The 71533-nt window shown below is 47.1% G+C and overlaps 1 protein-coding gene across 1 annotated transcript; it reads left to right on the top strand.

Annotated features, from left to right (window-relative positions):
• Positions 1-30043: 30043 nt before the first annotated feature.
• Positions 30044-46425, top strand: INO80C (INO80 complex subunit C). The gene is made up of 5 exons (XM_046024858.1): positions 30044-30260; positions 39456-39566; positions 40637-40748; positions 41632-41699; positions 46044-46425. Exons 1-5 carry the CDS (start codon positions 30105-30107, stop codon positions 46173-46175), a joined length of 579 nt encoding a protein of 192 aa, XP_045880814.1. The 5' UTR covers positions 30044-30104; the 3' UTR covers positions 46176-46425.
• The last annotated feature ends 25108 nt before the right edge of the window (positions 46426-71533 follow it).

The raw sequence follows: 71533 nt of genomic DNA, 5'->3' as shown, positions 1-71533 counted from the left end.
ATGGCACAGTGAGGCCCAAGGTACACACGACCTAGCTTCAACAGTTAGCAACCAATGCCAATCTCTTTCTTCTATCCTTCCCCGTTCCCTCTGCATCTCCACTCATTGTTTTAAAGCAAATCCCAATGAACATCTTATTTTGTCTGTAAATGTCTCTAAATGTATATCTAAGAAATTAAAAATCTCTTTTTAAAACAGAACAATTACACCATGATCATATCTTTAAAGCTAATGATAATTAATATTTAACAGCCAGTCACTGTTCAAATTTCTCCATTTGTTCATCAATAGGTTTGCTTTTTTTTTTTTTTTTTTGCTTGATATGGAAGGATGATCCAAACAAATTCTATCTATACCAATTGGTTGCTAGATCTTTTAAGCCTTTTTAATTTCTGAATTTCCCCTCTCCCATCCCCCCCTCTTTTTTCTTCCTACTTACATATTGTAGAAACCAAGTCATTTATCCTGTAGAATTTTCCAGATGCTGGTTTTGGCTGATTGCATCCCTGTGGCATCATCTAACATATTCTTGTATTCCTTATTACTTATAACCTGGTAGTTGGGTCTAAAGGCTTGATAAGATTTAGTTTCCTAATTTGACAAGAACACTTCTAAGGAGGTACTATGAGTTTCCTATTGTGTCACATTGTGAAGCATGTAGTGTCTGGTTATCTGGTTTTTTGATGATATAAGATTGATCAGTGGCTTCAGGTATATTATCCTGATCCATTATTATTAAGTTTTTATGAGATTGTAGAGAATAATATGTTTTTGCACTGCTGGGGCTTTCTGAACAAATTTTACTGATTTTTTTTTTTTCCTGACCGGAGAGCCAGCTTAGAAGGCAATTTGTGACTGATGAGATAGTGAGATCATTCCTAAGAGATCTTCCGGACTCTAGTGGTTAAGAGGCCAGGGGCCTTGGAGAGATCTCGGAGCCGTAAAACTGGAGACACTGGCCTTATCTTTCCCTGCAGATTTATTTTCATACCAAGATGTTAGGGTGAGGCACTCTCCCATCTGATCCCCAAGGACACTTTCAGAAGGTGATGGGGGGAAAGTGATGTGTTTGCCCTTCAGAAACAGAATACATACATATTTTTCTGTATCTTGCCTATGGAGTGAACCCCCCAGAGGGCGTTTGTTGTTTTTTTTTCCATCTGGCCCTCCCCAGGCATGGGGAATAGTGCTACAGTGTTCCTCGGGCTGATGATCTTGCTGTGAGTAGGAAAAGAAATCTGCCTTTGGACCAAAAACCTCATGGGCACATCCAGGATGAAATTAATAAAGATGAACATTAAAAACCTAGCAGCTCCCTGCTGGCCTTTTACCCTAATGCTTTTTTAGCAGTTACTGTTGATCACTGCCCAGACACATTATTTCATTAACGGCAGCAAAATGGCGATCTTCTAGTTGTACCATTTATTTTATATTTAAGAGCTTACAAATCTCTTTTTTATAAATCTCTTACAAAGGAGAAATTCCTCTCTTTTAACTATAGGGTGACTTTGAAGTACATTTCCTACAGGAAAAGCAGGGGAAATGCAGTCAAATGCTCTGCCACTGAGCTATACCCCCAAAAGCAGGGGAAATGATTCCTTCCAATTATTTGCCAATTTCTAGCATCCTCCCAGGGTGATCAGTGGGGTTTTCTGAAATTATAATTATAAGCACGCAGATTTAATAATTTTGTGTATTTCAACCTACCGCAGGTGGTTTTTTTTTTTTAAAGACTTTATTTATTTATTTATTTGATAGAAAGAGCTCAAGCAAGAGGGTGGGGCAGAGGCAGAGAGAGAAGCAAGACTCCTGCTGAGCAGCGGGGCTTGACCCCAGGACCCTGAGGTCAGGACCTCAGCAAGGGCACAGGCTTAACTGACTGAGTCACCCAGGGGCCCCTACTGCAGGTTTTATTAATGGCAAATTGCTCTTCTTCATCCAATGACATCTTTTTTTTTTTTTTTAAGATTTTATTTATTTATTTGACAGAGATCACAAGTAGGCAGAGAGGCAGGCAGAGAGAGAGGAGGAAGCAGGCTCCCTGCCGAGCAGAGAGCCTGATGTGGGGTTCGATCCCAGGACCCTGGGATCATGACCTGAGCCGAAGGCAGAGGCTTTAACCCGCTGAGCCACCCAGGTGCCCCTCCAATGACATCTTTTAAGGTGACTCCTGAGAACTGTGACACGACTCTAGCAGCCCTTGTTTTCTATTATGAAAGATGTTTCCGGTTCCTGTTGTATACCTCACATCCCAGACCTGAAATCACCGATTTCTTCATAGAGACCTAGTTCCTTTTAGTGAGAAATGGTCTGTAATGACTCCAGTCTGAGTGTTAGTGGTGTTTACTGCTACCAAGTTGCTCATTGCTTTTTATACCATTTAGTGGACAGAATTGAGGAGAATATGTTTAAGAGTAAATCATCATGATTTCACACTGCTATTTCCATATTTAAGATCACAGAAATTTCACTCAGCTTCTTTGACTTTATGTTGTCTCTTTTTCTGTGTGTGCCAAAAATCTAAACTCTTAATAATATTAATACATTTGCTTATTTGCTTTCTCTCACTATATACAGATAATAGCTTACAAACTACACTAATAATACTATTAAAATATGATTATTGAGTACTGTGTAACTTTGTGTGTGTACATCTCTTTGATGTGAGAATCTACATGTCTAGTGAAATACAAATTACTGTGTTTACCTATTTTATTTTCTTCAAAGATTTCATTTTAATTCTAGTTAGTTAACATACAGTTATATTAGCTTCAGGTGTACAAGATAGTGATTCAACAGTACTATACATCCTTGGTGCTCATCACGACAGGTACCCTCCTTAATCCCCATCACGTACTTCCCGCATCCCCTTATCCCTCCCCGCCAAATCACTGTGTTTTAAAGTCACAATACTACCTGTTAGATTATATGGTTAAACCATCAATCGGATTTATCATTAGATTTGATTCATTTTTATTTTTATTAACTTTTTCATTTTGTTTTATAGTTGCACAAAACATTTATATAGTTCCAAAGTCAAAGCCTTAAAACAAGACACATTCAGTCAAATATAGTTTTCTTGTCTCTTTATTTCCTCCCTCTCCCATAAGTAATACTTTGCAATAGATTTTCTTTATCATTTATTTAAAAAATTTTATGCAAAAATGTGAAAGCTGGACGCCTGGGTGGCTCAGTGGGTTAAGGCGCTGCCTTCGGCTCAGGTCATGATCTGGGAGTTCTGGGATCGAGTCCCGCATCAGGCTCTCTGCTCAGCAGGGAGCCTGCTTCCCTCTCTCTCTCTCTGCCTGCCTCTCTATCTACTTGTGATCTCTCTCTGTCAAACAAATAAATAAAATCTTTAAAAAAAAATGTGAAAGCTGAAAATGGGCCTCAAAGATATCTAGATCCTTAGGAACCTGTAATCAATGTTACCTGACATGGTGAAAATTAACATTGCAGATGTGGTTACGTTAAGGCTTTTGAGGTGGGGAGATTAGCCTGCATGATCACCCAGGAGGGCTCTAAGCATAATCACAAGGATCCTTATACCAGGGCTGCAGAGGGATACTTGATACACACAGAAGAGAAGGCAGTACGAGGATGAAAGGAGAGAGTGGAGAGATGCGCTCTGAAGGTGAAGGAAGGGGTCACATGCCACGAAATATAGGCAACCACTAGGAGCTGAAAAGGTGAGGAACTGAATTCTCCCCTCCAGAAGGAACCAGTCCTACAAGCACCTTGATTTGAGCCCCATAAGACTCCTTTTGGAATTGTGGCTTCTCGAACAATTTTATGTGGTTTTAAGTTACTCAATTTGTGGTGATTTATTGCAGCACTAATAGGAAACTGTGTGTGCATAGCTGATTCTATATATACACTTACTATTGCTGTGATTGCTTGTGGGCACGGGAGGAAACGGGACGGAGAGGGGCAGGGATGGGAAACTAGATGTGACTGAAGTTGTCTTGTCTTCTGGTTTTGACTTTGGAACCACGCACAAACACACACTGCTCCGCCCCTTGACTTTGTTCACTCCATGCCATACCCTCGTGATCACACTAGAAGTTTATAAAAATCCTCCCCATTCCTTTGCACAGCTGTATTGTGCTCCAGGGCACAGATGTACTATATTTTCTTCATTCCGTTTCCCTCTTTATAGAAGATTGGGCTGTTTCCAGGCTCTTCCTACTTAGTACAAACAGTGCAATCATCCATAGCTTTATGCTTGGGATAGGGCCTATTTTTGTCAGTATATCTGTGTGAAAATTCTCAGAAGAGGGATTGCTGTGTCAAGGGTGTCAAAGGTCATAGCACGTGTACTCTTGCTGGATACTCCAGATTCCCAATCCCTTTCTAGGCGGTTATACCTTCTTTTGCTTTCCAACCAGAATGCGTGAATATGTTAGCTCTTTCATTGCCTCATGAACAAAATACCTTTTCCAACTTTTTGGATTTTTTGGTCAGTCTGGCCAAGAGAAAGGGAATCATGGTTCTAATGAATAATTCTGTTCCTGTGAGAAAGATTGAACATCTTCCCAAATGTTGAAGGACCATGCGTTTCTCTTTTTGGGAAATGCCCTCTTATTGAGCCCATCTTTTCCACTGGGTCACTGGTCTTTTTTCCCTTCGTATTTTAGAATGAACTTACTTTTTTTTTAAAGATTTTATTTTTATTTTTTGACAGATAGAGATCACAAGTAGGGAGAGAGGCAGGCAGAGAGAGAGAGGAGGAAGCAGGCTCCCTGCCAAGCAGAGAGCCCGATGCAGGGTTCGATCCCAGGACCCTGGGATCATGACCTGAGCGAAAGGCAGAGGCTTTAACCCACTGAGCCACCCAGGCGCCCCATGAACTTACTTTTGAAAGGGAAGACAAATGGAGTGAACATGATAGATGAATGAGAGGCATTGGACTCACGATAAACTGAAGCAGAGAATGAACAGGCTGACGGAGTAGAGGTGACAGGGTACGGCAACTTCTCCTTCAGCTGGAGAAGGCAAGGGAAGTCTCTCGGAAGAAATGACTTTTTAGGATGAAATTTTAAGAGAAGCAGGCGGGTAAAGAGTGGGTGAGTAATTATGTAATAAAGTGGTGATGCCTATGTTCTTTTTCTAAACAGTCCAGCTTCCCAGGCCTTTCCACGGGGTTGTACTTTTTGCATACTTTTTGCATCAGCAATGCCTGGAGTGTAACTCTATAATCAGTTCCGTCTCAGGGGGGTTCATAGCTGACTCATGAGATCTGCCTGCCTTTGCCTCTGGAAGTACAGCGGCTCCCCTTCTTCTTCTTCTGCCATCAGGAGAAGCTTCACTGTAATTTCTCACTTAGATTTTCCTAAAACATTCATTCACCACCTTCCAACCACCTGTGTCAAATTCTCTGTCCTGCTCCCTGTTCCCTCCGCCTGGGGAAACAACTTCCAAAGAAAGAGCCATCACTAGTTTTATGTGATCTTCTCCCAGCTCTCCTTACGTAGCCTAGAAGGGGATCTTGGGTGAGTGGTTGCTTTTTTTAAGTACAGTCTCAGTATAGACAGTCCTGCTGCCCTGGCCCCTGCTGTTCTTGGCCTCGGGAAATGTCTCACTGACCATCCTGTTCTGTACTCAATTTAAGACTCTTCTGCATGCCATCTTTTTCAAGTTGAAGATTCAAGCCTGGGCACCAAACCCAGTTCATGCCCAGGTAACCGGCCCCTTCTGTGTGTTCTCAGCCTTCTTTTCTGGGCCTGAGCAGGGAATCGGCTCCAAGGAGAAGTGGGGGAGGACCCTGAAAGCAGTCGGTGTATGGTTCCTTTGCTGGGCCAACTTCCTTCTCCTGACAACTCTGGGATGTTGCTCTTGTAAGAGGACTTGACGGGACTCTGTGGCTTAGCGTCTCAGGACAGCTCATATCCTGAACATCAATGTGCTCAGACCATGATTTCTGGTTGGATTACCAGCTACGGAGCTAGCCTGATTATTCCGTAACCTTGGTGTTGGCTTCTTGTGCTCCTGCTCTGGCTTTGTGCCTCGGTGCTGCCTTGGGGCACTCTGCTCAGGGTACGGACCATCATAATGGCAGCTGGTCTTTTCCAAGTGTGCCGAGAACTACTCTAGGTCCTTCTACATACTCAGCCCATTTATTTCTCCCAATAACGTGAAAGATGGACCACCGAGATGATGCAGGGAGGGTAAGGAAACTGCACAAGCTCACACAGCACAGGTAGTTCAATAACAAAGTTGAGAATAACACTCAGTTCCACTTGATTTCGAAGGACATATTATTTCCTCCGCAACAGCTTTTGACCTTCTGCTCGGCAAGGGCCTGGAGGGGATACTGAGTCCTGGGTGTTTGGGGGACTGTTTTCACAAGCTCTAGCCTGCTCCAGGTGGGCTGGACAATTGCCTGGGGGCAGTCTTCCGGTTTGTTCCTGCCTTCCCTGGCACGCGCCAGTGGTCCCATCAGAACCAGTCCTACTCAGTGTGAACAATCCAGTTCCTTCCAACGCCTCCGCATAAGGACAGGCTCAACTTGTCCACCCTCACTCAGTAAGCCAGGTGCACTCCACAGAGAAAAGTGGATGGATGTACTTGGAATTAACTAAACTGATGACATTATATCTAAAGTTACCCAAAAGTGCATCAAAAATAACGTAAAAGAGATATGGCTGTTTAAAAACACGAAAAACGTTAGAGAATCTGGGGCTGGAGTTCTGCTGAAACTGGCAGTGGCAAGTGGGGAAGGACAAGATGTAGCATGCAGATTTTCTATTTAAAATATAGGGGAGAAGTGACTGCTGAAAAGCCTTCCTAGCGGCGGGTTGCCGTGGTAACACAAGAACACTGATCTGAATTAGGCGCAGTTACTATAGGTTTACCAGAAGGAGCGGTAATCTCGCGTGTGAAGAGGGGAGGGAGAAAGGGCAGAGAGTGTAAGACTGAGAAGGAGGGAAGGAGGGGGAAGCAGTAAGGAAAAAGAAGAGGAGGGAGGAAGGCGGCGGGGAGAGGCGCTGGGGACCTTATCTAGAAGGGAGGGGAGGGAGGGATTGCTTCAGACTTTTCTTTAAAAAAACAAAAAAATACTGTAACTACAAGTAGAAAAGACTGGTCCTGGACCCACAAGTGAGGCTGTTCTGCATCTTGGATGGGCTACCTCACTCGCTCAGCCGGCAGACACGGCTGGGGCACACCAGACCTGCCCCCTGCCCTCTGGGACAGGAGGGCCTGCTAAGTCACTTGCAGTCCGGAGCTGGGCCGGTGTTGGTGTTGGCTAAACGCTGGCTGACACTTCTGGAAAGCTCTCATTCAGAAGCCGCCTGGAGGGAACGGGTCATGCTCTTTCCTGTTTGTTTTGAGCTTTAGAAAAGATAAAGCAAACAAGAAATAAAGAGATGAGTAAGAAGCACTTCCAGTCCTCTAAGAGCTAAAATAACATGAGACCAGTTACCGCCCAAGTAACTGCCAGGCCACAGGGCCCCTGAAGCTCCGAAGGAGGGAAGAGAAAGGAAAGGAGGCAGAACAGTCTCTTTACAGCTACTAACAGGCCAGGTCTAAAAGGGCACAGGCTTTTGGAAATACAAAAACAAAAACATTTGGGTTCAAGCCACAGAACTGCTGCTCACCCTCTATGTGACCTTGGGCAAATTATTTGATTTCTTAGGGCTTCACTTTTCCAATCTGCAAAGAATTAAGAGTTGTTCCCATCTCAGGGGGCTGCTGAGAGGCTTAAAAAGGATATAAAGTGTTTAAAACTATTAGCCCTTAAATTATAAGCACTCCATGCTGGATAATTCATGATGGGGTATGTTATTATTACAGTCTCTCTGCGGAGCCACGATCAGGCCCATGGCGATCAAGCAGAACGTCACCGAAACTATGGAGGGCACTGGGCACACGGCCTTCTGTTCCTCAACTGCACAGTTTGAGGTGTTGGTGTTCTGATGTGTAACAAACCATCCCCTAAATGTACTGGCTTACAAAAACAAGCATTTATTATTGTTTTTAAAAGATTTATTTATTTGAGAGAGAGAGCGAGCGTGTGAAGGAGCACAAGCTGGGAGGAGGGGCAGGAGGAGACAGAAGGCGGCTCCCTGCCCAGGGACTCGATCCCAGGATCTTGAGATCATGGCCTGGGCCAAAGGCAGACACTTAACCGAGTGAGTCCCCCAGGGGCTCCAAACTTTATCCTCGCTCTAGTGAGTCCTTCCCCTAGAAATTTTTGTTGAGATACTAGTCACAGAATTGTCTCACTTTCCGTCCTCACCTTTTTGCGCAATCCAGGATCCTGCTCAAATACCCACCAAAGCCCAAATTCTACCACGGTTCTTTCTAACACCCTCCTTATGTAGGTGCCCCACAGTTCCCCATGGTGAACATTCTCTCCAGTGTGATGAGTATTAAACCCACAAGGTCAACCGCAGAGGTGTTTCATGGTGGCGTTTGGCCACTCGCTTGTCCTCATGAGCACTTTCAACCCTAACTGCACTTTTGGGAAAAGCTGGGTCTAGAAGTCAGAGCTCTCCAGAGAAACAGAAGCAACAGGATAAATACATACATGTTCATATCCTCTCGACATATAAAAACAAATATTTATTTTATAGATATGATAGATAGTAGGTAGATAGATAGTAGGTGGATAGAGATTTATTTATTTATTTTAAAGATTTTATTTATTTATTTAACAGAGATCATAAGTAGGCAGAGAGGTAGGCAGAGAGGCAGGCAGAGAGAGAGGAGGAAGCCGGCTCCCTGCTGAGCAGAGAGCCGGAGGTGGGGCTCGATCCCAGGACCCTGGGATCATGACCTGAGCCTAAGGCAGAGGCTTTAACCCACTGAGCCACTCAGGCGCCCCTGGGTAGACATTTATTATAAGGAACTGGCTCACATGACTATAGAAGCTGAAGGTCCCAAGCTCTGTAGTCAGTAAGCTGAAGCCCCAGGAGATCTGACGGTGGAAGTCTAGTCCAGAAGCCAGCAGCCGGATACCCAAGAGGATCCAGTGTTTCAGTTTGAATCAGGTGGCCGAAGACCAATGTCCCAGCTCAAGGCAATCAGGCAGGAGATGTTTTTTTCCCTTAGTCACATGAGAGTCAGCCTTTTTGTTCTCTACAGGTCTTCAGCTGATTGGATGGTGGCCACCCATGGAGAGACAGCGCTCTGCTGTTGCAAATGTTAATCTCGTTCAAAACACCCTCACAGAATAATGTCTGACCGATTATCTGGGCATCGGTCCAGGGGTGGTCCAGCTGACACATAACATTAACAATCGCACTGGGGTTTAAGGTTGGTGGAAGGACTGAAGAAAAGCCTGGGTAAAGCCAGCATACTACAGGTGACCAAATGGGGGCTGAAATAGGAAGGACCCAGTGACTCAGTGACCACTGAGACCACAGGCCTGTTGCCCTTGCCCCAGAGCACTGTGTTCCAATTTTTGAAAGCTCGTATTAGGGGAAGTTTGCTGCAGGGCTCCCATGAGAGATGGAATGAAGGAAGGAACATGCTGGGTTGGTGCGCCGCCTGCTCAGCCGGATAGACTTGGGGCCTTGGAGGCAGAGGGAGTCTGGAAGGCCAGGAGCAGGGGTGCCTTTCTTAGGGGTTCTTTGCATAAATAGTCCACACAATGGGAGGAGGCTAAAGAAAGGCACCTGGGAAATCTGGACAGGACCTGGTCATGACCCAGCAGAGTCAAGAACCACCCAGCAGGTAGGAGCCACACTCAGGATATAGGCAGCCTGGACAGTAACACGGCGTAGATGCCCTGGGACTGAAGAGAGCGCTCTGTGGTCATGGCCTTGAAATTCTTAACAGTTGTTTTTTTTTTAAGATTTTATTTATTTAATTGACAGAGAGAGAGACAGTGAGAGAGAGGACACAAGCAGGGGGAATGGAAAAGGGAGAAGCAGGCTCTCTGCTGAGCAGGGAGCCTGATGTGGGACTGTATCCAGGACCCGGGGATCATAACTTGAGCCAAAGGCAGATGCCTAAACACTGCACCACCCAAGCACCCCTCTTAACAGCTTTTAAACAAGAGGCCTCATGTTTTTATTTTGTACTGGGTCCCACAAATGACATAGCCTGTCCTGACCACGTGGTTTGCAGCCATATGTGGGGAAGACCATGCTAGATGCCGAGAGAGGCTGATTTAGGCTGGACCCGTGAGTCCCCTCGCTCCAGATGTGGGGTCCCCAAAGCACCTTTAGCCATTTCATATCAGGCTGAAATAGAAGCTGGCCACTGAGGGCCTGTGACTTTCTTTTCTTTTCTTCCTTTCTTTCTTTTCTTTTTTTTTTTTTTTTTGTAGTTAACTTAGCTCAGTAAGTTGAAAAAATAGAAATGACCACCTCTCTTCCCGGAAACCCAAACGCCTTGTGCGTGGCTGTCCTTCATGCTAAAGGTGGAGGAGGAAAAGGAGCCCAGTGTCGAGGGCGGAGTGGGGCCAGGAAGTGGTCAGTGGATAGAGACGGTCAGGGAGGCTGGCTCTGGGAAGTCCAGGAGGGGAAATGTGTGGGTTGCTCTGACTTGCCAGGAATTCCATCCCAATTTTCCACATCTCCCCTTGTTTCGTCTTCCTATCCAGCACAAGGCTTCACGACGCAGGGAACAGCAACATTCAAGTGTTCGTGGAGACGTTTTTAAGTTACCTGGGTTTGAGCCAGTCGGTGTACTAGTCCTCGGTCATTTTGAATAAGCAAGTTTGTTTTTTTTTTTTCTTTTGGTCTGCTTGGCTTCATTACCGGATTGCAACAGTATTGTTTTGTACCCGCATGACAGCGCATGCTATCACAGATCGGTTTTCGCCTGGTTTCTGTGTGCAACTGAGTTCTGAGAGCTGACAAACCAACCTGCATGTCTACTTTTGGAACACAACTTGTTTGTAAGCTGGGACTGCCTGTGTTTAAAATTAGCAGAACCCTGTATTATTGCAAAGTTCCAAAGAGAGTCACAAAACAAGCACACCCTAAATTTATCTTTAGGAGAATCACGGAGGTAACCTGGCTCCATCAGGGCCTCTGTAATTAACAAGATTGACGACAGGGGACATTTTGGGTATAGGGTGGCCTGATGCAGTTTTCAGTGTTTTTATCATTTAAGGCCACGAAATTGTATTTGACTCCATGCCATCCGTGTGAGGCTGCTGGAACCAGCCCTGGTGTCTATTTGGATGGTAGGGAAAACCGAGCCCCAGATAGAGATTCCCTGGCTGGTCTAATGGCCAAGGGTGTGTGTGTGGGGGGAAGGAACCGTGGTGTTCCCTGTCACTTTGGGAAGCTGAGGATGCTTCCTTGCTTGGGGAGCCCTCATATACTATTCTGATCTTGTTTTTTTCTTTCCTTTTCTTTTCTCTTTCTCTTTTAAGATATTGTTTATTTATTTGACAGAGAGAGAGAGAGAGAGAATATAAGGGGGAGAGGCAGGCAGAGGGAGAGAGAGAAGCAGACTCCCCACTGAGCAGGAAGCCCATTGTGGGGCTTGATCCCAGGACTCTGGGATCATGACCTGAGTTGAAGTTAGATGCTTAACTGACTGAGCCACCCAGGCACCCCAATCTCTGTTTTCATTTGCTCGTTTTGTTTTTACTGATGTGTCCCGACTGAGGGCTTCTGAAAGTAATCTCTACACACTTTTTCCTTCTTGTATTTTTCCTTTGCCCAGCTTCTTGTCTGAGCTGGGGTCGGCCCTGTCCTCCTCACTTTCCCTTGGAAAGCAGTCAGCAGGCAGCTGAGTAGCGTGGCCTCTAAGCCAGATTGACTCTGTCTTCCTAAAGTCTATGCTCCAAGTCAGATCCAGATAGTCTAGAACAAACCAAAAGCAAGAAGGATTTCCCCAGTGGGAAGTATAGCATTTCCTGGGCCTGGAAGAAACTGACCTATTTAGGCTGAACCTGCAAGGGTGTGGACAAGAAATGGCTTTATTTTGCTTTCTGTCTTTAAACATACTCACCTAAATTTCCATTTCTGACTCCTTGCCATCTTAGACTTATTTTACTTTGAGGATTGGAAACATCCGCACCATTTATTCTAAAATTTCAACCCTGGGAATGTCTGGGTGGCTCGGTCAGTTGAGTGCTGGACTCTTGATTTCGGCTCGGGTGGTGATCTTGGGGTCCTGGGGTCGAGCCCCACATCGGGGTCCATGCTGGGCATGGAGCCTACTTGGGATTCTCTCCCTCTGCCCCTCCCGTTCATGCTCTCTCTTTCTCAAATAAATAAATCTTTTTAAAAAAAGTCAACCCCTCCCAGATTTCATCCCAAATCTCTCCCCTCCTCAGATGGAAGTGTGGCAAGGAGGAAGGGGGTGTGGTCAGTTGCTTTGCTCCTCTCCTGTGGCCCCGACATCTGTCTGCCTTGGTGGCTAGGAAAGGCCGCCTCTTGAGCACGGACAAGACTTCTCAGTGAGCTCACCTGTTGAATGTCTGTCCTCCTCTTTCATCTGGATGTGGACTGAAGACGCAGGGCTGGTTTAGCCCTCTCTTAGTTGGATGCCATTGAGGATGAGTGTGTGGAAGGGAAGGCGGGAGATATAAAGAGAGATGACCATGCACAGGTGCTCTGTGGGGGCCGGAAAGCAGAGAGATTTGCTCCAAACTGCTTGGCTTCCTGCATCCTCTGTCCTAAATCTGTCTTTAGGAGAATTACAAAAATACCCAGTCTCCTCGGGGCTTCAGTCCTTTGCCAGAGAGGCAAGGCTGGCCACTGGAAGCCACAAGCCAGACCCAGTGGTAGGGACCATGTCTTGTTGAGCCCGGTGCTGTAAACAATCTGAATGTCACTCCAGTTTGCTCTCCCCCTGATGTTCTCTAGTGCCTGGCCCTAGAGGGCCCCACTCATGTCCATTCCCCGTCTGGATCCCGGAGGCCCAGAGCCTGTGACCGTGCTTGGAAACCTGAACCACAGTCTGTCTTGACCCACATGGCCACTCCCCAAGGTGCCCTTGGAGCAGATGACGTGGAGAGACCCAGTCCTGAAGAGGCCATCTGGGCGCAGAGGACAAGAGCTGGTTCGCCCCACCGCATAGACACCTGGTGCTTTGCAACCTGGGAAGGAGGAAGACAGTCCAGCAGGGAGAGCTCATGTTCTTCACCAGCCAGGAAGAGCCGCGGCTAGGAGCCAGCAATTAATTTACTGCTTAAAAAAAGAAAAGAATCAGTGACTTTTCTTTGTGTACTTGAGTGGCTCAGAGAAAATAGTGAAAAGGTAAAAGTAACAATTTATCAAGTTATCTTATTTCTCATATCATCTTCCATCCATCCTTTCATACATCTATTTTTGTGGTCATCTTCACCATAATTGACAGTCATTGTTTTTAACGAATGGATTTGTTTATCCGTTCATTAAAATCAGGCACCTGCCACCTGCCTGTGATTGGGACTTAGGACAAAACCAAACAAATCATCAAAAAATAAAAATAACGGGCACCTGCGTGGCTCAGTTGGTTGAGCGTCCAACTCTTGATTTCAGCTCAGGTCATGATCTCGGGATTGTGAGATGGAGCCCCATGTCGGGCTCTGTGCTCAGTGGGGAGTCTGCTTGAGATTCTCTCGTCCTCCCTCTCTCTGTGTCCCTCCCCCCGCCCCACTCTTCCTCTCTAAAAAACAAACGTTAGATAAAAATCAAAATCAAAAGCCTCTCTTGTCCTGGATGCATCCAAAGCCAGAGGGAGGAAAACATGTGATTCTCAGAAATACACCTGGGCCACAAGCAGACACACCCTAAATCCTGGCCAATCTGCTGCTTGAACTGGAGGTTGTTAACTGAACAGCACCTTCGTGTGACAGGGGTGAACTGGCCAGTGGCCGCTATCCCTGCACTCCCAGCTTCCCAGCAGAGGAGGATGGGGGATGGAAAGCATTAAATCAGAACTGGTACCATCCTGCCTGGGCAACAGAGAGAGCCCCTGCGGAAGGCTGGTTGTGTGTGCATACAGGTACGTATGCGCATATGAGGGTGTGTGTGTGTCTGTTTTACGTATGCACAGGTGTACGAGTAAGTACGTGCGTGTTATGTGTAATGCGTGTGTATTTATGTATGAATGCATGTGTGATATGTGGGTATAGAGTGGCATGTATTTTGTGCATGGACGTGTATGTGTGCGTGCATTGTGTGTGTGTGTGTGTGAAAGTTAAGATGCCAAGCCCTGGGAAGAGGTGGGTGGTGGAGAGCAGAATGCTTCTCCGTCCAGAGTCACACAAATACAGCCTGGGGCGGGGCCGCAGGGGTGTTACAGAATTAGGGAAGACTGGATCTAGTAGGAGCAGCATTGTCTCTTTTTTCTGTGGATTAGACCTGGTGGCCTCTGAGAACATTACTTCTCTCTATGCACTGAGTGTCCTGGAGGGGCCAACGTCCAGCTCCCAGCGCTCCCGCAACCTCCCCCCCCCCCCCAAAGTGCGGCAGGGAACCTGGCTGGGAAGGCTGGTTGAGAAGGGCTGCCTGCTCCAGAGGCCGGATGGAGGATCTTGTGTGCAAGGGGTCATGAACCCAGGGCAGGAAAAGAGGGCTCCGAAATCACCTGCAGGCCTCAAAAGGCTGCCACCCACTGGGGTAAAGGAACACTGAGGCTGCTGGGACCTTCAGCTTTGCTCCTTGTTCATTGGGATACTGTCTGAAACTGTCTGCCTCAAAGCTAATGTTAACCCAAGAGCACCTGCCATAACGCTATGGGGGTGGGCAGGGCTCTCCGGAATGCAGTGTTGTAGGATACAGGGTCGAGTTACAAGGAAATAACCACATAGTCAGAGTGGCCTGTACAGCCGACTGACAACGATCCAACCTGGCTAAGATTCATGCCCTGTGCTTTCCTGGCTTGGGGGAGGGGTTACCATGTCCTCAGACACCCTGGCCTGGCAGCGGCTGGGGTGGGTGGAGTGGGCAGGTGGCCTGGGAGGGGCAAGGAGCTCAGTTCCTCACAGGCACTTGTGTGGGATCACCATGGTTTTCTGTGAGAGCCCCAGAGCTACCCCAAAGCCTGTGTCTATAGGGGACAGTAAGATTCTACTTCCTGTTTGCTCCCTGAACTGTCACACGTCACTCTGTGGGAAGGGAGATAGGAGCACACGTCCTTACAGAGACTGTTTTCCCTCCATGGGACAAAACAAATGCAGCGTCTGGTTTCTGCAAGCCATGTCATGGAATGGGGAGGAAGTGAATCACCCCACTATCATGGGGCAGTCCTGGCTCATGATTTGGTGGCCTGGGTCAGGTGACGTGACCTGTGGCATCCCCGTCATGTCTTCTTCCAAGGGAGCGGTTGTCTCTTTGCCTTTGTAGTCTGCAGGGACATCATGAAACCAAAGAGGGCAAAGCAGAGCAGGTCCAGGGACAGGTGAGGGGAGAGACCTAGTGGTTACACGGGGCTATAAGTCTCCTCCAAAAGACAGAGCAAAGGATGGATGAAAGTGCATGTGACATGTTGGGCACAGGTCCTGCCCTGCAGGATATTCTCAGCGCGTTGAATGTCTGAGGACTTTTGCAGGCTTGGTTCTCAGGCTGAAACTTGCCCTTCCCTACCACCAACTGGCTGAGCAGAGTGGAATGGAGTTGTTTATACTGGTAGCACAAAATCACAGCTCAACTTCCCTTTACCCTTCTTGGAGACAGAGGGAAAGGGTTTAAGATTCCAATTTTTAAGACTCCCTTTCCGAATTTCAGGTGCCATTTAAAACATTTCAAAACAACTTTGATAGTATTTACTCCTTTTATAGTAATTTTGCCATCTTAAGACTTAAATTAAAAGACGCTGAATAGCCAAAGCAATCTTGAGAAAGAAAAAGAAGGCTGGAGGCGTCACACCTCCTGATTTCAAACTGTATTATAAATCAACAGTAATCTAAACTGTACGGTATTGGCATAAAAACAGACACATAGATCAATGAAACAGGACAGCCCAGAAATAAACCCACGCATATATAGTCAATTAATTTATGACAAAGGAGGCAAGAATACACAATGGGGAAAAGACCGTGTCTTCAATAAATGGTGCTGGGAAAACTGGACAGCCACATGCAAAAGAATGAAACTGGACCACTATCTTACACCATACACAAAAATAAACTCAAAATGAAAGAAAGACTTGAGCGTAAGACCTGAAACCATAAAACTCCTAGAAGAAAATATAGGTGATATGCTCCTTGACACTGGTCTTGGCAACGATTTTTTTGATTTGACAGTAAAAGCAAGGGCAATAAAAGCAAAAATGAACAAGTAGGACCACATCAAACTAAAAAGCTCCTGCACAGCAAAGGAAGCCATCAACAAAATGGACCTTGTGGGCTTGTTTGGAGGTTGTAACAGCAGATCACCACTACGTGTATGCCCTTGAACCAAGAATGACCCTCCTCTATCAGGGAAGGTCGTATGCTTCAGGAGGGACACACATGGAGTGGTAAGGGAGGAAAGGAACCCCTGTCCATCCAGTCAGATCAGCCAAATCAACCCTGGTGACCAGTGGGGTGACAGATATCCCAGCCAGATTGCCCTCACATCCACATCAACAAAATGAAAAGACAGCCTACAGAATGGGAGAAAATGTTTGCAAATCATATATATCTGATATGGGGTTAATACCCAAAATACACAAAGAACTTTCATAACATATAATCCAATTAAAAAATGGGTAGAGGATCTCAATAGACATTTTTCCAAAGAAGACATACAGATGGCAAACAGGTATACGAAAAGGTGCTCAGCATGACTCAGCATCAGGGAAATTCAAATCAAAACCACGAGTCCTCCCTTTACACCTGTCAGAATGGCTATTCCCAAAACGATGAAAAAAACAAGTGTTGGTGAGGATGTGGAGAGACTGGAACCATCGTTCACTACTGGCAGGGAGGTAAACTGGTGCAACTACTGTGGAAAACAGTCTGGACAGTCCTTAAAAAATGAAAGAATAGAACTACCCTATGATCCAGCAATTCTACTTCTGGGTGTTTGTATGAAGAAAACAAAAACACTATCTTGAAAAGACACATACATCCCCACATTTATTATAGCATCATTTACAATAGCCAAGATATGAAACAATGCATCTATCAATGGATGGATGAATGGGAAAAGAAAATGTTGTGTGTACACACAAACACACACAAGGATATTATTCAACCATAAAAAGGAGGAAATGTTGTCATTTTTTTTTTTAAAGACTTTATCTATTTACCTGACAGAGAGAGACCACAAGTAGACAGAGAGGCAGGCAGAGAGAGAGAGAGAGAGAGAGGGAAGCAGGCTCCCCGCCGAGCAGAGAGCCCGACGCGGGACTCGATCCCAGGACCCCGAGACCACGACCCGAGCCGAAGGCAGCGGCCCAACCCACTGAGCCACCCAGGCGCCCAATGTTGTCATTTTTGATAACACAGATGGACCTTGAAGACACTGTGCCAAGTGAAATAAGTCAGAGAAAAGCAAATACCGTAATGATATCACTTGTTGAATCTAAAACCAAAACAAGCCCCCCAACCACAAAACACCCAAAACTGAACTTGTAGATCCAGAGAACAGACAGAGGGTTACAAGAGGGTGGGGTTTAGACAAAATGGGTAAAGGGAGTCAAAAGGTATAAAGTTCCAGTTAAAATAAGTCACGGGGGTGGGGGCGCCTGGGTGGCTTAGTCAGTTGAACATCTGCCTTGGTCATGATCCCAGTATCCTGGGATCAAGCCCTGCATCAGGCTCTTTCCTCAGCGGAGAACCTGCTTCTACCTCTCCCTCTGACTGGCATTCTGCGCACTTGTGCTCTCTGTCAAACAAATAAATAAAATCTTAAAAAAAAAATAAGTCATGGGGATGTAATATACAGCATGAGGACTATAGCTAATAATACTGTATAGCATGTTTGAAAATTGCTGAGAGAGTAGATCTTAAAAGTTCTCACCATGAGAAAAAAAGTTTTCTAACTGTAAATGGTGACAGATGTTTACTAGACTTACAGGAGTGATCATTTCACAATACATTCAAATATCAAGTCATTATGTCATACACTTAAAACTAATGTGATGTTATATACAATTACACCTCAAGAAAAAAATAAAAAAGAGAAAAAACTACTTTAATCAATACCAATACAGGATGTGCAGTTGTGGGACACCGAGTCACGATCATTATGGGCCCGTTGCATTAAATAGGTGATATATTCAAGATGCAACTGCCTTGAGTAAAATCAAAGGATTTTCCAACCATGCTCCCATCTGAGTTGGTTGCTTTCCTTTGTTACAAGATAACTTCAAGGCGTACGCGCTCAAATGTGGTGTGATTTTTTTTCAATCTGTCATTAGTTCTACATGGAAATTTCAAACACTTTTCAAAATCTATCAGCAGGAAATTGAGGCTGGAACAGTTTAGAAAGGGGTGGTTGGGTGTCAGGAAACCACAAAGAGGAATGTGGCTCCTGAGAACTGTTATGGAAACCTGGAAGGCGAAGAGAAGAGGCATAGAGATGGCTTCCTGGAGAGGACCTGGATCCTCCAGTTGCAAGTTCCGGCTTACTCAAAGTGATCCTGCCCAGAGGGATCTCGGGAAATAAATACCCTAACCCACTCTTCCTCACCCATCTCCTGCCAAGGCTCCCCATTGGGGGAACCCACACGAGCACCAGAGGATGAGAGAGAAGTTGGAACGTCCATCGGGGTCAGAGCTCGGGCAGAAAGCAGGAGCAAGAGCAGAAGATAGATCTGGAAGATCATTTGTCAAAGGAAGGATCTGGAGTAGAGGGTTGAGAGACCTCTCTTCAGGTGGTGGGTAAAATATATAGAAAATGACACCTAAAGAAGAATTAAAACATGAATGTACGAAAAAAACACATGAATGTATGATAAACTGAAGAGTTGTAAAAAATGTAAAAAATGCAACATTGGACTTTAAAGGCTAAAGTGTTGTTTTATCCCCCCAAATCCTTTGTAATAGAAACAAAAATATAATCACATAAAATCCACATGATGATAACGCCAGTTAACCTGCCCAGTGATCTGGGTACACACCGGAGCTGGGGGTGTGTATGAGCTAAGTGCCTCTGACACTCAGGATGAGGGGGGTTCAAGACACTTGCAGTCTGTTACTCAGTCCTAGGCTAACAGTTGGTCTGCAGATTAGAAAAGAAGGGGAAACTGTGAAGGCACTTGATTGAGCCACCATTCTCTGGGGCAAGAAGTGAAAACATGGAGTCTTCCCCAGTGTCTCACTAGAGCCGGGCTCTGTGGCCAGGAAGGCTTCTGAGACTTACTCTCCTTTTGACTCCTGATGGCCAGAATGTGGTCTGACTAATGCTGAGCTAGCTCAAGTCTGGCAACAGCCAAAGGGCTAGGAAGGCCACAGAGAAAGACCGGATAAGGGAAGAGAAACCAAACAGCCAGGAGACCTGCGCCAAGGCCGGACCATGAGCAGATTCAAAGAAGACATCAAGATTATCTATAGAGAGAAGCAGGGGCCAGAAAAATGGGGAACTAGAACACAGGGAGATGGTATTTTGAGACTGTGGGTTTGGGTAGTAAATGTGTTTATTTTAACAACTGCTGATAGGTTGGTTTTCAGCCATCAGAACAAATGCTCACTGCCCTTTGAAATCCTGACCAACTCTCCAATGATAGAAATGACTTTCCACTTCTTCTTTATTTTTGAAAGGAAAGTATATTTTAGTAATGAGTTCTAAAGATTTTTTAAAAATAATACGTGATGAAGCAAAGAAAAGTACGGTTTTAGAAACAACCCTCAAACATTTAATTCTGCGTAGGAGTGGAAGTGGATAGCATTCACTTGAAAATATATCTGAATTGGACCCCAGTGGATTTCCAGGCTAAGGTCATGGGGTCCCAAGGAGTGAGTGGTGAGACCAAGCACCAAGGAAGCGTGACAGCGCCAAGGCTGGAAAAATGGGCCCTGGGTCAGGTGAACACAAGACTTGTTCCCTCCACTTCATGGTGAGTGTGATGAAATGTAGGTAAAAATGCTTCAGGTAGGGCACGTGGGTGGTTCAGTCGTTAAGCGTCTGCCTCCGACTCAGGTCATTATCCCAGTGTCCTGAGATCAAGCCCCACATCGGGCTCCCCACTCATCGGGAAGCCTGCTTCTCCCTGTCCTACTGCTCTTGCTTGTGTTCCCTCTCTCGCTGTATCTCTCTCTGTCAAATAAATAAATAAATTCTTTAAAAAAAAAGCTTAAGCTTGGGAGGGTACTATCTTGTGTCATACATGGGCAAGAGTTTTTATTAAAAAATCAGGTCAGTTAATTTGCCAAGAGGAAAACCAAGCAAAGTTTAGAAGGTGGGCAGATCTGAGATACAATATAGGCAATCATTTATGAGAGAAAATTGTATTTGAGAAGATATGGTTCCTGTAGTTTGTTTTCTAGGGGAGTGATTGCTAAATAAGCAGGCAATTGTGAATTTAGAAATTCTTATGCCATATGCTACAATGTCTAGGCTTAAAACAGCCAACCTCTTATCACATGTTCTGAGGCTATCTAAGACAAGTAGTTCATAATCTAGTTAGAGAGCAACATGGAGGGATGAGAAAATAACACAAGGCGGAATTTAATAAAAGGCTTAACTGTATAGTTCTGGCTGTCAGCGTGACAAGAATTCAGAGAAAGGCCCGTGTGGTGTTGACAGGTTCTCAAGAAGTTGGGAAAGATGCCAGCAGGGCCTGGAAGGACGGAGAGAATGCGAACAGTGCAAGAGAGGGAATGTGCCATTTGGGGAGTGCGGGCAGTAGGACCACAGGCTCAAAGGAAGGAATGCAAACCAGGCCAGAGCACAGGCCTGGCTGAGGGTCCTGAGCAAGGGGGCGGAGGGGTTAGGGTCTGCGGGATCTGGAAACACCACTAAGCCATTTGGAATAGTTAGTACTAACTCTCAGGAGTCACTGGTTTCTGAAATATTTGGGTCACACGAGAAAGACAGTCTTTGTGAATTCGGCCCCATGAGGTAGCCCCTGAGCATGATTCAGATGCTGGCCCCATTCTTCCCAGAAGCTAGAGAGGACGGTCAACAAGCATGACACAGCCCTGTTGCTGGAGAGGATGTTGATGCTGACAATAGCAACTGGGATTGTCAGCCGTTGAAATTTCTTGGATTGTATACATATATATATATTTTGGATTATAACTTTTAAAAAATCACTACCAAAGAGCCTTAAAACAGCTACAAAGAGCTTCTTCGCAGGTGAATTCAACAAAATATTTGTGGAAGAAACAATACACAGGTCTTCCCGGAAACGAAGTGAACGGAATATTCCAAACCCAATCAATGAGGCCAGCGTTACCCTAATACCAAAACCAGGCAAGGACACGACAAGAAAAGAAACTACAGACCAATATCCCTCATGAGCATAGATGTAAAAATTCCTAACAGCATTTAGCAAATTGAATCCAACAATATGCTGAAAGGATATGACATCACAACCAAGTGGAATTCAACCCAAGAATTCAGGGTTGATTAAATATTCAAAACCACTCGATCTAATTATCCATATTAAAAGATGAAAAAACCCTGCATGATGTCCTTAATAGATGTAGAACAAGCATTTGATAAAAACCTTACCTCCATTCCTGACTAAAAACTCTCAGCAACCTAGGAATAGAAGGGAACTCCCTGAGTTGATAAATGGCAACTATGAGAAAGCCACATTTGACATCACGCTCAAACGGCTGAAGATGACGGCTCTGCCGCTATGATCAGGAGCAAGACAGCGCATCTGCTCTCAGGCCTCCTGCTCAGCTCGGCCCTGGAGACGACGGGGAACTGCAGTGGTTTATTCCAAGTGCCCCTTGGTTTGGCCCGTTCTCCTGCATACCTTGCATGGTTTTGAGAATCAGTGTCACTTCTAAACAAGGGAGAGTTGTGCCCTTTGGGGGTGGAGTTGGTCTAAGTTGTGGATCTTGGGAACTTTAACTACATAACTAATGAAGTATGTTTTGATATTCTTTGGTTGTGATTAAAAAAAAAAAAATCCAAAATGAATGAACAACTGGTAATTGACTTAGCTCCTTAGTAACCATATCCCTGGTGATCCCATTTCCAAACCCCTTCCTGAGTTTGGGAACCCCGTCTCTCTACAACAGCTGAAAATGCCAGATCCTTGTTCTCCAAGTCTCCCCTTTGCTGCTAGGGCCTGAGCCTAGGTCATAAGCTTCATCCACCCAAAGGCCCAGCCCAGATTCTGAAGCAGGAGGGCATTGCAGGCAGGAGGTGGTGGGGGCAGGGTGGGGGGGTGTCAGTCACCTGCCCTGCCCAGCCAGAGAGGAGGCAGGGCTGTCTGCTGCTGAGTGGTGGGGGGCTGGCCCACAGTGCCCCAAGCACTGCCTTGCCCTTGGCTCCTTCTGGACTCTGCCAGCTCAGCCCTGCTGGCTGAATGAAGTAATGTCACACTGCGGCAAGAAATCCTCTTGCCAGTTTCTCTCGGTCATTTCCTACCTGCCCTTCCTAAGCCTTCAGCTGGTCAGCGTCCTTGCTCCAATTCAAGCCCTGCATTTGAAGCAGTGTGCCCATAGCGCACACGTCTAAGTCTGTGGTTTAGCTTCCATCCCGAGCTGGGCCTGGGCCCGGCCCAGGAAGATGCCAGAAAGTACATGAGCAAAGCACTTCTCCTCAAATAGCAGCGTGGCTATGGGCACATGAACACCATGAAATAGGAAATACCATACGCACATTTTTTAATGGCATAGGTCCAATCTCAAGTCATGGAATTTCATAAAATGGCCAAGATTTTATAACCAAAAGTCATCTTAAAAATCAGCGGTGCTTCACAATGAGGACGTCACAGACCAGAACGCCTGTGAGCTTCACCCGAGGTCTCACTAGGGTGTGACTGCTGCCATGCTCCACTGCTCCTCCCCTCACTCAGCGTGTTTATTTGACAAACATAGTTATATTATCAAGTTCAATAAAAAAAAATCTCTTGATCATATGAAATAACCAGAACTCTCATTTGCTTCTGGTGGGAAAGTAAACTGGTACCATCTCTTACCCAAACTACTAGGCAGTTATCTACTAAGCCATAGCCTAGGATCCAGTAATCCCACTCCTGGTGTGAACCAATAGAAATGTGCACATACGTGCACCAAAAGATATGCACAAGGCTCGTAGCCGCTTCCAAGGGCTCTGGAAACAAGCTGAAGGTCTACCAGCAGAATGAACACGGGCGGTCGGTTCTCACCATGGAAAACTAGACAGCATGAAGACAAAACACGGCTACAGGACACAAAACTGAGTGTCACCAAAGAAAAGAGACCCGACAGAAATACAGTGTGCATGACTGCATTTATAAGAACTTCAGGATATGGGGTGCCTGGGTGGCTCCGTGAGTTAAAGCCTTTGCCTTTGGCTCAGGTCATGATCTCAGGGTGCTGGGATCGAGCCCCACATCGGGCTCTCTGCTCAGCGGGGAGCCTGCTTCCCCCTCCCTCTCTTTCTGCCTGCCTCTCTGTCTACTTGTGATCTCTGTCTGTCAAATAAATAAATAAAATCTTAAAAAAAAGAAAAGAACTTCAGGACACATCTCTGGTGTTAGAAGCCAGGACAGGGGTAAACCATGGGGGAGTAGAAGGGCTTGGGGTTGGGCCTTGAACAGGGGATTTTCAGGTGCCAATCCTGTTCTGTCCCTTGTCCTGGATTACCAGTGTGTTTACTTTGTAAAAATTCATCTGACTGTACACTTATGATTCTTAATACTTTCTGTGTGTGAGTTATGCTTTGATATTTTAAACATGTCTGAAAACTTAGATAAACAAGATCAGTGAATTTATTTTACACATAAGGAAACTGAGGCCCAAAAGATACAAGACCTAAAGATAAAGTCTTTAGTCGGTCAGAATGAATCTCCCACAGTCCACACACGGAAGCACAAGCCCTGGACGCCGACTCTGGCCCCACCAGGGCCGCACTCACAGATAGCTGTAATGATTTTAGACATACTTCTAATACCTTTGCAGCTCTATGACTTTAGTCCACAGCATATCAGAAACAGGAAATCTTCTAAGTTCATGATGTGCTGGGACAGGTGTCTAACGCCAACTCTCTAACGGCGGAAATGAGAATCAGAAGGCAAGAACTCTAACTGCACATTGGTGCAGGGCCATTCAGTATAGGGAAAATGCCTCATACACCAGCTTGGGGTTTCTGTTAAAGATTTGTTTATTTGAGAGAGAGACAGAGAGAGAAAGAGTGTGGTGGGTAAAGGGGCAGAAGGAGAGAGAGAATCTCAAGCAGGCTCCACACCCAGCATGGAGCCTGACACTGGGCTCGATCTCACGACCCTGAGATCATGACCTGAGCTGAAATCAAGAGTCAAACGCTTCACAAACTGACCACCCAGCTGTCCCACCTCACACACCAGTTGTAACTCATGAGAACTTGCTTGTATTAGAGCAGAGTACAAATATTCAGAAGTTTAATTCACTGATGATTCCCAATCCTTATGAAAAGTTCAGATTCTTAGTGCACGTGGGTGGAATCAAATAGAGTATTTCAGAAAGAGCTCCAGCAGAGTCAGGAAGTTGCTCAGGCAAGAGGCCAGAAGCCATCTCTGCACACAGGTCAAGGGATTGGGCTCAAAGGAGTTACGGCAGGAATGAAGTCAGACTGGGGTGACAGGAGTGGCTCCCCAACAGCCCCAAGAGATGCAGGATGAAGGGCTGGGCAGCTGGGCTTGGTCAGAACCCATCTAAGTGCCCCAGTGAGAGGTGAAGAGTTAAGGGAAAGATGCAGATCAGTCATAGTGTATCAGAAGTAGTTGGAGACTTTTTAAAAAAGACTTTTACGTATTTATTTGAGAAGGAGAGAAGAGAGAGAACTAGCAGAGGGAGGGACAAGCAGACTCTCCACTGAGCAAGCAGCCTGATGTGGGGCTCAATCCCAGGACCCCAGGATCAGGACCCAAACCGAAGGCAGATGCTTAGCCGACTAAGCCACCAGGTGCCCCATAAATAGTTTGAGACTTTACAGAATGAATGGATTTCTAAGAAGCTGAGAGGGTTCCATTTCTTGCTCTTTGAAACAATAGCAGGCAGAACACTCATCAGCAAGCCTGGCTTCCAAGGCATGGGGGGAGTGGGGATGAGGGATAGAGGGGTCTCCTGCGCCCACAGGCCTCTGGTCTTCTCCACTGTACTACCGGGGAAGAAGGTGGCTGACACTATCCTTTTGCTCAGAAAATGTGTCCCTCGCTTGGGTTGCCAGGTACTCTTCTGGCCCTGCCCCCATCCCCAGGGCTGAGGCACACTCTGGGAGCCGGACTGGTTGGTTCACCTGCCCTGGGGCAGGAGCAACGTCTTGTGAGGACATGGAGTGAAGGGCACCATGGAGGAAGTCTCAGCTTCTCAGAATCCTTTGGACAGTTTCTTTTTGAGCTTAGAAAATGAACATCTCTGATCTTCCATGCCGTCTCTGTCTTATTCCACAAAGCAACTGTCCCCAGGGCTTTTTGGACTGACTTTTCCCAGGCACTTTCTCAAAGTGCAAGTACCGCTGGTGGAAACAAAATGTCACGGGTGAATAAGAACAAACGAAAACCAACAACATGGCAGCGGAGTTAGGAACCATGGCACGGGGAGGAAAAATTGAAGCAGGCTGGCAATTAAAGCAGGCAGGCATTGTCATAGCGTGGGGATTAGCAAATTTGAGGTCTAGGGAGAGCAAAATAGGGAGGGAATCTCAGAGAGGGGAGAATTATAGTAATTACAATTGTTTTCTTTCTCAATGGTATGCACAGAGTGTTAAAATAATAATTCATTTTAAGTAATGGGTAGGAGATCTGTTGAGAGAGGAGGGAAGGACCAGTGCTCAGGGGACCATGTTCACCAGGGTGGGTTACTCGGACGAGGAAAATACTATCCTGGGAGTGTGATCCTGGGACTCCGAATTAAAGGTAAGCACCCCACTATTTAAGAAAACCTTTGTCAGCCTTTTGAGGCCATATCTGTAATGTTAAATTAGTGTTTACATAACAGGCCTGGACTTAAGAAATAATTCCAGCAAACATAAGGGCCCGTGAAACTATTTTCCCTCATTCAGACTCTGCAAAGTGGTATTAACTGCTGAGGTCACACTTCAGAGAGGAGGCTGTGAGCCTCGGTCCCCCAGGTGTGGCTGTGCAAGAGGCCTGAAACCTGAGTCAAAGGTTGCCCTTCCCAGTGGTGATGTTAACAGTGCATCCTGGCAGAGGGGAGTGGGGGGAGAGGCTGTACCTGACCTGCCCCCGTGAACGCAGGCAGCCATGGCAGGTCCTCGGCATTGTCACCAAGTTCCTCACAAAACTGGTAGGCACTGGCTTCTCCAAAGTCTCCTATGACTCTCCCCAAACCTCTGTCCCTGTCCCTTCACCTATAAGGTGATGCTACCTCCCCTTCACTGAGAAAACCCAGGCTGAGAGATGGAAATCACAGCAACTTCTTGCTACCTCCTCCAGAAATGGGTTGCTACCTCCTCATCGGCCTTTCCCTGTCCCATCTCTCTCTTGTCACTTGAGCTCCTTATCTGATGTCTTCTTGAGACTGGGGCCTCAGTATAAGGTCATCCCTGGACCGCACTTGCGCACTGAGCAAGGAGTCTATGCAGACAGGGATATGTGGCCACCTGGGTCCATGCCGCACTTCTTGTAGGACATGCTCTGGTGCTGAGGACCCCATTATGTCCTTTCCAGATGGCCCTGTGTATACCCCCAAGCCTGAGAGATGGTAAAGAGGAAGGTGTTCCCAAGGGCTGGGGAGAAGATGGATGATGGGATGTCTGGATTGGGGTTTCCACAGGGGCACACTGGATGCCTCAGGGTGCCCATGGAGTGAGGGCTGAAAGGGAGCAGGTCAGCCCCTGGAATGAGGCTCCCCTTGTGACCACATCTGGAGCAGAACTCCAAGCACTCTGAGAATACTACATCCAGAATACGTAAGAATTCATTCTGAGTTGTGAAGGCACGTTTGCCGAGACAGAAGGGTGGAACGCACTCTGTTTTATAGCCTAGTAGCTTGTTCTGTACACTGAAATCTCAAAATATACATTATATAGGCCTCTGTGTGTATTCTTGTCCCAGACTCCATAAAGGTTAGGGTCAGGCCTATTCTCAATCACTCGTTTTTTCCTGCTTTGATATATTTCCAAGCAACTGTCAGGGGGAAAATAAGCAGATAACTCTGTGAACAAAGCTCCCTCCCTCCCAGCCCCCATTGCCCGACTCTCTCCTTCCAGACAATGACTGGTTAAATAACGAGGCACTCAGCAGATCAACCCCAAGGGCCTGATGCTCAAAATACAGTGAGGAAGCAGAACCTGTCTCTGCTCCAATGTGTCTACAGCCCACAGGCACTTACCACACCATGTCCACGGATCTGGGACGGAGGAGACGGGTCCCCACAGTTCAGAAAATGCACCCCACACTCAGCTGTGTCCTGCGGCAGCTGTGAGCCCGGGAACTTGAGGGTCTTGACTGGTGCTTCACGGTTTCTCCACGTCACCAGAGAGGCCCGTATCAACTAGAGCAGCCATCCTCTGTATGGTGAGCAGGGACTATCACACCGGACCCAAGTTACCCAGGGAAAGTGGGCAGTGTGTCTTCCATCCAGTAGCGTGGTCCCAGATATCCACATTGTTTCTGGAGATTTTCAAGACTCAAGACGGTAATGTTTGTGTATCAAACAACAGAGAAGAGCTTAACAAGTATATTGTTCTTTTTCAATCAGGAAGTCTTAACTGGGATCAGGACTCTGGCTGAGGCTGCTTACGTGGCGTCAGCCCTCCCGGGGAGGCTCCAGCAGCTTTTGCCCAAGGAAATGTGGTCCTGGTGGGGGGGGGAGGGGGAGAGCAGCAGGGAGCAACAAGGAGGCTGGAGAGGAAGCACCTGTGAGGGGTCACGGAACAGAGGTGAGACTCGTCCTGCAGGATCTCAGGAATCACGGGGGAGGAGACTCGGGAAGGCTCTGCCTCAGCAGGCAACCCAGAACAGGGTGGCTGGTCAGTGTTCATTTACCTTCAACAATAGGCACGGGAGCTTGGGTTGCACATGCGGCCATGCACGGAGTCCCTACGTGTGTTCACGCTGCCCCGCCAGGTGCTGCCTAGGTGGACACGGAAGAGGGTTCTCCCCAGCCCACTGCTTCCGCTCCCTTGAATGGCCATCCTCCTGCCTTCCTCTCGTTCTCCTTGCCAGTATCCTCTGTCGGTGTTCTGCCACTCAGTCCTCCATTACTCTAGCAATGGCCCACAGGGGGTTTATGTTGAGCCCAGAAGACAAATTGAGGGGCGCCTGGGTGGTTCAGTCAGTTAAGCGTCTGCCTTTGGCTCAGGTCATGATCCCAGGGTCATGGGATCGAGCCACACACAGGGCTCCCTGCTTAGTGGGAAGCCTGCTTTTCCCTCTTCCTCTGCTGCTCCCCCTGCATGTTCTCTCTCTGTCAAATAAATAAAATCTTAAAAAAAAAAAAAGACAAATTGAATGTCTCTCTTCCTATATATGACCTTGTCTCTGTCCTCAGAGCTCAGCACATAATGCACAATCCACAGGTCCTAGAGGACCAACGCTGAAAGAAACACAGAACAAGTGGTTTTAACCAGAACCGAGGGGGTAGAAGAAGCTGAAAAAAAAATAGCATGTCAGTGAAGATAGGAAGGGTGGGTAGAAGTAAATCAGACAGAGGTGGGCTGCTAGGGGAGAAAAAGCAGCTTCCAGGCCCCAGCAGGAGTGATCTGTGTCAAGGCCGTGAGGGAGAAGGGAGCACAGCTGGCCTGTGGAAAGGACCGAAGTGAACACTGAACTGGAATACGGAGTGCTGGGCCAGAGGCAGGGCTGGAGAGATGGATGGGCGGGTCTCCGAAGACCTGGAACCATATTATGGACACTGGACTTCATTCTAGGAGACACAAGAAGCCACTGAAAGGGTTCAAGTAGAAGGCATGATCTCAATATGCATATCTGTATTGTCAATGAGGCCACCAGGAACCACTAAGGGTGACTGGAGGGATGGGAGAGCCCGATGCAGGGCTTGATGTGGGGCTCGATGCGCAGACTCCGGGATCATGACCTGAGCCGAAGGCAGAGGCTTTAACCCACTGAGCCACCCAGGCGCCCAGAAGACTCTATTTAGATGAAGATTGAGTGGCTACTGGGGCATGGGAGAGGACATTTCAACACTGGTTGGTCATTCCTTTCTCCAAAGGAGAAAAGATGTAACATTACTGCTAGTTTCCCTATCTATTCTCTCTCACCTCTAAGTCTTTCTGCAGCCGGTTTCCTTCACACATCCAGATTCATACAGGCACCGTTCCTGTTTTAGAACACAGTAGCTTCAAGCAGTTACGGCAGGGGACTTGCTCATTTATGAATTATTTCATTAAGAACCAAACAAAAATTTGTTCCGAAGATTTGCAAGGTAGTATCACCCAGAAAAGGTAAGTGAACAGAACATTACGGGCCTTCCCCTCAAGGAACTTACATTCTAACACGGGCCAAAAAAGACATTAACCAATTTACAATCCACGCAGTGTATGGCACATAACAAGGGGTGGCGGGAGACAGTGTCCCATCGAAGTTCGTAATTAGGTTTTAGCAGATCTGTGAATTCCCCGAAATCCACACGTGAAATTCTGTCTATACCGGCATATATTTGGTGGGGGCAGGGGCGGGGCTTACATGCTCCCAGGGGTCTGGGACTCCTAAAAGGTTAAGAACCACTCTTCAAGCCCATTTGGACTCCCAGCCAATATACACAAACTTGTTCCGCACGCGAAGGCAGCGACCAAGGGGAGAGTCAGCACTTGACAGTCTGTTCAACTCACTCAGAACACCACTAACTTAACTCAGACATTAAAAGTGATCAGTTTTCCGACTTAATGTGAGAACGACAACACGGTTATTGATTTTTAAAAGAACCCAGTGTTTGAAAAAAGGTCATGAGATGTTCTGTTCCTCAACCACGGCGGATTTCCCAGCACGTGCCCAGGCTGACAGCGAGACACAGCCTGGCTGACACCCTCCGGCCTCCGCGGATTGGGGTGCTCCAACCTCCGCCTTTTAGAATTGGCCGAAAGAAGTCCGCGAACGCGCTGGGAATCCAGGCCGGATTTTCGCGCCTGAAGGCGGAAGTAAGGGCGAGCCGGAAGTTCCAAAGCCTGTACCGAGAAAGTGGGGGCGGGGGAGGAGGAAGACTCAGGGTAGGAATGGCGGCTCAAATCCCAATTGTGGCCACCACTTCCACCCCGGGGATAGCCCGGAACAGCAAGAAGAGGCCAGCCAGTCCTTCCCACAACGGCAGCAGCGCTGGCGGTTACAGCGCCAGTAAAAAGAAAAAAGTGTCCGCCGCCGGCTTTACGCAGGTATGCTTCGGCTCGTCTAATCTGCGCGTGCGCGGGGCAGGGCGGGGCGGAGCGAGGGCGCGTGCGCGGGGCAGGGCGGGGCAGGGCGAGGGTGCGGGGCCTTGAAGTCCGGCCTGGGGTGGGTACGAATCGCTGGCGCAAATGGGACTTTTTTCTTAAGTGTGGACGAGTGGGCTTCGGTTCAGGCACCATCCGCCTTGCATTGTCCTTGAGAGCGGGAGAGGGTGGGGATGTTATCACCGACTTAGTGCAGTGATCGATCGTTCCTTCCCGTCGCGTTTAGGTTGAGGCTCAGGACTTTACTGTGAGTTTCAGTCAAGCACAAGTCCGCCTGTCTCACGTTGGTCCTTTCTGCAGATGTGTACTTGTGTCCGTGAGGTGCAGAGCGCCCTAATGCCCTGAAATGGAGAAGTTCCAAGACGTATTGATACCGATGGCGTCCCTTATTCTCAGAAAAGTACTTTGTGGACACTCGGTTTCCCCGTCCCAAAGTGGTTTGGTCTTACTCCATAGAGTTGGTAAAAGGATTGCATGAGATCATGGTGGGAAGGCACTGAGCACAGTACCTGGCACAGATCTCATGGCATCTGGATAATCTAGGCTCCACAATTCCAGCAAAAGATTTTCTGCAGAGGAGTGATTTGGTTAGATTAGTGTTTCTCTTGGCTCCTGCATTTTATTTCACGCAGTTAGAGAACACTGCTCTAAGCACTTTCTAAATGCTATCTCCTTTAATTATTAAAAAAAAAGAGAGAGAGAGAGAGAGATTTAAGTACTCTATATATCCAACATGGGGCTCGAACTTACAACCCCAAGATCTAGAGTCACAAGCCCCAATGAAGGAGCCAACCCGGTACCCCTTTCTCATTTATTATTTATTTTTCATTTTTTAAAAAAATGTATTTGACAGAGATCTCAAGTAGGCAGAGAGGCAGGCAGAGAGAGAGGGAGAAGCAGGCTCCTCGCTGAGCAGAGAACCCAATGTGGGGCTTGATCCCAGGACCCTGAGATCATGACCTGAGCCAAACCCACTGAGCCACCTAGGCGCCTCCATTCATTATTTATTTTTAAGATTTTATTTATTTGTCAGCGAGAGACTGGGAGAGCACGAGTGGGAGGGGCAGAAGAAAAGGGAGAGGCAGACTCCCTGCTAAGCAGGGAGCCCTAGGCGGGGCTTGATGGAAGAACCTTGGGATCATGACCCCTGCAGAAGGCAGAGGCTTAAAGCACTGAGCCTCCCAGGCGTCCCACCCTTATGTCATTTAATTCTTAAAATAAACCTCTGTGTTTTGTTTTGAAAGATTTATTTGAGAGAGAGAGAGAGAGCACACACAAGTGGGAGGGGCAGAAGGAGAGAGAGAGAGAGAACGAGTGCAGGGTGGGATGCAGGACTCGGTACCAGGACCCCGGGATCAGGACCTGAGGCAAAATCAAGAGTCAGATTCTTAATCGATTGAGCTACCCAGGTGCCCTTACCCTAGGTTTTTAAAAAATATCATGATAATGTTAGTTTTAGAAGTTCCTTTTTACTATTTTTTTTTAAATTATTTCTTTTGAGAGAGAGAGTGGGGGAGGGGCAGAGGGAAAGAATCTCAGGCTGACTCCCCTCTGAGCGCACAGCTGATGGGGGGGCTCATTCTCATGACCCTGGTGACCTGAGCTGAAATCAAGAGTCTGACTCAACCAACTGAGCCACCCAGGTGCTCCCACCTTTTTTCTATTTTTAAAATGGACATAAGAAGTGGATAAGAATCATCCACTTCGGGGCGCTGGGTGGCTCAGTGGGTTAAAGCCTCTGCCTTTGGGCTCAGGTCATGATCCCAGGGTCCTGGAATCGAGCCCCGCATCGGGCTCTCTGCTCTGCAGGGAGCCTGCTTCCCCCCTCTCTCTCTGCCTGCCTCTCTGCCTACTTGTAATCTCTATCTGTCACATAAAGAAATAAAATCTTTAAAAAAAAAAAAGAATCATCCACTTCTCTCCTGACAACTGTTATGATTTGTCTTTTCTACGTGGAGATAGTTTTCATTACTGTCCTCGATGCATAACATTGTGCGCCTGCTTTTCACTCAGCGTCATTTCACGGATCTCCCTATGTTGACAGGCTTCCCAAGAAATTGAGTGCTCACATTTAATTGACTTTATCAAATATTTAGGTTGCTTCTCACAATTCTATCTTAAGTCACCCTACAACTACAACACTGCAGTTCTAGATCAGGCTCAGCGACTTTATTCTAGAATACTGTTAGATTGATGTAACTGGGCATTCGGTTTTCCAGTGATGAGACAAAGGGCATTTGTCTCCCTTCTTTGTGACCCCACTGTCCTCACGTCTGAGTCAGTTGTGCAGGTTGCCGTCTGGAGACGCGAAGCTATTTGGTGAGTGGAGGTCTTGCTGACTGCATTCTCTGTTAGAGGCAGGCCCGGGCTGCTTTGATAGGGCCAGGTTTCTCCTCCGTGGGACTTGTGTCGTCTCTTCTCCAGCTGCAAAGAGGGGACAGCCCTGAATGCTAAGCATTACTTCTCTCCTCTTCATAGGTTATTCGTGTCTTGGCGATGGGCTGGTTCATCTCAGAAAGTCTCTTAATGTTAACAGTGGCTTAGTAATGTGGAAACTGTACGTCATTTACAATTTTATTTTCTTGGTGTGTTCCAGCCTCACAGACTCGATCCTCCCTTTCACTGAGGGCCACTCCCTCTCATCCCGTCGCTAATAGGCAGCAGAGTCTCAGCATGGCTGAAGCCCAGGGTGCGGTATCTTGCAGGGTGGGGTTCAGGAGGAAGGAATGGCACAACAAGATCCTGGTCTGAGAGGAAAGAGAGTCCTCACTGTTTCACAGGCAGGATGCAGCTCTGGAATGATGGGGCTCAGTTCTTGTTGGGATGGCTTCCTTTCTCTGCCCCTTCTTCAGCAAGCGTGGCTCCTCACCGGCCCTGCTGACGGGGGAAGGACAGAGGATGGAGGGACCAAATAAGCAGGAGGGGTCCTCTTTGAATCTCGGTGCTGGAGCACATCCTCTCTGTCCCCTTGCTGCCTCTTCTCTGGCACGCTGCCCAGAGTGGCGGTGCAGATTCTGGCACTCTCTCCCACACCTTCCCCTTCCTCCCAGCCGATGCACCTGTCTGACAGCGCGTCCTCTCCCCTGGCAGGGGCCCAGACCTCCCCGCCCACACACACTGGCTGGGGTACCTGCTTCTCTCGGTGGCCTCTGGGGCAGCGCCGCCTCCCCGGTCTCCGCGGGGCCTTGCTGCCTGTGAGCGTTCTCCCATCTCTTGCTGGGGCCTGGGAACAGCCTACATCAAAGAGCACCCGGATTCCTTCCCAGGATTTCACTGTGCACACAGCACTGGGAGCTTACCCACTAGGCATCAGGGACGTGGCCTCCGGAGAAAGGGAGAGGTGCAGTCTCTCTGGTCTTCCTGCACAGGAAGAAAAGCTGAGACTGTCATTTGAGGATGGTGGCTGCCAGTGGGGCACATTCCCTACGTGCTGTTGGGCCTGGAAGCCTGCTTCCCCATCCCCCTCTGGGATCTTCCCCTTGCGTTGTTAGCATTTCCGTTTGCTTATTTTCTCCCAGATGGGAACATTACATAAGCAGTCATTTTCTTTATAAAAAACTGCAACAGTGAAGTTGCAACTTAAATGTGTGTGGCCCTGGGAAACCTCTCCTTTTCTGCCCGTTTCCCCTGAGGAGCTGTCCCTAGCGGTCTGGCTTTTCTGTTCCAACACGATGCTCCCTGTGTAGTTCTTAGGCTGTCTTTTCTCTCTCTCACGTACTTGAGGCCACCTGTAGGCCAGCCTCCCCACTGCCCATGCCCATCAGCCTGTCCTCGCTGAGTAGTCCCAGGGCTACCCTGACGAATCCCTAGATTCCTTGGGGAAGAGACCACTTTGCTGCTTCTGACACTGGCCAGTTTCCTTGGACCTGTTCATCTCGTGTGCCTTCCAGCCAGTGAGCAAGTCTTCCTCCTCCGCCCCTGAACCACAGCCTCTTGGGAGAGCAGGTGGCAGTCACTCTTCCTGACCCGCCTGCCTCTTGGGGTCCGTGGAGCCCCTGGCTCATTTGCTGTCAGGTTAGCAGCTGGGCGAACCCCAGGGGAGAGGTTTCTCTTGGCTACTGTTATTTATTTTTTAAATGCTCTAAACATTTCAGCGTGAATTTTCTAAAATCAAAGTTATTCTCCTACATGACAACAGTACAGCCATCAAATTTAGGGATTAACACTGAACCAGCACTGACCCCTAACCTCAGATGGCGTTCTTGTCTTTGGCTGGGCCGAGGATGTGAGCCAGGATCACGCGTTTGTGTTGAGTTATCATGTGTCTTTAGCTTCCTTTTCTATAGGACAGTTCTCTGGTCTTTATCTTTCACAACCTGATGCTCTTGAAGAGTACTCGTCCCTTATTTTATAGAATGTTCCTGAATTTGGGCTTGTCTGATATTTCCTATGATCAGATATGGGTAATACATTCTTGGCAAGAGGACAGAAGTGATGCTGTCCCCTTCTCAGTGCGTCATATCATAGCACATGGTGGCCTGTGTTCTGCTACCAACCACGTTCGCTTTGAGCACTTAGTAAGGTGGTGTCTGCCAGGTCTCTCCATTGTGAAGTTACTATTTTCCTGTTCATATTAAAGAATCCTGCGGGGGGGGGATACTTTGAGACTAGCTTTATTCATTCATCCATAAATTCGTTTGTTTGTAACTGCTTTATCGAGTTATAATTCACATCTCATAAAATTCACCCTCTTAAAATGTGCGCTTCTGTGGTTTGTAGTATATTCCGAGTTGTGTAACCACCCCTACCATCTAATTTTAGAATATTTGCACGACCCCAAGAAGAAACTCTCTACCTATTAGCAGTCACTCCCATTAACCCTTCCTCTGAGCCTGTGACCGCATCTGATCTTTGACTGCTGTAGTTACCTCATGTGAGTGGAATCATAGAGTATGTGGCCTTTTCTGTCTGCTTTCAATTACCATAATATTTTCTTTACTTTTTTTAAAAGACTTATTTATTTATTTGAGAGAAAGAGAGCGTGAGGAGGAGCAGGAGGAAAGGGAGAGAAATTCAAGTCGACTCTGCTCTGAGCATGGAGTCCAGTGCAGGGGCTCGATCTCATGACCCTGAGATCATGACCTGAGCTGAAAACAAGAGCCAGACACTTAACCAACTGCGCCACCCAGGCGCCCGTCAGCTAGCATAGTATTTTCAAGGCTTATCCGTGTGGTTGCATGGATTAGGACTTTATTCCCTTCTGTGGCTGAATGCCACTCCATTGTGCAGATATACCACACTTGTGTATTCTTCAGTTGATGGCCGTGTAGGTTGTTTGTACATCCTAGCTTTCATGGGAAATATGTTTATGAATATGCACGTGTTTTTATAGACTTTTAAAAAATTCTCTCGGGTATATATTAGGAGTCAAATTATTGGATCACACGATAATTCTGTTTAATATTTTGAGGAAACACCAACTGTTTTTCGAAGTGCCCACACTCTTTTCCTTTCTCACCAGCCAGGCGTGAGGGTTGCAGTCGCTCTGCACCCTTGCTGGTGCATTATTCAGTGTCTCCAATCGTGGCCATCCCCGTGGGTGTGACGTGATAGCTCAGTGTGGTTTCCAGGATGCCGAACGTCTTTTCTGCTGGCCATAAAAGAGGAAATGTTGATTGAAATCCTTTGCTCTTTTTACAGTGGAATTTGCATTGTTGTTGTTGAGTGATAACAATCCTTTATATGTTCTGGATCAGTGTTACTTATTTTGATGCTCAAATTGTCCTCTGCTAGTGGGAACCTCTTCAAACCGCTTCTGTGTGCTTTAATAGACCCCCGTCATTTTCTCAGTGCTATTATGTACTATGGTGAACTGAATTGTGTCCCTTCAAGATCCATATGAAGTCCTAGGGCCCCCCCTCACTGCCCCGTACACCTCAGAACATTACTGTGTTTGGAGATAGGGCTGTTACAGAGGTAATTAAGGCTAAAGGAGGTCAGTAAAGGTGGAGCCCTAGTCCAATAGGACTGTTGTCCATATGAGAGGAAGAGAGGGGAGGGGAGTGGAGTGTACAGAGGGGAGTGTACAGAGGAGAGGCCCTGTGAGGACACAGCAAGAAGACAGCCATCTACAAGCCAAGGACCCAGGCATCAGGAGAAACCAACCCCGCTGACAACTTGATCTGGACTTGTAGTTTCCAGAGCTGTGAGAAAATGCGTGTCTGTTGTTTAACCCACCCAGTCTGTGGTGTTTTGTCAGGACAGCCCTAGCCGACCAATACAGCTATTTTCTTACTTTCTGAACCACAAGGCTCATCCTGTACTTTTCTGCCCCAGCCCTGGAACCAGTTACTTTTTTAAGGATCAGTGGTTCTTGGAGAATCACATTTAGAAACTGGGATCTGAGCCCAGGTGTGCCTGTTGTTTCCAGCTGTCTCTGTGGAGAGAGCTAGGAAAGATGGGGGTGTGTGTACCCGCCCTCCCCATACTCTCTGTATCAGTTTCTCTGTTTCTCTGCCTGAGCTGTGTTAAAGCCTTGAGTACATACTGCGAACCTCTGATTTCAGTCCAGTAGCACAGGCTTCGCTCTAGCCTCCCCTTGGTCCTTCCATGGCCCTCCTCAGGATACACATACACTATTTCTGATCCAGTTAGATGCGGGCAACAGAAGGCTGAGCCACACTGTGGGGCAGGGTGTGCACCCGCTCGGAGATGCTCTCTTTCCTTGTCTGGTCTTCTCTCTCTCATCTCTCCTTCTGGTCTGTGGTTCCCTGTTTCATAAAGCTGCTGTTTTTTCCTTGACTAAGAAATAAATACAAACTATCCATCTATCTAATTTATAACAGATACTAGTCAACCCAAAATAACATTGACAACTGACTAAAACTATACACGATAATGTTGGTTATTGATTAAATGTGATGGGGAAATCAAATTTCCCCTCATCAAATTGGGCCTCCTAGGATACATGTACCTGGCAGAAATACCATGACAGGAAGGAAAAATTACAAGGGCAGTAAAAGTTAGTTGTGTACAAAATGCTAGATCTAATCTTTGTTATAAAATTAAAACTGACATCAGTTAATCCCAATGAAAATAATCTTAGTAAAATATAAATGAAAATGGGAAAATTGGAAACTATTTGTGCCATATAGAAAATGACTCTGGATTTTGTACCAGAAAATACAAAATGCAGTAAGGAGGGATAGTGAAAGGTAAGACTGGAGAGGAGGCCACATGTGTTTCTCATCTCAAACTCTGTGGGGCCCACCGGCCTGCTGTAGAGGAGGGGAGCCCCCTCAAGCTTGCATTTAAGAGGGCCTCACTGACTGTGCCAGAGAGAAGGGAGTGAGCAAGGTGTGCACCGCAGAGTCCCTCCTTTGAGGGGCAGACTGAGGAAGGTGCCAGGTAAGGGAGGACTGTGGGGAAGGATGGCTGGGGGAGGGAGGGAGGGAGGGAGTGCGAGAGGAGAGAGAACACTTGTGGCTGTGGCTTGTGGGAAAATGTTGAGAAATTGGAGGCCTCTTACTTCTTACAGGGTTGGCATCGAGCTGGGCTATGGAAAGGGCACGAAGGAAAGGGGGGGTGAGTTGACGGGCATGTCAGACAAAAGAGGTGGTGTGGACCAAGGAGGCGCCCAGGCCCACGTGCAGAGACTGGCAAAGCCTCTGGGAAGGTGTCTGAGAGGAGACCATTTGGAGAACTACGCATCAGAGTGGGTGCCCCCTGCGCCCCCCACGGCTGTCACTGCAGGGGTAGGGATGGGGGTGATGGACCACACACACACACACACACACACACATATCCAGCACGCTCATACACTGCTGCTGGGAGTGTCAAATCAGGCCACCGTTTAGGAAAACAAGTTGGCAGTTTCTTTCAGTGTTAAATACACTTACCCTGTCATGCAGCCATTCTGCTCCTAGGTGTTTACCCCAGAGAAGTGTAAACACAGGTCCACACAAAGCCTGGCACGGAGTGTTCACAGCAGCCTTATTTATACTAGCTGAAGCCTGAAAATGGCCCATGTGTTCATCAGCAGCGAGTGGATAGACACATTGTGGTACATCCATACAGGGGATGCCCCTCTGCTGAACACACACAGAAACAGTGAAACGAATTACTGACCAACACGGAGAGATCTTCAAAACTCTGCAGCACTAAAGAAGGCAAACACGAGTACATGTTGTCAGATTCCCTTTATGGGCAGTTGTAAAAGGGGCAAAAGGGGGGTGGGAGAAATCACAATAGCGACTGCCCCGAGGCACTGGCTAGGAAGGGAATGAGGGAACTTTCTGGGATGACAGAAACGTTCTGTAATCCATAGGGACACGGATTAAATAAGTGTAAAGATTTGGCAAAACTCACGAAACCTACACTTAAGATCTGTGCATTTTGCTGAATGTAAATTACATATCAATTAAAAATATTGCAATTTGGGAATACTGGAAATTGCATTAAGATCAGAAGCCATTTCTTACTTTGGCTTGTTTTTTCTTGGTGATGGTGAGCTTGAAAGGGTTTTTTTGTTTTTGTTTTAAAGAGTTTAGCCTGCTATTGGGGGTGTTCTGGCAGCAGGCGGCTAACCTGTGGCTACCCAGCCCCCTCTTCCTCTCCTCTCCTCCTTCAGAATGCCTGTATCCCCTTGCTCAGCTGGCACAGAAGAGTTGTAGCCTGGGTTCTCTGACAGATGACACCCTTACAGGGGCTGGGCCTTTCTTGTCACAATGTTTTAAGGCACAGTATGACAAGATCAATAGGAGTAGGGACGCTGTGGTGTTGTGGAGATGGTGAGGGCTTTGGAATTGGCTCCACCTGCGTTTGAATCCAGAGGTAATCACTGTGTGGTCTTGAACCCATACCCCTGAGCCTCAATTTTCTCTTCTGAAAACTGGGGATAACAGCAGTTGTCAGAGTTCAGTGAGCCAGCTCATGGGGGACAACCATCCCTCCTACTTGGCGCCTGGGGGATCCAGGAAGCCTGGCAGCTGGGGTCCTGGCTCTCCTTCCCATGGCTTCCACACAACAGGTGTTGCTCCCAATCTGGCATGCCCTTCTCTCCTGCAGGCCACCTGCTAGGGCTCTGGGGCACTGTCTTCCTTCACATCCCCTGTGGCGTCATCTTTGGTCTTGTTAGGAGCAGAGTTAGGGACCTCACCAAGAAAAAAAACTGACCTCAGACCATCATTATGTTTTAAGGGTATCAGCATGGAAGCCATGAGCGAGAATAAGATGGTGCCCTCTGACTTCAGCACAGGACCTGTGGAAAAAGCTGCCAAGCCATTGCCATTTAAGGATCCAAACTTTGTGGTAAGCTTCTAAGGTATTTTAGAAATGAAAAAAAACCAAAACCAAAACCAGACACACCTCAGCCTCTGATCCTGCTGGGCCAGCAGCCCAGCAGCCCGGGTGGCCCTGGTGGCCCTTTCTCGGTCAGTCCAAGTCACCACCTTCTTTGCCAGGGGCTATTAGAGGGTGGCGGCAGGAGAAGGGCCCTACCGGTTGCTCACCCAGTGGGCCGGTTCCCCAGGATTTAGGTGCTCCTCGTGGAACTGATTAAAGGATACTCTTCTGAGGGTGGGTCATTTCCGTGATTGTTCACCATCCCTTTTCACTGGGCTTACGTAAGTTTTCATTGAAAACAACTAACTAAAAGAGGAGTTCTCCTCGTTAGTTTAAGTAAATCTAACTTATGTTGCTGTAAAGTAGGAATAGGCTCCTCTTCCTTTCATTCTTGAGAGCTGTAATAATTCCAGAGATTGAGATGATATCATTAGAAGTTTGTTTTTCATTAGTTTTAAAAATACAGTGTTACCAGTGCCTGCAGCAGATTTTGGTATTCTTTTCCACTTTATTTTATCATTTTTATAGAACAAGAAAGAAAACAAATTTCCAGAGGGCTGCCATGCCACGATTGAGGCTTTCTTGGGTTTTCCAGTGACTTGCCAGGCAGTGACCTGCCCTCAGAAGGGAGTTGAGAGATGTGGTCATGAGTTTAAAGCTGACTTTGTAATAAATTTATTTTAAAGTGATGGAGGATTCATGAGTGAATTCTCTAAAGTTAGTCCCAATAAAGGATGTGATTTTTCTATGAGCATATAAAAATGGACAATAACAACAAAAAAACTCTTTTATTTCTACTCCATGACCAACTACTTCATGGGTTTTGATAATCCAAAAGCTTTGTGTTTTTATCAGTAAGATTAACATGTACAGTGTAATACTTAAAAACAAAACAAAACAAAAAACCCCAGCCCTTCGGGCTACAAGTGAGCTGACAGAATGAGGGGCCTGTGACCATTAGAGATACGCGTCATTCCGATCCTGAAATGATGGCCTCCGCTGATTCCTGTCGCTTCTGCCCCCATCTTTCACTCCAGCACTCTGGCCACGGTGGCGCAGTCGCCGGCAAGAAGAACAGAACCTGGAAGAACCTGAAACAGATCCTCGCCTCTGAAAGGGCATTGCCGTGGCAACTGAACGATCCCAACTGTGAGCTATCTAGAGCCTTCTGTGTGTCGATGATGCTCAGAGTAGGAACTTGTAACAAACCTGCGTGTTTGTGTTAGTGTAGGAAGCAGCCCGTAGCTCTGGGGTTGGCGAGGTGTGTCAGCCTCGGGAGATGCCGTGCACGGAGCTGTGCGCCGAGCCCTTCTGTGCAACAGGGGTGTGTGCTTGGTGCTGTGACATTTCAGTCTGGAGAAGTTGGTCCTGATGTGCTAATCCTGGTGTTTCTGTCAGACAGACTTCTTTGCAGGAGTCTACTCTTAAAATGTGTTTCCAGAACAGGGTTTCCCAAGATTTCAGAGGGTTTCTAACCACCATCTTAAAGGCTAACTCTGTTTTGCTCTGTGCCATTGTTAGAGTGAGTGCTTTCCGCTGCGGTGTTTTCACATCTGTGTAAAGCACTGTTCTGTGTTCTGTTCGTGCTCCCTGGAAAGTACAATCAAAGTTTCCCCCACCTCCTGTCCCACGCACATCTTTCATGGGGTGACTCAGATGGGTGACCAGTGAGCTAGTCAGGGTCTGGGTGTGGACGCTCCAGTGTTCGGATGCTCCTATCCCATTTGAGGATTGTTGGGTTTCGCCCACAGCCTGTGTAGCCTGCGACGGTGAGAGTGGCCTGTGGGCAGAGGAGCTTTCCGGGGGTTCTGCCAGAGCAGAGGGGCCCCAGGGACAGGGCAGAGCTCAATCCAGAGCCTGTGCCTGGTCTGTGACGTAGTGCATCACTCCCCCAGAGAAGTGTCTGAGGACTTAATCACCGCATCAAAATTTCAGAAATATTATGAGACAGCACTTTCAGAGAAAGAAGGAGAGGGATCTGAATATTTTAAAGCCAGCTTAGTTATCTTCTTTCTTTTTTTTTTCCCTCCAGACTTCAGTATTGATGCTCCTCCCTCCTTTAAACCAGCTAAGAAGTATTCTGATGTTTCAGGTCTTCTTGTGAGTATAAATCCATCTCTGGGTCTCATAGCATTGAGTTGGAAGGGAGATTTCCTAATACTGTCGAAGGAAGTGTTGATGGGGCCGCCCCCGACCCTGCCGGGAGCCTGCGCACTTCAACAGGTCCTGGGTTTGTGCTGAAGAGCTCACACGCTTCCTCTGCTTGTTAACACATGAGATAACATGAAAGAAAGCATAATTTCTTTTTCAATGGCTGAAATTTAAAAAATTTCTCGTATTTTGGAGATGATTGTACTTTTAAAAATGTAGTTAAACTAAAATGGGGCACTTCACTTTTTCAAACTCATACATATCATTTAAATGCTTTACATTTTTATGAAAATGAATGACTCCAAACTTCTGTGCCAAACTGACTAAACCAATGATACGCGTTTTGTGCTGGGAAAGAGTTGAGTTCTTTTATACTTTTGAAAATACTGTTAGTTATTGTCTCTGAATCAGTTGTGTGTTGTAGCTTCTCCTCCGCAGAGCACACATTCCTCCGTGTACTACAAATCTTTTTTTTTTTTTTTTAAAGTAGGCTCCATGCCCAGTGTGGAGCTCAACATGGGGCTTGAACCCACAACCCTGAGATCAAGACCTGAGCTGAGATTGAGAGTCGGACACTTAGCCGACTGAGCCAGCCAGGCGCCCCGTACTACAGACTTCTTGACATAGACCCTGAAGTACAGTGGTCGTAAAAAACAACAGGGAGGGTGGAGGTGCTGTAACATAGCATGCGTGTGCATGTGTATGTGTTGTGTGTGTGTGTGCGTGCATGCGTGGTGGGTTCTTCTACTGTCCATTCAGGGCACATATCTCCTAACCTCGGAGGGTACTTCACCTGCACGAGCAATGTTGTGGTCTTACACGATCTCTTGTTTCCTGTCTGAAAATAGTCACCTCATCGATTTGACCCGTTTTAATAACTGTTTACGGCAGGAGAGCTAGTGTGGGAGCAGCTGTTCTGTTCCAGCCCCAGATGGGCATTTCTCCATGGAGAGGCCGTCGTTTAGGGGCAGACCTAGTGGGTGGTCCCTTAGAAGGTCGCTTTGTCCTCGCGGCTCGGCAGCTCGTCTGTTTAGTGCGGTGGCTCGCACACATTAGGAGGCATGAGAATCACTTTGAGAAGCGTCGTTCCAGGCCCTATATGCTACAGGCAAGGCCTTGTCATGTCATACATAACCTAAAACCTCTGGCTGCTTGGATCTGCAAAGAACCCTACCAGATCATCGAAAGGCAGACCCACGGGACTGGCTGGAAGGATGTGAAGACAGTTACAAGGAGGACATACAGACGATCCATAGATATTCAGTCTCCCTGATAATTAGGGAAAGGGCTCACCGGCAGGGGAGAAATGAAGATGTTTGATTATAAACATCACCAACAAAGAGAAGCAAATCTCCTCAATACACGGCCCTTCTGAGGTGGGAGTACATTAGTCTGGATTCTTGGGAGGACATTTGGCAGCACCTGTTGAGACAGAAAAGCTAAAGCTTATGACTTTGCAATTTGCCTTCCAGGCAGCTCCCTAGAGAAAGTTGTGTGTACACAGAGTTTCGTGCAGAAATAATTATGAGAAAATGGGGTTATGAACCAAATATTGGGAACACAATAAGGTCAGTCAACCGGGGCTTGGGGGTGGAGACAATTTCATACTAGTCTGTGAGCTTGATGTGTTTGTAACAACAGGGATAAACTTCTAGATGTGTCGTTTACTAAAAGGTGCAAAGCAGCGTATGCAGCATGCTACCACTTAAGCAAAAACCAACACACACTCACAAAAAAATAGTGGGTAACTTCTCTGGTGTGTTTATATATGTAAGAGTGGATACAAACAAGGTCTGGAAGGGTGCCCAGGGACAGTGGTTTCCTCAGGGAAAGGCAGGGACTTTTGGATGGTAGATGCTTGGAAAAGAGGACTTGAGTCTTATTCATAATGTTTTCTTTTTTTTTTAAGAGGAGAATATATCCATTTGTTGACTTGGGTAAATTAAAGTTGCGTCATTAAAAAATATAGCCCCACTCATGTTTACATGGACACACCTGTTCGCGCCAAACAGCTGTCCGCCGTGCTTGGGCAAGGCAGAAAGCCACGTGGGGTCACACCTGTGGGCAGTCCTTGTTCCAAAGCTCTGGAAAGAGCCGTGGCTCTGGGTGAGATGGGCAGAGCAGTGAGCGCTGTCTGTCACCTTGCGGCAGGGGAGGCCTTATAGCCATTTACTGCCACCCTACGGGAAGGGGGCCTCTGTTCCGTTCAGGCTCTGGGGACTGGAAGCCAGAGGAGAGCAAACTGGAGAAGTGCAGTTTCTCACTTGGTCAACCCTGGGGTGTCCCTTGGCACCCTCCCTTTTGTTCAGAATACTAGAGCAGGTCTGGTCTGTGCAAGCTTTCGTTGATGACCTTCCTGTGGGTGCCAGGGCATCTCCGTATCGTGCCTTATTTACTCAGCGGCCTTCTTGGCAGGGAGGTCTGGAGTTGGGCGGGCCAGCTCGGCGCAGTTCAGTGGTAGGAGTGAGGCGGCTGCAGAAATGGAGCCAGGCTGGAGCTGGTGCTTCTCTGGGGGCCCGATGATGGAAGTCAGCAGCGCGGTCCTGCCCCCTCCAACTCCCCCTGCGGCGACAGGGGAGCCTCTCCTCCTGTCCACGCCTCTGCCTGCCTCCTGGCCAGTCCTCCAGAAGGGCTTCTTGCTGTTTTTCTGTGGAAGCCTTCCTGAATATTACTGTCATTAAAATGTGGGACAGAAAGGCAAGATCTAGATGCAGCCAAAGGATCAAGGTTTTATTTTATGGAGAGTTTTAATTAATCTGGAGGACTAATCTCCTTTTCCTGTCACGCAGATGTTAACTACCTTAGGGAGATCCCCTGAGGCAGAATTGGGACTTTGGAGAGTGAGAACCCTGTAACTAAGTTCCCCTCCGCTCTTGCTTCTTCAGCCTCCCCGCCCTGCCCTTCCTCGGTGACACAGCACTGCCACCCGGCGGGGTCCACACACAAGCCGTCAGCAAGGCAGTAACTGGACGTTATCCGTCTAGACTTTAATGGCATCTTGTATAACTTTTTAAAGGAGTTCCAAATGACTCACCCTCATCTTTTCTGTTTCAAAGTCTGTAGAAGCCATGTGACTTGAGGTATGCAGTAAATGAGTTTATTTTCTCCATTTTGCACGTGGGGAACCCAGACCAAAAGAGAATTTTGATGTCAGTGAGAAGTGAGTTCTCTTTTCCGTGATGGTCTTGATTATCCATTGGTTCATTCGTTCGTTTACTCATTCATCACTCATTGCACAAACATTCCCTGAAGGCCACGGTGCACTCTGCACTGCACTCGGAGCAGGGATGCTGTGATAAGCAAACCATGGGCTTCCTGCCCCGTGGAGCCGCTCAGCCTAGACCTTACTCAGAGTCATGCCAATAATAAACGTGAAAGCAAGAGAGAGAAGCATTCTACAGGAGACAGATGTGGGAGAGCGGGGGAGCAGATAAGACTTCCCTGATGAGATGCCTGGGGGCTGAGCCTGACGGATGAGCCGCCGACTGGGGAGCAGAGTGGCCCCTCCCCAGGGAAGGGCGAGTGGGGCGTGAATGCCAGGAGGGACTGAGAGCCAGGGCAGTTGGAACCAGGATGGGGACATGTGGCTGAGGAAGAGGCTTGGGAGGGTGGAGGGCCCGGGCTGGCTTGCGGGGTCTGAGAAGCCATGCTGAGGACTTGAGAGGAGCTCCTGAGAGATTTCAAGCCAAGGGAAGACGCAATCAGAAGTGCAAGTTGTGGAAATGACCTTGGTTGCCGTTGTGGGGTGGCGGTCCCTTCCAGTGGGAGGGTGGGAGTGGGTGGCCCATCAGTACTGCGGTGTAGCCCAGGGAGCCTGGGAGTGGCATGGGGAGGGCATAGAGCAGGAGAGAGCACTTGGAGCAGGTGGGGTGTAGGGGTGTAACAGGGAGGGATGGTGTGCCTGGGCAGCCCCTGTTCCTGCCTTGGGGGACGGAGCCAAAATATCTGTTGGAAGCAGGTGGGAGTTTGAAGGCAGGGGCCAGGGAGGGACGATCATCAGGAATTCCATTTTGGACCTGTTGCTCAGAGCCCTTGCAGTGTCCACCGTTCTGAAGGGTCCTGGTGTCTGATGTGGTTACTCTTCTTCCTCCCATCTACCCTGAAGTATTTCCCAGGTCTGGGAAGATTAACAAGTCGTTGCCAAAGTAGGCAATTTGTGTTCTTCGTGACAGAGTTAGACAAAATGCAGGTATTTCACTTTAGGTAAAATAGAAAAAATTTATAAACTTGGACTTCAAACATTCACCATGACCACCAGTGTTCTGCCTTTCCCTGTGCCGGTTTCCCACCCAGGCCAACTACACGGACCCCCAGAGCAAGCTGCGGTTCAGCACCATCGAAGAGTTTTCCTACATCCGGAGGCTGCCCTCCGACGTCGTCACTGGCTACCTGGCCCTGAGGAAGGCCACAAGCATCGTTCCCTGAGCCTGGAGAAATGGGGAGGCGGTGGAAAGCTGTTTCAAAGGCAAACTTTGGACTCATGATTTTGTTTCATGGAAACAAACTCATTCTGCTGTCAATCTGGAAATGTCAGTGCTGTGCCTTGGAAAGAATGTTTGGCTTAAATTTCAGGGTTTTTTTTTTTTTTTCTTTTCTATGTTTTCCCTCCAAGTGTGATATTTCCTGTTGAATTAAATTATATTTCAGTTGTTGCCTCAAGTAAAGTTGTTTGACAAGAAAATATAAAATTGTGCTTTTAACTTAACCCATGTAGTTTTTACTTCAACGTTATAAACGCTCCTATAACACATTTCGAGGCTCTATAATGAATCCTGACATCAAGGCTAGATTATTCCTGGTCCTGGTGACTCCCACTTTAGCGCAGATTAGTTTTTTTTATCAGAATACTTGGAGGAGGTCCAAATTGGGGACTGGCAAAGAAAGAGCAGAGTACTCTCCCTGCTGCACCGGACCAGCCTCTCCCCAGCCTCCAGAACTCTCTCCAGAGAGAAATATGTCTCTGTTATGTAAGCTGCCCAGTCTGGCATTTTGTATGGCTGCTTTAGCTGGCTGAAACAGCAGCCCTAGCCCCACTTCTGGAGTGTGGGGTGCAAACACTGACACCTATTCCAAGAAGGGCTCTTGTCCTGGTATAGGCTGCTGCCCCTTTGACCGAAGCCTGCTCGGGAACAGCAGTGTTGGCTTCCCCTGCTCATAGGCGACAAGTGGGGGAGAGTGCGGAGACACAGCCTGGGCCTTTCAGAGCCCACTCCTGTATTTCTCTAGGGAGGGCAATGGCCTGAGCTGCCTCTATTTTAGGGGATTAGGAGGCCAGGTGCCGGCCTTTTCTTTCTGAGGGAACGCCCCTCGTGCAACCTCTCCTGGCTTAGAGGAAAGAAAAACAAAGCTGGGAGAGCAGCCCGCTGAGCAGGTGGCAGCTGCCCGGAACCTGGCAGCCCCTGTGTCACCCCAGTCACCGGTGGTGAGGGTGGGAGGAGTGCAGGGTGGCTCCCCTCCCACGGAAAGGGACTAAAGGAGGACCAGGAGAGGGGGGAACCTTTCTTAAGCCCATGCACACTGAACATCTGAGGCTCTGGTACAGGAAGCCTCAAGCCTGAAAACGAAGTTCCTTGAGACACCAGAGTCTGCTTCTTGGGCTCCCACACTTGCTCCTGCACTTGCTGCCAACAGTCAGCCTCGGAAAATCCCCCAGTTTCCCTTTTGGTGGAAATAAGGAGTATGTGAGCCAAGGGCCCTTCCTGTTTCACTTCTACCTCCTATTATACAAAGAAAACTGGGAGCAGGTCCACCGCTTTTCCATGAAGGCCCCCAGTTGGATAGTGCCCCACTATCCAACTTCAACCATTTCTAGAAATGGAAGTTGTAATCGTTTCTAACACATACTGCTGGGCGCTACCTCAGTCCTAACTGTTCAGACTCTCCTGGCCAGGGTCCAGGCTGAAGGAGAATCCCTGGCCCGTATGCATCCCTCATGGGGACCCACAGACCATTGCTCCCGCAGACTTCTCGGGCCTTCTGGGGTGTGTTCAGGCCCGCGCATGCATGCTGAGAGCCCTCTGTCAGGGTTCCCCGGGACCCACTAAAAAGCAGATTCCTGGGCCACACGCTAGACTTCAGACCCTAGCAGGTAGCAGGACCCAGGCATCTGCATTGGACAAACATCCCCTTGTGAACGTGACATGTCAGAGTGTGAGAACCGCCACCCACCACAGGCAGAGGGAAGCACATGTGCGGACACCTGGTTCCCTTCTTTCCTGTTCCCCCGCCAGGCTTTCCTTGCCCGCCTCTGCGCAGAGGGCTGAGTTCCAAGGGTCAAGTCGGTTCAGTCCAAGCAACAGGCAACCAGGCTGAGCCAAGCTAAACTTCAAGCTGTGGACACTTCCAACAAGGGGTCCAGGCAGGTAATTTGTGCTGAAAGAGCCATTGTTGTCTATGCCTGGCCCAGAGCCTCTCAGCCCGGGCTGCACATCAGCATCTCCTCTGTTGCTGATGGGGGTGCTGGTGGGCAGAAATGTAAAAGTACCCGAGGATTCTGACTCAGCTGCCTTGAGCTGGGGCCTGGGCACCACAGTATTTTCAAACGCCCCAGGCGATTCTAATGTGCAGCCAGAGTTGAGGACCCTTGTTGCTCTGACTACAGAGTGGATATTTCACATGGGGTGTTTTCTAAGCCACCGGTCAGCTGGCTCTTCCCATTGCAGAGCCATGGGCAATTTGGAAGGGGATTCTGTGTGTGTGTGTGTGTGTGTGTGTGTGTGCGTGCGTGCGTGCGTGTGCACACGTGTGCGTGTAGGACTCTGTTTCACACAGCAACCTGGCACTGGAGATTCCTCCCTCCTGTCTCTTTACTTCCCACTCCATCCGTCCTCATATCCCCCCTTCTGCTGTACTAATCCTTCCCCTCTGTCTGGTCTTGTTCCTACCTGACTCCAGGAGCATATCACCTCCTGCCTGGACATTGCCAGTGTCCTCCTAACTGCCCTTTCCAATGGTCTGATCCCCACCACTCCGCTGTCCCCTCTGCTGGCAGAGAGTCCTTCCTCAACTTTGGATGAGAACTTGACTTCACGGCATGTCCACAGCTGATTTGTCTCAGATACCTTATCAATTCTGCCTTGGCCTATAGTATCCAAAGGATACACTCAGCCCCTTAAAAAAGAAAACATTAGCTGAGAAATCAGATTGTTTTCATAAGACCAAACTGAAGTCCGGTCTGCTCTGAGTGGAGTTTGACTCTTTCCCAGTGTCTGTCTGATACTTTAAGAGGAGAAGAATCTCTTACTGCACATAGATTAGAATCTCTTGTAATGTTCGGACAAATGCCCTCCAGGGCTCATGTGGATGAGAGGGACCCATTTTGCTCCCATCTCCCAAGGTACAGCATACATCCATTTGGATTTTGAATTTTATTTTATAATTGGCCCAAAAGTGTCTTCAGTGAGAAATCTCTCATTTCTGAATCCATGGCCATTAGAAAGAGACATCAGACTCTGAATGCTGCTACCAGTGACCTGTAACTCAGTGGGGAGTGTTTAACTTGGTAAAAATAAAGGGTAATAAAAGAAACGGTTCGAGTAGGGAGTAAAAAAACTTGCCCAAATGGGTCAGGTGCCATGGGAAGAGAATGAGAGTGATGTCCTCTTCCAAAAGCGTGAAATAATAACTATTATTTAAAATAATAGGGGTGCCTGGGTGGCTCAGTGGGTTAAAGCCTCTGCCTTTGGCTCAGGTCATGATTCCAGGGTCCTGGAATCGAGCCCCACAGTGGGCTTCCTGCTCAGCGGGGAGCCTGCTTCCCTCTCTCTCTCTGCCTGCCTCTCTGCCTACTTGTGATCTCTGTCAAATAAATAAAATATTAAAAATAAAATAAAATAATGTTCTCTCTGGGGGCATCTGGGTGGCTCAGGGAGTTAAACCTCTGCCTTCGGCTCAGGTCATGATCTCAGGGTCCTGGGATTGAGCCCCACATCGGGCTCCCTGCTCAGCGGGGAGTCTGCTTCCCTCTCTCTCTCTCTGCCTGCTTTTCTGCCTACTTGTGATCTCTCTGTGAAATAAATAAATAAAATCTTAAAAAATAATGTTCTCTCTGATAGAAATGTGTAGGCTTTATTTGAATACTGATTCAAACAAAAAAGACTTAAAATATTTTTGAGACAATTGGACATTTGATATTTGATGATTCTTAGGAACTCTTATGAATATTGTTAGTTGTGATAATGGTCTTATAATGTTAAAAGGAAGGACTGGTATCTTTTAGAGACATGTACTGAAATATTTGTGGATGGAATGATATGATCTCTGATATTTGCTGTGGGAATGTATGGGAGAGAGGAAGTGGAGGGGAGCAGTGTTGAAATAAGATTGGCCATGAGTCAGTAACTGTCGAAGCTGAGTGATAGGTGTGCGGAGGTTCATTGTACTATTCTGCTTTCTCCATAATAAAATGCTTTTTAAAAGAATATAATGCTTTGGGGCACCTGGGTGGCTCAGTTGATTAAGTGTCTGACTCTTGACCTCGGCTCAGGTCTTGATCTCAGGGTTTTGAGTTCAAGCCTCATATTGGGCTCCATGTTGGGAATGGAGCCTACTTTAAAAAAAAAAAAGATTCTGATATTTTTAATACTAAAAATTTAAATACATTTTTACCTAAAATTGGTGGTCTGCTTTGCTTGGAGTTGTAGGTCCTGGCAGTTTGAGAACCTCAGCCTGAACGGCATGAGGTCTTAAAGAGAGGGAATACCCAATTCCTGAAGCCTGGCACAAAGGACGCGTGAGAGGAAAAGAGCCACAGGGCAGGTGAAGTTGTCCTTTAGTGCGCTCTGTGATCCCAGAGCGCTGGAAGAGCAGTTCCTGATGGAGGCATGGGAGTGGAGACACCAAAGACCTCAGCTTCAGGTTTCACTGGTGTAGAATTTGGTACTAGAGCAGGCTTGGGATGCATTAGAATGACTCACTATAGTCTGAGAAAATACCAGTTGATCTTGGGCCCGGAGACACAGGCCTACAAAAGTGGCTACTGCGAGTGATGCAGGGATACCCCCATGGGACCCCACTGCCCTGCAGGGTGAACTTCCTGGTGAGGCACCCACACATGGAGCCTGATAGCCTGGGTTTGAATCTCATTTCTGTAATTGACTAAGTCTCTGGTCTTGGGCAAATTACTTACTCTCAAACTGTCAAGTTTTCTAATCTGTGAAATGAGCATCATAACTGTATCTACCCCACAAGATTGCCAGGATCGAATGAGGAAATGTCACAAGAGCATTTAACTCAGAGTCTGGCCCACGTGCTGGCCAGCGTGAGCTGTGACCGCTCACCTCCCTCTGGACTCTGCTTTAGAATGGCAGGTCTTCTCCTAACTCACCAATGTACTCCTTCTGCCCATTTTTTCCCCTCTGTTCTTTGTTTTTAAATTTATTCTTTGTTCTCTTTTCTTAGGCTTCTAGGACTCTTAGATCCATGTTTGCAGCCCACCTGTAGTAACAGAACATCATAGGATAGATGTTTCCGTGTGCTCATCTTACTGCTGGCTCTATCAACTGGTTTCCTTGTCTTCTTCATGGCTTATCTTGGACATTTATTCCATCTTCTGTTCTGTGTGTCTTTATAATCTGGCCCATTTTTTTTTTTTTTGATGGTACAAGGGAAGGAGTAAATACCTAGCTAAATAAATAAGCCACCTGTGACGGAGGCCAGGGGAAGAGAGGAGTCACAGGAGTGGAAGGAGAGCACTCTGATCAATGAGCGCCCCTGGAGTAACAGGGAGAGGGCCAAAGGATACAACTCACTGGGCGTCTTCAAAATCATTGCTGCTTGGGGTGCCTGGGTGGCTCGGTTGTTAAGCGTCTGCCTTTGGCTCAGGTCATGACCCCAGGGTCCTGGGATCCAGCCCTGCATCAGGCTTCCTGCTCAGCAGAAGTCTGCTTCTCTCTCTGCCTACCATTCCCCTGCTTGTTCTCTCTCTCTCTGACAAATAAATAAAATCTTGCAAAAAAAGAGAAATCACTGCTGCTTTATGCCTTCCTTGGTATTCATCACATAGGCTCCCATCATTTGTGTCCCTGTAAAAACAGGCCATAGAATCCGTAAACACAGAAAAGGGGCAAGTTGTGTCCCTGTTTGGGTGGCAGGGTTGGGTGTGAAAACGGGGCAGGTTTCTTCCCACTGCAGACACAGAAGCCCAGGGTTCAGCCAGGTTTTCTTCTCTGACTCAGTGGGGCTTCTGTCTCTGCAGCAGACAAAGTCTTTCCTGGGAAGAGGTAATGCTTTCCTGGCCAACAGGATGCTGACTGCTGACAGGCGTCCCGTGTGCCCCAAACACGCCACTCTCTTCCACTCAGGGTCAGAGAGATGAGTCACCTCCACCAGCCTGGGGACTTAGAGCCTTGGATCTTTCCAGGGTGACCGCAGAAGGGCAGGGCCTGGGGCTTTGTGATAGGGAACAGGGCAAGAGCTTTTTTCAGAGATCTAACCAAGGCCTTGGTGACTGATATCTCCCCTCATAACAACTGGGGAGGAAGCTGCTAACTAGAGATAAAGATGACAGAGTTTCTGGTCTTTTCAAAGAAAAAGTCCCTTTAGAGACAATATCAGACCTTGAAAACGAGGTGTCCCTGAAGTACACATGAGCATTCTTCCCCCCAGACTCCTTGCTTGCCTGTCTGGAAGGTTTTGCAAAGAAACAATAACCTAAGTATCTGTGCCACTCAGTACCATCTTCCCTCAAATCTGACACTGCCGTCTCTGCTGGTGAAGTGGCGGGGGCCATCAGCTTTGCTCAGAGACAAACATGGATACAGGAACAGAAGGGAGAGGCAAGGACTGGAACGTGTCCATGGGAGGTCTAGTGCACACTGGTTCTAGGCCCTCGTAGTCGCACTGCCTGGGCCGGGGCCCTCCTCAGAGGAAGGGGGCTGCACAGTATGGACACTCTCTCAGGCCTCTGGCAAGGTTTGTCTTTAATTATAAGAAGTTCTTATTTATTTTCCTCATCTTTTTTCTCTAATTTAATAGGAAAAAAAAACAGGATATATGAAAAGTCAGAGTTAGACACAGAAACCATGAATGGCATATTGCTAAGTGCATGAAAAAAATAACAAAATCGTAGGTGAACCCCATTTTTATAGTAATGAAAACATCAGTAAGAAAGGATGTGAAAGGATTCATGCCAAGGAGTGAATTGTCTCCTCTGGAGAGGGGAGTGGATTTGGGGTAGGAGTTATGAAGATAGGGAACTTGAACTTTTTCTCTGAAATTCTGGAATTTGGGGGAAGAGCACTTAGTCAATTTAAAAGAGTAAAAAAGTCCATTTAGGTGCTCTGGTTTGGGAGTACTCACCTTCCCGTGGAACACAGACTTGTCCTTGAGGTGGGAGCCTCCCTCCCAGGCTTCCTGGGTCCATAAAGAAAGACCCTCACAGCTGGCCCTGTCCACCAAGACACGAGATCCTCCATCTTGCAGTGTGTCAGGGCCTGCTAAGGCTCCCCGACAGCGCAATGGCTGTGTCTCAGGGAATACAAAGCACACCCTGCTGTTATCCTTACATAATGCTCATGGCGGTCCTGTGACATCGGGACAGCAGTGTGTCCACACTACCCTGGAGGAAGCTGAAGCTCAAGGGGCGAAACCACACAGCTGCTAGGAGGCAGGGAAGGCAGTGAGGCAGGTCCCCTCCACCCACACTCAGGCTTCCTTCCAGCCCCTGCCTCCTCTGGCAGAAGAAGGTTGGTATGGAGCTACCTGAGAACAGCAGGAAGGAGCACAGAGACTCTGCCTGGATAGAACACAAGGACACTGTGTAAGTGCCCATGCCCACATAATTAACGTCTTGGGATGCTTACCTTTATGTGTGACTTGGCTAGGCCATGGTACCCAGATATTCAGTCAAACACCAGTCTAGATTTGCTTTTTCAGATGGACGTTAATATTTAAACCAGTAGACTTTGAATAAATCATTACTCTTCATAATGTGGGTGGGCCTCATCTAATCAGTTGAAGGCCTAAAAGAAAAAGACTGAGGACCACCCAAGAAGTGGGAATTCTGCCTCCAGGCTGCTTTTGGACTCAGTATCAGTCCTACCCTGGATCTCATGCCTCTGGTCTACCTTTCAAATTTCAGACCTGCCAGCCCCATAGTCCTGTGAGCCATTCCTTAAAATAAATCTCTTTCTCTTCATATATACACACATTCTACTGGTTCTTTCTCTAGAGACCCCTGACCAACACACTTTCCCTAACGGGTGGACACATTCAGTTTAAATTAGTTTTTGTTGATATTACCATACCTAGCAGTGAGGCTTGCCCATCTCATATGCCTCATGAACATTTGAGTGAAAACCAACAGCCAGAATAAAAACACTCTATGGCTTTGCCAGATGTGATTTTTATTTAAACTATTATTTTATTCCCTTATAGTCACTCTAAAGGAAAGGAACAAAAATTGTCTTGATTAAATTAGAGGCGGGAGGGTGGGAGCAATGAGTGGTAAGATGTCTTCCATTTCTGAAGAGTCTATGACCCATCATTCCAAAAACTAGTTTTTTGTGTTTGTTTCTTTGTTCATTTTGCTTTTTGTCTTTTAAATCAGAGTAAATGGGGACTGGCAGGGCCAGAAGAAGAGCTCGAGGTGCCTCTCACCTTCTCCCTAGGGGCCCTGGACCATCCTTTCTGCAATGATGTGCCCAATCCCATTCTGTCCACACTCCCCCCACCACCACAGGCAAATACTCTCTTGCTACCAGACATGCTGCTGAGGCCAGCATGAACTCATCCACATGTTTGCCCAGCAGCGTTTGCATTTTACAAGAGCTGGGAGAAGAACCAAGGAAACAGCTTCCTGTAGGGCAGCTCCACTGCTCCCACTTCAACCAGAAAGCATGCTGAGGCACAGGGATGTTGGGCAGTGTATGCAAGGCTGCACGGAGTCATGGTCCAGGCTGGTCACAAGGCAGCCAGGAGGAAGAAAGGTGTCTGGGAGGGTGTGCCTCACTGCTCTGGAATCCAGGTTCACTAAGCGTCCCCACTTCCTGGAGAGCAGATCCTGATGAAGGGACTGAGGCTTCACATCTGGCTTCACTCTCCCCAAGGCCAACCCCTGGATATAGAGGAGTGCTTCTTCATTCCCAGTTACTTTTTGACCTCATGTCTTCTTTCACATAAGTCGTGTTTGAAGCAATGTTCATTTCCCACAACGTGGCCAGTTCATTCCCAGCCTGCTATCACTTGGAGAGTTCCCTCACCCCTCAGCACTTGGCATAGTGGTCACCTCCTCCACAAGGCTTCCTCTGTCTTCCCTGTCCCAGAATTCCCCCAAGTCCACAGGGCACAGGCTCCATGTTTGTTGCCTGGCATGGTCACTGGGCTGAGATCCTTGAGGGCAGGAGGGATACTGACACTGAGCAGTGTCTGGCCCACCGTAGATCCAGTAAAAGTGAGTAAACCAGGGAATATTTCCTTTTCACAGGGGAAAATGAGTAGAAATTACTAGTACTCTTGCCTGATACATAATGGGCATTCCATATTTATAGGATAGTTCTTAAGAGTGCTTAGAATAAATACCCCCTGACCTAAGTAATGTTGTGGGCATTCGAGGTACTACTGCCATCATATCTGGGTAAAATGTCAATGGCCACAAAGAAATTCCTTATAGTACATGTGATGTTTTAATTTTTTTTATATTTGAGAATGTTTTTAATTTTAAGTTTTCCTGCCATAAATTTTCTAAAAACCACTGGGATTCTTTTTCCTTCTCCAGAATCTAGTAATTGGCACAAAATGTAGTCTCAAACTTAATATTATAAGTATTTTACACTTGAAATGCCATATGACACAATTCCAGGGGCCTGCCAATTATTTTACTTTATTTTTTTGAAGGTCAAGCAAAGCTTTATTTCGCATCAAGCATCGAGAATCAAACTGACCAGTCAGGGCCGACTCTTACAAAGAGGCGACCCCTCTCAGCCTCACAGACTAACTTTTATAGAGTAAAGGCCATGTGGTTGAGCTTGGCTACACACAGGTGGCCAATGAGATTACAGTACACAGAGAAAACTGCACAGTCATGCTAGGTCATACATGGGCAGCCAATTGAATTACAATTCACCCTAGTAGATATTTGAACTAGCCTAGCACCTTGGTCAGAACTGGCATAAGGCATGGCCACTCTCCTTGGTAGCTAGGGAGACAGTATGCATACCCCACTGATTGGATGTCTCCACCTGGCCTGACCCGCCCTTGTATCTGGGCTTTGCAAGTAAGTTCCTCTAGGAGGGGCAGGGTCAATCTAAGTTTACTATATAGGGTCAATCTAAGTTTACTGCATAAACAACAAAATGGCTCCCTCTGGCTAAGTAGGCCCTTACAAGGAGAACTGGCCTTGGCTGGGAAGGAGGCCTTCACACTCTTTCTGCCCTGACTTCTCTTGTGGGCAAGGAGCAAAGGGACCCGGTCCTGCCTTGAGCCCCTAGGTTGGCTGGAGGGCCAGGTGGGCCTGGAGGGGCTGAGCTCCAGGCGGCCATGAGCCCTTCCTACCTCCCCCAGGGCTTGGTGGTTGACACAACTTTGTACTGGACAGCAAAGTCAGGAGGAACTGTTTCCTAGAACCTGGCTGGCCTCCCCTCCCCCATGCCCAACTGCTCTGCCCCAGTTGCCAGGCACAGGTTGACCTCAGACACGGAACTTTCCACAGGGTTCCGAGTGGTCAGTTGGGGCCCCAGGATGCTGGCACTCAGAGGCGTAGCTGTGGAGCCCAATGCAGCCATGGAGGGCCCTCCGTTGGCCAGCGGATCCACTTGCCAAGTGGTCCTAAAGCACGTGTGGGATGCGCTGCTGGTGATTTCCAGAAGCTGGACACATATCCCTCGGTGGCCCTGGGCGATGCTACTAGGGACCATGCTGCTGCTTTTCCTGCTGAAGAGACAACTCCCTCCAAGAAGTGAGAAGGCTCTGGGACAAAGGTGCTCTGCCCGATCCGAAGTCTGCGGAGCGTGCCGCCAGGATATGGGCCCAACCACACAAGCCCAGGACGCCCGCGGGCCACCCAGGGTGGTTGCCAGTCCTCCCTTGTTACAAATCTTGTGCTTGGCAGCCATGAATCAAAAGCTGAGCAGGCTGGTCCTTTGAGACCCTGCTGACGTCCTGAAGAAGGACCAGAGGAGCCAGCCCCCTCAACGTTCCCAGGTCACTGGAGAAAACGCCATCATAAGAATACCAGAGAAGGATCAAGAACAACTTGGGATGAAAAGACCGAGGGACTGCAGTGACAACACTCCTTTTCCAGAACCACCAGGACTGCTCAACCAACAGGGTTCGAGATGGAGGCAGAGAGGGCAGGAAAAGGAGGAGGAAGAAAGGCTGGAGCTGGTCCTGAAACATCAAACCCACCAGTCACCGTCCAGGGCAGGACCTGGGCTGCAGGCCGGGCCCCCGCCTGACCTCCCAGCAGGTGACCCCGGTGCAGGGACCTGCGGAGTCCCGTAAAAGAGTAGAGCCCGGAATGGCGACCACCCCGCCCTCAGGCAGCCCTTGACCCGCAGGCTGTCACCGAGGACTCTGGCTTCCCTGTGTCCCCTCCAAGTCCCGAAGTGGATCCGCAAGACAGAGCCACAGGCCTGGAGGCAGAAAGGCAAGAGATTGCAGAGCTGGCCCAACACATCCACCGTCTGCACACCCGGGAAGCAGCTCTGCAGCGGGAAAATGCACAGCTGGACCATGAGATTCAGCAGCTGAGGCGGAGCCTGCAGAAGCCACTGGACGAGCAGGACGAACACGCCCTGCGACTGCTCGGAGTCCTGTGTCGAGGGGCAGTTTAGCGCAAGGCCATGCAGAAGAAACTGGCTGGCCTGTATGGACAACTGGAGTTCACGTGCCAGTTGTGCAACCTCCACAAGGAGCTGGGCCTGCCAATTATTTAAGATAAATAAGATCCATCTGGTCTCAAAATTTCTGGTCAATTCAACAAATTAAACATCACTTGGTTTAGACATTTGGCATCATTGGGGTTGTTCATTTTCATTTATCCACACATTCCTACAGGGAATGGAAGCCCTCTGCCATTGGAGGGGTAGTAAGGTGGTCAAGGAGAGAAGACATTGATAAGGAGGAGAAGGTCGGAAGTGCACTGACTGCTGGTTGGGGAGTATGTGAACCAGCCCTCAAAGGATGGGCTAGCCTTTTGACCAAAGTGGTGTTGTAACTGTCAAGGAAAAGTAGGGGAAAGTAAGTACACAAATCATGTTGTAACTAGGAGTGGAGCCCAGCAGGGATGGGATAGGCTAGATCTTAAGCAGGAGGTAGGAAAGGAAAGGGGATAACTGAAGTATGGAAAATTTTCCTTGGATACTAAATCGCCATTTCATGTAGGCAGTAAAAAAATAAACGTGTAATATTTTTGAAGAAGAAAGGGGCCAGCCACAGGATGGACTGGGACAGCGGCTGGTCCCTAGGCCACACTGGAGGAAAGACAGCATGTGGCTTGGGCGGTGACTCAGGCAGGAGGGATGGGGCACAAGTTGCCTGCAGCTGTGATCAGGAGGACAGGATGGGAGCCTGCAGAGGACATCCTGGGGCAGCCTGGGGACTTTCCATGAAGGAACATATGTGGAAACCCACAGCCCGAGAGAATTCTGGCCTGCCAGGCAGAGTCCTTGACTGTGAGGAAGGAGAGATGAATAGAAATGCTAACACTGCGCCACCACAGCACAGGAGAGATGGGGAAGGAAGCAGGGCTGAGGGCCAGTGCACTCTGCAGACAGCTTCATTACAGGCCTGACTGGCTCTGGCCTTCTAGAGCCCTGCCTTCCATGAGTTGCATGGAACCCTTTTCAGGGTAGCCTGGCTGCTTCATGCTCTGTGGCTTCCAACACAGACTCAAACCTCAGACCCGTTTCTCCTACCAGACTGGTTTGTGCCATATCTGTCATGCCTGTGCCTCGACTGACTTAGGGATGCTCCTTTAAAAAGGTCTGCATAAATATCTACATTCATAAATTACTCCCACCTGAACCACACCCCCCACCCTTGCCCCATCCCCAACCCACACTCCCCCAGTCACTGGGCTTCCTTGCATAGTCAAAACCCTTCCTGGGCATCCAGGTGGGCCTGGGGCACAGGACACCTTCTCCCCCTTAGAAGCAATCGTGTGACTCAGCAGAATAAATCACGGGGGTCTCCTGGGAGGCATAGGTGTCTGCCTCATCAGGTTTCTTCTCTTTTTAAATTCTATCATGGAGTGTGGAGTTCTGACCTCTCTCCCTACAACCTCTCCTGGGGACTGGGCTTCTGGCCGAATCTTCAGGGGGATCCCGGCTTCCTCGGTGAGGGAAAACATCACCCTATTAACGTCCACAGTGGTAAGTCATGTTGATAGCACCCAATCTTAATGAGACGTAATGAGAATAACACTTAACCTCTGTGGTCTTCCTTCCAAAATCCAATAAGCTCGGACCAGTTATGAGAAAAATCTTAGACAATCCCAATTGAGTGATATTCTATAAAAGAACTTACCAGTGCGCCTCAAAACTGTCAAGGTCATCAAAAACAAGGAAAGCCTGTGGAATCATCACAGCCATGATGACTAAATGTAATATGGCATCCTAAATGGGATCCTAGAACAGAAAAGGAACATTAAGCAGAAACTAAGGAAATCTGAGAAAGGTATGGACTTTAGTTAATAATAATGTAATAGTATTGGTTCATTAATTCTAGGAAATATGCCATATTAATATAAGAAGTTAATAATTGAGGGAACTGCGTGGGGGGGGTTACATGGCAATTCTTTATCTTTGCAACTTTCCTATAAATCTAAAACTGTTCTAGAATTAAAAGTTTATTTAAAAAATAAAAGCTTTATAAAAGCATCATCCTAGGGGCACCTGGGTGGCTCTGTCAGTGGAGTGTCTGACTTGATTTGGGCTCAGGTGATGACCTCTGAGTTGTGAGACTGAGCCCTGTGTGGGGCTCCATGCTCAGCAGGAAGTCTGTTTCTCTCCCTCTCTCTTCCTCCCCCTCTATCCCTCTCCCACTCTCTCTGAAATAAATAAATCTTTTTTTTTAAAGATTTTATTTATTTATTTGACAAAGATCTCAGGTAGGCAGAGAGACAGCCAGAGAGAGAGGAAGGGAAGCAGGCTCCCCGCCGAGCAGAGAGCCCAATGCGGGGCTCGATCCCACGACCCTGGGATCATGACCTGAGCCGTAGGCAGAGGCTTTAACCCACTGAGCCACCCAGGCGCCCTTGAAATAAATCTTTTTTTAAAAAAAGTCATCCAAAAACCCCCAGTGGGACAGCAACTGCTGGATCACATGTCGTTGAAGAAAATCCTAAATGCTGCCTTTCAAACCACAAGCACAATAGAGTATCAGCTACTTACTAAGTGAAACTTGCCCACTTTGGCCTCCTTTACTGCTGTTTTAAATATCTATTATACAATCCACAGTCCATTCACTTTAAAAAATACTGGTTTGGGGGCGCCTGGGTGGCGTAGTGAGTTTAAGCATCCCACTACTGTTTTCAGCTCAGGTCATGATAGCCTGGTCATGAGATCAAGCCCCAAGGTGGGCTCTGCAGTCAGGTTGGGGTGTGCTTAAAAGACTCTCTCTTCCCCTCTATCTGCCCCTCGATTCCGCTCCCTCTCTTTCTCAAATAAAGAAATAAATCTAAAAAAAAAAAAAAATCTGGTTCAATTATTTTCTAATTCAGAAAGTAATATGTTACTTGGTGTGACTTGAAAAAAGGAAGTTGTTGTCAAAATTGTTTCTCCCTAAAGAAATAGTGTTATTTGCACAATTTCCTGTAAAAGCCTTTTTGGAAATGACTCCGAATGCTCAGGGGCTCCAGCACATTCCACCTTGTAGGAACCATGGTGATAAGGAAGCAGTAATCTCCAGTAACAGCTAGATGTAACAAAACCCAAATAAGCAGGTGCCTCATCTCGACGGGTGTCTGCGAAGCCTGGCCCCCTGTCCGCTGGAGTAAATTGTGCGGCTGTAAATGTGTTACTCTGGCTGTATCCATCATGTGTTTCCTGTGCTGCTGTTTAACGGGGAGTGGTAGGGTTGGAGAAGGGGAGAGAGATTATCAAGGGGAGGTGGGGAGAAGCTTTTCTTGTTCTCAGTAGGAATATCTCAAACAGTTGTGCTTTGATCAGTTACGGAGGGCTTCCGGTTGAAAGGAAAATAACGCGCGGGCCCATGGTTTTGAACCCCTGAAATACGCCCCGACCCGTCCCGCACCCTGGACCCACCGCCACGAAGCATCTGCCCGTTTTGTTTTGCCCGCTGTCGTTCCAGCGCTCTTGCCTCTCGGGCTGCTCCCCACCTCAGGCCCGTCCCCCTCCTTTTACCCTCTGCCAGCTTCTGCTGGTTTCCCGATCTTCCCCGACCAGCGCCCACGCTTCCCCTGTGTAGGAGTCCGGACAGAAAGCCGGGAGGGTGTCAGCAGGCCGCGGAACGAGTCCTCTGGATTCCGTTCCCCGTCAAACGCTCCTCAGTTGGCTTCGTTAGCGAGCGACGGCTTTGGTATTTCACAGCGGAACGAGGACTCGAAGGCTCAGATCGACCAGCCAACCACAAAGCTGCCGGCAACCGCGTGCCCACACCCCAGGGACAGCCTGGTGAGATTCTCTCCTGAGGCGGTTTGCTCGCTGCTCCTCCGCCGGTGGCCCGTGAAGCAAACCTGGCGGGTCTGCTGCTTCCTGGACGTCCCCGGGCTGCTCGCTGCGGGGAAACAACACCCCGGGTTCCCGGAAGCCTCCGCGGCCCCGTGAGGGCAGCTCGCACTGCGCCTGGTCACGCCGGGACGGGCAAAACGAGCGACTGCGGTCCCCGGTATTCTGAAAATTCTGCTGCATGCGGCCTGCACACGGATTCGCCCCGGTGCCGACGAGCAGACTTAGTGATAGTATTTTCACCATCATCTCACAGCCAGGCCTGGCAGTGAGGTGGAAGGGCTGGGTTTGGAGGCCGAGGGTCTGGGTTTAAGCTCCAGGCCTGCACTTCCGAGTGTGGGTTCCAAGGACGCTGGGAAATCTTCCTGTTCTCGCCCGACACTGAAGGTAGTAGTCCCGGCATGTTGTGCAGCTTATGTGAAATTTCTTGGAGAATTCTGTGAGGGGATCCACATCTGAGGTGCCGTAGTAGTCGCGGTACAAATTTTACAGAAGATGCTTCCTGAGCAAGCGGAAGTAGGCCGCAGTCTCAGAACTATCAAGCTCATTATGGTATTCAAATGTGAGTCTTAAGGCCTTTTGCGCCTGGAACTTGGCTACCATTTGAATATTTTTAAAAAGAGGGAGAATGGCCGGAATCAAAAAGACACAGAATGTAAAAATGCTTTTTTTTTTTTTTTGTGGGCAAGGATGTGGAGAAACAGGAACCCTCATACACTGTCAGTGGGGATGTAAACTGCAGCCGCTGTGGAAAACGGCATGGAGATTCCTCAAAAAATTAAAAACAGAAATATCATATGATCTAGTAATTCTACTACTGGGTATTTACCCAAAGAAAACAAAAACGAAACACTAATTTGAAAAAAATATCTGCACCCTCATGTTGACAGCAGCATTGCTGACAAGAGGCCAAGACACGGGAGCAGCCCGAGTGGCCATCTACAGATGAACGGACAAGGAAGATGTGGTGCATATACACAATGGACTACGTTACTCAAGCATGAATAAGGATGAGCTCGGTCATTTGAGACAATATGGATGAACCTAAAGATGCTAAATGAAGTAAGTCAGAGAAAGACAAATACCATATGGCTCCACTTATATGTAGAATCTAAAAAACGAAAAACAGCAGAAACAGACCCATAAATACAGAGAACAAACCGATGGTTGCCAGAGGGGAGGGTGGTGGAGGGATGGGCAAAATGGATGAAGGGGAGTGGGGGAAACAGGCTTTCAGTTATGGACTGAGTAAGTCATGGGGTAAAAGGTATAGCACAGGGAAAGTAGTTAGTGGAATTCTAACAGCGTCGTATGGTGACAGGTGGTAGCTCCTCTTGTGAGCACAGTGAGATGTAGAGAGATGCCGGTTCACTGTAACTGCATTCCTGAAACTAAAGTTAGACAGGAAAGTTCTTGAACTGGCTGGGGCCAGAAATATCCTTTACAAACTGTCCATCTGTCACTCTAAGTGAGAAAAGATGGTTGACATGGTCTTTCACATGGTTCAAGCCTTTGGAGGAGGAGATTGAGATGCCAGTAAAAGCTGCTGGAGGCCGGGGCCATAGCGGTCATCCGGGCTCTGCATTCTTTTCATTTTCTGAATGCTATCTTCTGATGAGCTGAGTTTTAATTTTGATGTCCTATTTTGATCACTATTTTTCTTGTATGATTAATGTTTTTTGTATTCTAAGAAATCTTTACTGACCTCAAGGTCATGAAGGTATTTTCCCATATTTTCTTTTAGAACCATTAATTTTTCTTTTTTTTAAAAAAAAAAAAACTTATATTTATTTATTTGAGAGAGAGAGAGAACATGAGAGGAGAGAGGTCAGGGGGGAGAAGCAGATTCCCCGCAGAGCAGGGAGCCCGATGCGGGACTCAGTTCCCGGGACTCCAGGATCATGACCTTAACCAACTGAGCCACCCAGGTGCCCTAGTTTTCCTTTTCTATTTAGATTTGTTATCCATCTTGAATGAGTTACTTTGAATACGAAGTTAGGCCTTGTATAAATGTATGGTGACGTGTATCCATCACTGTGGTACCGTACAGAATATGTTCAGTCAGTGCCATAAAAATCCTCTGTGCTCTGTCTATTCATCTCTTCTCTCCCCCTGGCCACTGGCAACCACTCGTCTTTTTACTGTCTCCATAGCTTTGCATCTTCTAGAATGTCATATAGCTGGAATTACACACAGCATTTTCAGATTGGCTTCTTTCGCTTAGGAATATGCATTTAAGTTTCCTCCAGTTCTTTCCATGTCTTGATCACTCTTTTTTCCTGTGCTCATTTCTTTTTAGTAACAAAGAATATTCCATTGGCTAGATATACCACAGTTTATTTATCTGTTCACCTGCTGAAGGTCATCTTGGTTGTTTCCAAGTTTTGGCAACTGTGAATATATCCACTATAAACATGCCCGTGCAGGTTTGTGTGTGGACATAAGTTTTCACCTGCTTTGGATTTGTAAATCCCAGAGAGCATGATCACTGGATCACGTAGCAGGTTTAGTTTTGTATGACACATCAAACTTTCTTCCAAAGTAACTGTACCATTTTGCATTCCCACCAGCAATGAATGAGAGTTCCTTTTGCTCCCCATCCTTTGCAATGTTTGGTATTGTCAGTGTTCTGGATTTTGGCAATTCTAATAGGTGGCTAGAGGTAATACTCACTTTTTTGGTGTGCAGTTCCATTTCACATAGAATTTTGAGAATTGAGATATAATTTATATACAATAAAAACCTTTTAAAAGGGTACAGTTCAGTGGTTTCTAGTATACTCACAGTGGTGTACAACCATCACCCCTATCTAATTTTAGAACATTTCCATAATGCTACACCCCAAACCGTATTCATCAACAATATCTCTTTCTTCTTCTCCCCAGTCTGTGGCAAGCAAGACACTGCTTTTTGTATCTACGGATTTACTGATTCTGGATATTTTCAATCAGTGCAGTCATGTAATATGTGACCTTTTGCATCAGGTTTCTTTCACTTCGCATCATGTTTTTAAGGTTCCTCCATGTTGCAGCAGGTGTCGCTACTTCAGTCCTTTGTATGGCTGAGTAATACTCCATAGTATGTATGGATTAACCACATTTTGGGTAGTTTAACCTTTAAGCTATCATGAATAGTGCTGCTATGAACACTCATGTCCAAGTTTTTGCTTGAATACTTTTTCCCAATTCTTTTTGGTATATACCTAGAAGCAGAATTGCTGAATCATTTGGTAATTCTGTTTAACTTTTTCAGGAATCATCAAACTGTTTCCCACAGTGGCAATGCATGACAATTCCAATTTTTCCATATCCTCTCTAACAAAGTTTATTTTCTATTGCTGTTTTTTTATATAATTATTATAGCTGTCTTGGTGAGTAGGAAGGGATATCTTATTATGATTTTGATGTTCATTTCTCTGGTGACTAATGATGTTCAGCATCTTTTTATGTGCTTTTTGGCCATTTGTATATCTTTGTTGGAGAAATGTCTGTTCATTTGAAATCAAGAAGTATGAGTCCTTAAATTTTGTTCTTTTCAAATTTATTTTGGCAGTTGGAGTCTCTTAAGTTTCCATTTAAATTTTAGTGTTTTCTATTTCTGTTAAAAAAAAAAAAAGCCATTGGGATTTGGATAAGGAGTCCGCTGACTCTACATATTGCTTTTGGGTACTACTGTCCGTGTAGCAATATTAAGTCTTCCAATACATAAAAATGGTACGTCTTTCTACTTACTTAGGTCTACTTTCATTTCTGGCAGCAATGTTTTGTAGTTTTCAGCATACAAGTCTTTTGCCTTCTTATTCCTAAGTATGTTGTTCCTTTTGTGCTTTTCTAATGGAATTGCTTTCTTTATTTTCAGACTGTGCATTACCAGCATCATAAACGAGATTTCAATACCCCAAAGTGTTCCATCTGGCCCCTTTTGTGAAATGGTATTTTTAAATTTAATTTTTACTTCTTTGCTACAAGTGCAGAGAAATACAGTTTACATTTGAATGCTGATTTTGTATTCTGAGACCTTGCTAAATTCACTTACTGGTTCTAAATAGTTTTAATTCTTTAAATCTTTCTTTCCAATCTTTATGCCCTTTTTTTTTTTTTTTTTGGTCCTACTATCCCAGTCCCAGTAAATAGTGGTCTCCAGTATGATATTGAATGGAAGTGGTAAGAGTAGACAGCTTTGCCTTGCTCTTCATTTTAAGGTAAAACTTCCAATATTTCATCATTATGTATGCTGTTAGCTAAGTTTTTTGAAGTTTGCTCTATCAGGTTAAGGAAGTTTCTTCTTCCTTTTTTTTTTTCTTAAAGGAAATTTCTTTATTATTTCTAGTGTGCTGAGAGTTTTTACCTTGAAGAACTATTGAATTTTGTAAAATGTTTTTCCTCTATCTGTTGAGATGCTCATATGATTTTTCTTTTATTCTGACAATGTGATGAATTATATTGATTGCTATTAAAAACTTAAACAACCTTACATTCCTGGGAAAATTTCCTTGGTTTTGGTCATGTTGTATTATCCTTTTAAAAAGAATGCTGGGCTAAATTTGCTAATATTTTTTTAAGGATGTTTGTGTCTGTGTTCATGAGGGATATTGGTCTGTGGTTTTCTCTTCTGGTAATGTCTTAGTGTGCTTTTGGTATTAGGGTTGGGCTGGCCAAAAAATTTAAAAATTGGGAAATAGTTTTCTCCTCTATTCTCTAAAAACAGTCTGTGTACAATTGGTATAATTTCTTCCTCACAAGTTTGATAGAATTTACCAGTGAAACCATCTGTGACTGGAAAAGGTTTCAATCACAGAAGTGTTTTAGTTGCACACTCGATTTTAAAAATCAACATGGAGAGCTTCAGATTTTCTATTTCTTCCTGTGTCAGTTTTGATAAATATTGTTTTTCAAGGAATTTTTTAAAATCTAACTTGTTAGTATTTTTTAGTATAAAATTATTAGAAAACTATTAATCTTTATTAATCCTTTATGTCTGTAGGACTGCTAGTGAAACACCCTCTTAATCCTGATATTTGAACTCTGTATTTTCTACCTTGTTGACTTACTCACTGAAATCAATTTCTATCAACTTCAAAGACCTTCTTTACATTTCTTGTAGTGTGAGTTTGATAGAGATGATTCTCAGCCTTTATCTAAAAATGCCTTATTTTACCTTAAATTTTAAAAGATATTTTTGGTAGTGTACTGATACTAAGTTGCAGGTGTTATTCTTATAGCATTTAAAAGGGTTTGTTCCATTATCTCTTGGCCTTTGTTGTTTCTGATGAGATGTCAGCTTTAATTTATAAGTATATAATGTGTCTTTTCCTCTTCCTTCTTTTAACAGTTTTCTTTAAATGTATTGCAACAATTTGACTACAAAGTGCCTGAGTGTGATTTCCTTTATATGTATTCTGATTTTGACTTGCTCAGCTTCTTTGGTTTGTGGGTTTATATTTGTTTTCTCTTGTTTAATCATAACCTAACTGTCATTTAAGTCTTGGCTGCCTCCCAGGAAAAATGTCTTCTTCTATAGCAGACCTGTTCTTCTACCTACCTGCACCAGGCTAGGTTGGCTTAACGATTAGGAGCTCATCTCCACCTAAAATTCAGTTAATCAGGGCTTCTCTGTATCTACAAGTCATTCACCAAATAGAAATGTATGATTCTTAGTTCATCTAGATTTATTTTGTTGTTGTTATGGTCCTGAAGGCCTTTTGCATTCTTCTTCACCCTAATCCTGAAGAAGAACTGAAGGTGTTTCTTCTTATTCTCTTCATTCTCTATATAAGAAAGATTGTACTTCCTGCCCATAAAGTTAGATGTGGCCATGTGACATGATTGTCCAAACAAATGGGTGAAGTGCGAATGCTTCTAGGCATATATGCTTGTGTCTGACTGGACACTGTCACTCTGTGTTGTAAGCTGAATAATGGCCCCCCAAAATGTCCACATGTTAATCTCTGGAACCCATTAACTGGAGAGAGAGGATACTGCAAATGTGATTATGCTGAGGGTCTTGAGATAAAAGATTACCCTTGATTCTCTAGGTGGGCCCAGTGTCATCACAAGGATCCTCCTAAGAGGTAGGCAGAATGTCAGAGTGAGAGAAGATGTGACTATGGTAGCAGAAGTCAGAGAGAGAAAGAGACAGAGATTTGAAAATGCTGCACTGCTTGCTCTGATGGGAGATGGAAAAAGGGCCATGAGCCAAGGAATGCAGGTGGCCTGTAGAAGGTGGAAAAGGAAGGAAGCAGATTCTCCCCTAGAGCCTCCAGAAGAAAAGCAGCCCTGCCAACACCTTGATTTTCATCCATTTTGGACTTGGACTTCCATAACTAAGTCAGCATCTCTGTGTTGTTTGAAGACATCTGAGTTTGTGGTGATCCATTATAGGAGCACTAGGAAACTAATACACTCCATCACAACAACAGCGTGCTCCCCTTTGTGGAGACTGTCAGCTGGCATTCCTGAGTGAGCAACACAGAGGGAAGCAGAGTCACCAGCTGCCCGTGGCGGACTTGGAGCATGAGTAAGAAATAAAACGTTGTCCTTTTAAACCATGGAGATTTTGGAAAGGTTTGCTTTTACAGCACAGCTACATGGGGGTACAAATCCCACATAAAGACCTTTACTGTATACAGTTTTGCTGTGGGGCCTGAAGACACTTCTTTCTCCATGGAGCCGGAGAGTTCACGCCCCTAGAAGTGATGAAACATTTGGGCTGTTCTGACAGGAACCTCAGAAGCAGTTTAGAGCTACTTCAGCAGGTCTGCTGAGGGTCTGGCATGTTACGGCTCCTCAGTGGTGAAGACAATACCTGCAGAGGTTTACGTGTTCTGCTCCTTCTCTCAGGAAGAGCACAGTCTAATCAGAGGGAGAGCTTGTGCAGGCAGGAAGCCCGGACGAGAATATACAGTGTAGACTTAAGCGTACCTCAGAGGGTCTGGTAGTGTTGAACAGGAGTTACTGCAGGGAGGAAACTTGCTGACAGAAAACAACATCTCTCAATCAGAAAGGAATTTTGCTAAATGATGCTGCTCAGGAGGGGCAGAGCTGAGGTGTTCATTCTACTTTGATGAGGGCAAGTCCAATAACAAAAGCAAAAACAAAGAAAACCAGATGAAAGCATGTGCTTCAGCAAGCACGTACATGGCAGGGTCTTCCCTAGGGTCTTTCTCTTTGCATCTAAAGAAGAGGGCAATAAATGTTCCCAAGGAGCCAGCTAAATGTGTTAAGATTCTATAGCATTGTAATCACGACTATGTGTTGCAGGAAGGGTGAAATGTGTTCATTGCCTTGGCTTCTAAAGCAGTGAGGAATGTATTACATTTTTAGAGATTTCTCTTGGGATCCAGGAAAGATCTAATGAATCATTTCATCTAATGCCCTGGGAGGGCTAACTGGTCCTGACCCTGACTCTGGGCCCAGGAGAACCTGGGGATGGAAGTGTATTTTATAGATTCTGAAGTAAAAGATTCCAAGAGCTGGACTGAGTCAGGAGACCCTTCTGAGGGTGGGGTTGGAGGCAGCCAAGCAGGGTGTACCTTGAGGAGTATGAACCATGATCAGAGGAGTGAAAGGTAAAGCAGGCACAAAGAAAGCTCACCCACCACAGGGGAAGGTGAGGCAAGGAGCCACTGGGAAATGGAGTCCCAATGGCTGAAATTAGAAATCTGGAATCAAGTTGAGACTGAGTGGGATGTACTCAGTGAGATAAAGTCTTTCATGAGGGGCTGGCCTCGTGGCCTGGAAAGGCCTGTGGCTCAGAGAGTCAGAGGTGAGGGGACTTTCTGAGCTTCACATGGAGGAGGGCCCTGATTTATGTGGACACCATCCTCTTTCCACTCTTCCACACTGGCCCCATGTAAACCTTACCCATGAACTCTCCCTTATTTGTCTCAGGGCCTTTGCACTGGCTCCTTCTGGTTGGAAGGTTCTTCCTCCACATACCCACCTGGGTCACTCCTGTTCCATCTTTTCTCAAATATCACCTTCCCTGGAGGCCTTTCTCGGAGCACAGTTGTAACTCCTTAGCCTGCCCTATCACTGCCCACCTCTCTTCTTTTTATTTTTCTGACTTTTCTTTTTCTGTGGCACCTGATTCTGGTACACAGTGAAATTTACTGATTTACTTTGTTCGTGGCTCATTGTCTCCTCTGCTTAATGGCAAGCTCCATGGGATGGGACTGTGTCTGGCCTGCTGTATCTCTAGAGCTGTACTGGCCTAGCATGCCCGGGGGACTCCAGAAACCTGCTGCATAGGTGTCCCGTAGAGGGGAGCGTATTCCATGACCAATTCAGGTAACTGAGGGGCTAGCCGACACCATACGACCCAAGTTAGGGCTGGCTGTCAACACTGTATGTGAGAATCCTGACACCCATTTGCCAGTTAAGTAATTTCAATCTTCTTTTAAAATATCACTACCTTTTCTAAAAACTTGGGTCCTCTTACCTCTTTTCTGCCAAGGGTAGAAGCAGATATCTACGTCCCTAGCTACCCAGCTCGGAGCGCTGGCTGCAGAAGGGCCGAGTTGACCCTCCCCACCCCATGTGAGGGTCACGCATCTCTGCTTCAGCTTCTTCTTGGGTTATCTCTTCTCAAGGGGGTAGGAGAGGGTAGGGATCAGTGTTACACACCAACCAACCCCTCCCTCACACATACTCACACACACACTTCTACAGAGGGCCGTGGTTTCTGAGGACACACTGCTCAGACATCTGCCATAATGCATGTCTCCCCCACTGGGCTCCCTAGTCTCTTAGGGTTCTTGTGCCAGGCCAGGACTACAGGCTTTTGGGAACACTGGGACCCAAGGTGCTGAATCGTGCAGCAGCTTGGGTCATGTTTCCAGCCTCCCAGTGTCATAGCTAATTGCTAGGGCTCACGGCAATGATTCTCATTGCCTGTATACACACGCATACGTGTGCACACCTGCGTACACACACACACACATACACACACCCTCTGTCCTGAGGCAGGCTGCTCTCTTTCTGGTCCATGCAGCTGCTAGGCCCACCAAGCTGCCCTGCATTCCAGGCCACATTCTAGATTGCTCTTCACTCAACAGCCACAAGGGCAGCAGGTCCCTAATTTTGGTCCTTAGGCACATGGTGGCTCTTTCAGAGTCTAGGTTTAGAAACAGATACTAGAGAGGCATCATGCCAGAGAGAGACGACAGCTAGGGCTGTTAATTCAGGGACTGGCTTCCAGGGGCACCATGAAAAAAATGAGATTAATCTCCTGCCCCTGCCCCCTGATAGCTTCTCCCTCTAATTCTCAAGGCTCCACACGTGTGAGCTCATGCGAATGCCACACAACCCGCAGGCGCACAGCATTCACTGTATTCTCCCCACTGCATGGGGGAGGGAGGTGGGAAGAGGATGCCTGGCCTTCTCATAGGCAGGCTAATGGGCTATATATGGGGCATCATGGTCCATTCCTTCTTCCTGTCCAGCTCTCTCTAAGCCCCCATGTGAGTGTATGTGGAGGTGGGGCCTATGAGGAGGTAAATAAGGTTACATGAGGTCACAAGGGTGGGGCTCAGATTCCACAGGATTACTGCCCTTATATGAGGCGACACCAGAAGGGCACCTGGGTCGTTCTGTCAGTTGAGTGTCCCGACTCTTGATTTCGTCTTGGATTGTGGTCTTGGGGTCGTGAGATCGAGCCCTGAGTGGTGGGGCCCTGCCCTGGGCTGGAGCCTATTTGAGATTCTCCTTCTCCCTTTGTCCCTCCCCTACTCACATGCACTCTTTCAATCAATCCGTCAATAAACAGACACCAGAGAGCTCTATCTCTCTCAGAATACACATTGAAGGAAATCTATGTGAGGATATAGTGAGAAGATAGCTGTCTGCAAGCCAGGAAGAGAGTCCTCACCAGAAACTAGCCCCGTCAGTCCTTGATCTTGGGCTGCTAGACCCCAGAACTGTGAGAAAATAAATTTCTGTTGTTCAGTCACCCAGTCTATAGTCCTCTGTTATGGCAGCTTGAGTAGAATAACACAGAAGCCACCATGAGATCAGCCCAGTATGGCTCAGCCTGTGGATCCAGACTCTGGGGCCTCTGATTCTGAGGACAGCAGTCCTAACTGTGGTTCCCTGACCCAAGATGCAGGCCTGGGCAGGTACCTGCCTGTCCTGGCCTGCAGTGCTGGCTAAGAATTTATAG

The sequence above is a fragment of the Meles meles genome, chromosome 12 (assembly GCF_922984935.1).
Source record: "Meles meles chromosome 12, mMelMel3.1 paternal haplotype, whole genome shotgun sequence".
Classification (NCBI taxonomy): domain Eukaryota; kingdom Metazoa; phylum Chordata; class Mammalia; order Carnivora; family Mustelidae; genus Meles; species Meles meles.
This window is presented reverse-complemented; position numbering and strand designations above follow the sequence as displayed.

Coding starts and splice junctions, on each gene's coding strand:
- INO80C (XM_046024858.1), top strand. CDS start 30,105: ATGGCGGCTCAAATCCCAATTGTGGCCACCACTTCCACCCCGGGGATA. Junction 30,261..39,455: donor CCGCCGCCGGCTTTACGCAG/GTATGCTTCGGC, acceptor TTATGTTTTAAG/GGTATCAGCATGGAAGCCAT. Junction 40,749..41,631: donor GCAACTGAACGATCCCAACT/GTGAGCTATCTA, acceptor TTTTCCCTCCAG/ACTTCAGTATTGATGCTCCT.